General features: G+C 35.3%; 6 protein-coding genes across 6 annotated transcripts; 3 read left to right on the top strand and 3 right to left on the bottom strand.

The window, feature by feature from the left end:
* Positions 1-10602: 10602 nt before the first annotated feature.
* On the bottom strand, positions 10603-15377 carry LOC138323940 (mu-type opioid receptor-like). The gene is made up of 2 exons (XM_069268891.1): positions 13474-15377; positions 10603-13197 (listed from the first exon to the last, which is right to left on the bottom strand). The coding sequence occupies exon 1, from the start codon at positions 15365-15367 to the stop codon at positions 14381-14383; it is 987 nt and encodes a 328-aa protein (XP_069124992.1). The 5' UTR covers positions 15368-15377; the 3' UTR covers positions 10603-13197; positions 13474-14380.
* Positions 15378-22732: 7355 nt separating this feature from the next.
* Positions 22733-26066, top strand: LOC138323939 (putative leucine-rich repeat-containing protein DDB_G0290503). The gene is made up of 3 exons (XM_069268890.1): positions 22733-23335; positions 23913-24058; positions 25421-26066. Exons 1-3 carry the CDS (start codon positions 22852-22854, stop codon positions 25601-25603), a joined length of 813 nt encoding a protein of 270 aa, XP_069124991.1. The 5' UTR covers positions 22733-22851; the 3' UTR covers positions 25604-26066.
* A 769-nt stretch (positions 26067-26835) lies between these two features.
* LOC138323938 (lysophosphatidic acid receptor 4-like) lies at positions 26836-29173 on the bottom strand. Its single transcript, XM_069268888.1, has one exon. It carries the CDS (start codon positions 29120-29122, stop codon positions 27959-27961), a length of 1164 nt encoding a protein of 387 aa, XP_069124989.1. The 5' UTR covers positions 29123-29173; the 3' UTR covers positions 26836-27958.
* A 25669-nt stretch (positions 29174-54842) lies between these two features.
* Positions 54843-55956, bottom strand: LOC138324430 (lactosylceramide 1,3-N-acetyl-beta-D-glucosaminyltransferase-like). The gene has a single exon (XM_069269496.1). The coding sequence runs from the start codon at positions 55954-55956 to the stop codon at positions 55306-55308; it is 651 nt and encodes a 216-aa protein (XP_069125597.1). The 3' UTR covers positions 54843-55305.
* A 7053-nt stretch (positions 55957-63009) lies between these two features.
* LOC138324578 (alpha-(1,3)-fucosyltransferase C-like) lies at positions 63010-64275 on the top strand. The gene has a single exon (XM_069269626.1). It carries the CDS (start codon positions 63148-63150, stop codon positions 64171-64173), a length of 1026 nt encoding a protein of 341 aa, XP_069125727.1. The 5' UTR covers positions 63010-63147; the 3' UTR covers positions 64174-64275.
* A 1701-nt stretch (positions 64276-65976) lies between these two features.
* On the top strand, positions 65977-66573 carry LOC138324429 (alpha-(1,3)-fucosyltransferase C-like; the record flags this gene model as incomplete). The annotated part of the gene is given in 1 exon segment (XM_069269495.1): positions 65977-66573. A coding segment is annotated over 1 exon segment (597 nt), but the record flags the coding sequence as incomplete, so codon positions are not given.
* Positions 66574-69842: the final 3269 nt, after the last annotated feature.

Here is a 69842-nt window from a genome sequence, read left to right as displayed (position 1 = left end):
TATATACATGTATATAGGGAGACAGCAGCCTATGTGGTGTTAATAATATACATGTATATAGATAAAAATTACATGTAAACGACAATGCAAAGAAATTTCAGTTTGATAAATACATTAAAAAATAAGTTTTAACATTCTTTTAGAAGGCAAATAGTGATGGTTTTTAAACTCGCTGGTAAGTTATTCCAGAGCTTAACTCCATTGTAATAGAGGGATTTTTTTAACAATTCAGAGTGTGCTCTGGGTACATGTAGGATTAATTTATTTTGTGTCGTTGATCTTAACCCATATTGATACATTCCATTGCAAGAAAAAAAACAAGTTTTCAAATATTCAGGTGCCAGATCATTTAATGACCTATAAACTAGTACACATGTATGATACATAATTCTATATTCGAAAGGAAGAGCATCAGTATCTTTAAACAGCTCTTTGTTGGAGTCAAAGTTGATTTGTTCAAAATAACTCTAATTGCTCGTTTTTGAATTTTAGTAATTGCAGTTTTTTGTTCTTGGGTCAAGCCATTCCGCCATACACCAGCAGCATAGTCCATTATTTGGAGAATATATGCATTGTAATAAACTTTTTTGGCATCGACATTCAAATATCTAGACATTCTACGCAGTAAAGCAACTGCCGTGGCTAGTTTTGATAAAACTTGTTTTACTTGTTCTACCCAAGTGAGGTTTTTATTGATGTGTACACCCAAAAGCCTTTGACATGATGTAGAATGTATTTCCTGATTATCTGCATACAATATCATGGGCATATGATCACCCGACTTTTGTTTACTGGAAACTAACATAGATTTGGCCTCCGTTGATTTAGTTTTATGTTATTATTTGTACGCCATTTTACAATTTTGATTCAAGTTTTCTTGTAGTTGACATGTAACACTAGTATATACTCAATACCCTTTACATGCATAGTACTGTCATCTGCATACATATCTATTTGACAATTTTTCACATATAGCGTCATATCATTTACATAAACTATAAACAATAAAGGAGCAAGTATTGATCCCTGTGGAACTCACGATTTTATTAATTCAGGTGATGAGGAGCTATTTCTATACTGAACTTTTTGAACTTTGCCACATAAGTATGAAGCAAACCAACTAATACTTGACGGTGAAATATTTAAACATTTTGATACTAAGTCATGCTCCTACCAAATATTTAAACATTTTGATACTAAGTCATGCTCCTACCATTTCGTTTTTATCTATGCAATCAATCCATCTATCAATCAAATAGGCTAGGGCTGTCTGACATGATGTTTAGCCCTAAACCATGACTGTGCAGCATGTAAAAGTTTGTATTTTACAAGATATTTATAAAGATGATTTTTAACATGTTTTTCAAATATTTTTGAAAAAGTTGGTAATATAGATATAGGTCTGTAATTATCAAGATTGTCTTTTTCGCCACCCTTATGTAATGGTGTCTCTCTTGCCTCTTTAAGAGACGATGTAAAACGAAACTTTGATAAACTTAAATTTATAATGTAAGTCAAATAGGGAGAAATAATACCGTTACATAATTTTATAACCCTTGGACCTATTTCATCAATACCAGTTGATTTTGTTTCATCAAGCTTTTTAATGTATGATTCAACTTCCTCTAATTTTATGTAAGGAATGCAGAAAGGATTCTGAGATGATATCAGCCTTGATGCATTATCACACTTCAGTTGATTAGGAATATTGTTATGATTCTGACGTTTAGACATACATTTAAGATGATTCCACAATAATGCGTTCGGCTTGTTTTTAATGATAGCATTTTTAAAAAAGATCTTTTTTAGATTTTAAAATCAGCGCATTTGTACGGTTCCTCCAATACTAAAGATTATAAGTTAAGAGGATTATTTCGTTGCAACAAACTTACAACAGGATTGAGAACAAATTATAAAATCCCTCTCCCCAAAACGTCAAGATGTGAGACGGATACAAAATATTTGGCATGCAGAAAGGCGATTTTAAAAAGGTCTTGCCTTTTTTCGCAATTAAATAAAAAACGCATAGAAAATTATTCGCGAAGTCTTAGCGTCTGCGTAAAAAAAAGAATTTACAAAAAAAAAGAAAAAAAATGATATTGCTTTAGTGGAATTTGTATCTTGACTCGTTAAAGGTGCTCCACCGCTGACAAATGGTCCTTTTTCACTATCATAAAAAGGAGCAGGCGATTTAATATTTTTCTTCAGTTACGAAGTTACTTACTTTACACCATTACCAGCATTGAAAAATTTGAGCTTCTAATTTTACTTCAAGTTAGAAATATAAAAATTAATTAATTGTATCCCGAAAAAAATTCGTGGCACTATATCCTATATGGAATGAGTACTGATTGCGCGTGCACCAAAGGCAAAATAGATTATTTCATATATTTTTTTGTTAATTAGACATAAACATATATATACGATTAAACACCAATTATTGTTCAAATGATGAAGATCTTTTATGCTCTGTCGGCGATGGAACATCTTTAATTATATCGAAATCTAGAAAATAAAAAGTGGCCTATTGTGTCCCAGTGGGCTACGTGGAAACTTAATTATTTGGTTGGAAAGAATATGGAAATTAAACAATGATATGTTAATATTTCTTAGCAATTTGACCAGGCGCGTAGCTGCCATGTAAGCACATAAGTCCGCGCATGCACATCATTTTCCTAAGTATGTGTAAGTCGAGAACTAGTAATATTCGATGGACGTTTGGAATGTTCTGGACAGTGACTTGGAGCTATACAGTGTAAAAGTATTTGAAAAATTATAAAAACTCATTTAAAGTATCCACCGCCCACAGAGCATAAATGATATTACTCATTTGAACAATAATTGGTGTTTAATCGTGTATATATATGCCTAATTAACACAAAAAAAATAATATAAAATAATTTATTTTGCCTTTGGTGCATACGCAATCAGTACTTCATTCCATATAGGATATAGTGTCACGGAATTTTTTCGGGATGCAATTAATTGTTTTTCATATTTTTAACTTTAAGTAAAATGAGAAGCCCAAACTTTTCAATGGTGGTAATGGTGTAAAGTAAGTAACTTTTGTAACTGAAGTAAAATACTAAATCGTCTGCTCCTGTTTTTTATAGTGAAAAAATACCAATTGTCAGCGGTGGAGCATCTTTAAAGTATAATCATTTTATATTCTTTTACCTGATAATGTTTAATTCCCGACAAGCCATGCAAGCGTACAGGGATAATGTATGTCAAAAAGCTATAATCTTGGTGAGATTGTAGGTCCCTCATGATGGACTGCCAGTTAATTCTAGGAGGTATTGATGTGGTGATATATGCTCACTCTCTATGTGAATATATGTATTTTTGTATTCACACACGTTTCGTAAACAAGTTTCTCTACTAACGAAATCATAGCATGAACAATATGAAAGTAAGAAATAAAGATGTTACCGATACATTTGGGGGTGATCTGAACTCTGCTAATTGTAAATTAGGAACAGATTTTCTTCCTAACAGATGGTATAAATTTCATACCTACAAAGTCAATATTGAACACTTAGTATCTAAGATAATGTACCTACATGTACCTGAAATAATATTTTAAAATTAATTAATTTCCTATGACACCACGAGACTAAAAATATTTGATATATCCTACATATGTATCAGCATGACCCATTTGGTGTTTACTATTTTGCATAATGGTAGAACATGTAAAACCTGCCAAAAGTGACCAAATGGCACCATTAGAAATCTAGATTTTAATTTTTTTCTCGAGGGAGACTCCCCCGGACCACCTTCCATTACACACCCAACACCTTCAGCTACGTATACGCGCCTGATTTCAAATGTTGGAAATGAAACCACGATTCGCGGGTGATTTACCTCATAATGTACTTAGTAGTAAAACGTAGTAAAACAAGTCACATGCTTATACCTCATTCATGCGATTGGCCGAAATAAATATGGAATTGTATTATGGGTAATGCTAGTGATCACATGAGTGTGTGTTGTTTTCCGATCTGACCTGCAGCTGGTATTTAGTATGTATAATTTGGCCTTTTGATGAAGATATTATTTTCTCTGTGTTATTTGTATCTACTCTGAAACCTAAAGCAGGTAATTAGATATAAATATAAATTTAGAATTCTACGAATTTAGCCGGGAGTAGCCGGTTTTCGCTGATCCTAGATTAGACGGTTAGACCTATTGAATTGTACAATTCGCATTATATCATTTATTTATAAAACGTGGAAATGGCAGTTTTATAACTCATTTCAGATCATTATTTATAGTAAAACAGTAGACATGTGCAAGTCAAAATGATATGCATGCAATATCAATAACATTTTGGAGTCTAAATATTTTTAAATAAATCAATTTTTCCGAAGAAAGGGCAAGCAAACTATCACTATATATGGAAGTAAACATACAATCACGTGATCACTAGTTACCCATAATCCAATTCTATATTTCGGCCAATGGCATGAATGAGTTATAAGCACGTGACGTGTTTTACTATGTTTTTTACTACAAAAATAGATGCAGATATACATGTATCCCGAGTTTGGAGGCAAAACCACGCCCGGGAGGAGTTTTAGCCCAAAGGTTGAACCTGGCCATTAGAGTAACGATCGATAGTTTGAAGGTTTTGGGAGGTTAGATTAGGTAGGGTAATATACATTGTAGGCATAAGCATTTCTGTGACAGTCCAAAATAAATTTTATTATATTTTCTTATAGATATTTTTAAATAAAAAGTATATTTTAGTTTAAGGCAAAATAAAAGTGTTTCTGGCCAAACAATTTGGAATTTTTTTTAAATATGAAATTGCAAAATTGCCTCCCTTAATATTTCCATCAAATCCCCAGTCACATAGTAATGAGTGAAACATTCTCTTTATCACATATAACCTTTATAAGAGAAATAGAAGTCAAATTTGAAATTTTGTCTCTATATATAAAACAGAAAGCGACGTCAAAGAAAGACAGTCAACCGTGCAGTGCACTGTTATTCGATTCTTTTGATGAACATCAAACTACTAAATTAATTACTAGGATTAAATTAATTTCTCTTCGTTGTCACAGACAGATTATATTCTACAGCATTGCTATGAGATAGTCCAGGGGCCAGCATTCTCCAGTGATAAAGCACAATAAAAAGGGCAAGAGTTCCACTATATAAGAAGACACAACACGAAAATACCACAGTCTACGAAACACGCACGTCGCACTTCATGGGAGGCCGTCCTTACATAACCATAGCTGTTGATAGAGCGGAAGTATAAATATCATCAACCAGAACAAACCAAAGTATTACGATAGTGATAGTAACCACTGGAATATCGAGAGTTAAGGAGTAGATTCAGAGACATTAACAAATTTTCGCTCTTCCCTATATGAATACTACTTCTGAGGCCGTCACGTTATTGGTTTAGTATTATCAGGTTTAGAACTGGGAATTGATGATTATGTACGTTATCTTATGTTATACAATGCATCTTAAAGTGTTTGTTTGTTTGGACAAGGATGGCTAAAGTCGGTAAAAATGGTGTGAATGTATCCAGTATAATTTCTTATGAAATGGAAAAATAAAATCTCTCGCCAAAATCTGTCTGCGTACGAAGAAATTAATTTAAAGTATAGGAATCCTAATACGTCCTCCCGGCTGACTATGTCCGTGGTTACATTTACACGCATCCTCGCTTTCAATACTTTCAACTTTCCTTTACTTTAATGGTCAGAACTGGGAAACGTAAGCAGAACTTGGCCGTCGTATTAATATGTGAGAACTTTTGGAAGGCCAATGAACGCATTTAGACTGGTTTTCTTTGCCCGACTATTCACTTTAATGTCACTCCTTATTGCTCCTTTACATTACATTACATGTTGAATGGAAGTTTAAAAAAAGTGGATTTTCTCTAGGGAACGTAGTTATACTCGGTGTGACAAAATCGCTTTATTTTAAGGTCATCCTGACCCTATAGTCGTCATGTTTCGTCCGTCGTCGTCCGCCGTGCGTTAACTTTTCACATTTTGAACTTCTTCTCAAGTTCTACCAGTGCAATTTGGCTGAAACTTGCATGAAATGATCCTGACATGGTCCCGACAAAGTGTTGTTATTTTTCGGGTCGATCCGAAATCCAAGATGGCCGCCACAGCCGCCATCTTGAAAATACATTTTGAACTTCTTCTCAAGTTCTACTCGTGCGATTTGGCTGAAACTTGCATAAAATGATTCTGACATGGTCCTGACAAGGTGTTGTTATTTTTCGGGTCGATTCAAAATCCAAGATGGCCGCCACAGCCGACATCTTGAAAACACATTTTGAAGTTCTTCTCAAGTTCTACCGGTGCGATTTGGCTGAAACTTGCATGAAATGATTCTGACATGGTCCTGACAAGGTGTTGTTTATTTTCAGTTCAATCCGAAATCCAAGATGGCCGCCACAGCCGCCATCTTGAAAACACATTTTGAACTTCTTCTCAAGTTCTACTGGTGCGATTTAGCTGAAACTTACATGAAATGATTCTGACATGGTCCCGACAAAGTGTTGTTATTTTTCGGGTCAATCTGAAATCCAAGATGGCTGCCACAACCGCCATCTTGACAACACATTTTGAACTTCTTCTCAAGTTCTGCTGGTGTGATTTAGCTGAAACTTGCATGAAATGATCCTGACATGGTCCCGACAAAGTGTTGTTATTTTTCGGGTCGATCCGAAATCCAAGATGGCTGCCACAGCCGCATTCTTGAAAACACATTTTGAACTTCTGCTCAAGTTCTGCAAGTGCGATTTAGCTGAAACTTGCATGAAATTATCCTGATATGATCTGGTTGATCCAAAATCGAAGGTGGCTACCATGACACCATATATGATTAATTTGACTATTGCCGAGGAAGTCAGATGACCGTTAAGGCCCTTGGGCCTATTGTTTTGAAATGAGACACCCGACAGTATAGATTGTCCACGTGCACATTTCGATCGTATTTAAATGGACACTGGTAGTCATCATTCTCAATAGTGTGGAGAATGGTTGACAGCTGATCATTGAGATAATCTCTCTTATAATTTAGTAGGATGACAAGTTAATGAGTTAAATGTTAATATTGTTTATTGAGAAGCAGATTCCACGAGTTCAATGGGTAGTATTAACATTAAACTTTCAATTATTGCAACGATTATGTACATGTTTTTCTCTCTGTTCTCGCGTGGTTTTGTATTATTAGTTTGTAAATTTAGAGTTTTAGGGGAGATTAGAATAGACTCCCGAGGTGACACGACCGGCCTTATAACCACTCCGTTCTACAGAGGATCTGACAATATCCCATCAGAGGTCACGTCCAGATGACCTTTATACCACGTGTACTACAGATCAAATGCAGTTTCTCCTTGCTACATCAATTGAAAACGTCATTTCGTCCCAGTATACATATAATTTAGCTTTGTTGTGGTCTTTGGACGAGATGACTACGTACACGAACATAATTCTGACAGCTTTTTCAAACTATTTCGTTCCCTGAAATTCACTGTCAAAATTTTGCAAGCAGCAATTTGATTGGTCATTTCCAAAGGTCACGTGGACATGACTCCTAATGGGATTTTCTCAGATCATCTTATCAAATGTAGTCATAATAAGGATCTGTGTTTTTAATCAGATTGATAAAATGACGAGATACATTTATGGAAAGGATAAACATGAATAGAGGGAAAAGGAAGAAGAACGGAATAACGACACAGTAAGACAGATTAACAAAGAAAAGAAAGAAAAGAAGAAGAAGAATAACAGGCCACAACAAAAAGGATGAGAAGTCTGTTTTTGTTACTTATTCGCTATGGCTGATCAGGGTATGTTAGAAATGGTAAATGCTGTTTGCGCAGTAATGCAAAGATTATCATGGAGATTTGATGTTTTGTTAATTCCACTTTAGATTCACGAATGAGAAGGTGTCAACTTCGCTGAATTTACAGAGTATTGCGCAGCATGTATCTACCTTTGACGGTATAGATGAGAACAAATCCTGGATAAAAGAAATAGAATGATATCTCTGTGTGAATCTAGACTTTCCTCGAGAACACTTGACTATAGTAGCGGTATCTACAAGTAAGGGTGTTGTAGCATACTTTCTGTCATATATTCTGCAGACATATTTGAGAACAGAGAACATCCAAATACTGGATGGACATTGATGATTTAATTTTGGCACTGTGACCAGAACCTCAATAAAATTTAATTTAAATGCCTTTCTTAATTCTGTTCTTCTCTGGCTTTATCAATATAACCTTCTCTAATATAAATATGATATTCTCTATCGTATTAGGTTTAGTTTCATAATTTACAATCGAGATTTGTCGTAGTATAGTCCGTCCGTATAATACCCTATAAGCTGTTTGTTTTTAACGCCTTCAGTCCTGGGAATTTCCCCATGATAGTATCTTTTGCCAGCTCAAGGAGTTTCTCTCCATAAATTACAACATTTTCATGTTGTTTTTGTCTGATTTGTCGCAGCAACGATGACGCATGTTGCTCATTTTTAATTTCACCAAATCTTACAATAAGCTGGGTTAGGTACCGGAGGATGGTTTTCATGGACACTCAAGATGAACAGAGTTCCTGTGAGATAGTCGTGTCTAACGAGGTATGCTTTATTGGAATGGGTATATAAGATTCCTGTGTGGAACGAGAACTGATATAATATAATTATGACATTCTGGTGATGGACCTTGTGGATATTAATACAGAACTGTGTTTCAATGAAGTATTTAAATATGACATTACAGTGATGGACACTTGAAATTGAATGTGTCTCACTGTGTACTAAATAGAAAATTAATTGTGTATTCTATATTTATTTTTTTATGACAAAATATCTTTATTTTGATGATAATTAATTAATTGATATTGGTAATCAATGGAGTTATTTGAATTGGTGTCGGTAAATTTATTTGTATCATGTATTCATATATAACTTTAATTCTGAAAATACAACACATAAGCGCTGGTACATCATGAAGGACTGATATCTAGACAAAACATCAATTGATGTCTTGCAAACAGCGAGTGATGAAAAAGATCTACAAAAGTTGACAATGGCCTCAAATTCAACAATTATATTCCTAAATGTATGTATTTCTCCCGAACCATGCACATCCTTAGATTACCCCTGCTGAAGAGGAAAATGATTGTCTTTGGGGCAGTAAACCTACTTTTGACAGGAAAAAACAACTGTGTCGCTGTGTAAATAGTTTTTTTGTCGTTTTCATTGCGCATGGGCGAATTAAGATTAGAATACAATATACAAAGTATGTGTATTGCGTGTCTTCAGCGTTGTCAATTGTCATATTTTGGTAAGAATCTCTGATGTAGTTATAGAATTGTAGTCTGGGTACGGTGTCCTCATTGAGTCGTTCTATTTTCACCGTCACTTACAAAGAGGATCGCAATGCATTCAAGACATCAACAATGCTTCTCTGTATTCTGTGGACACTTACAGTAAAATTGCACACGAAAGACGCCACTGTTTCACGACACCTGTCGACCTAAACTGCTATCGATCTAGTGATTAAATCTCCATGGACAACGGTCTACTGTTCAGGTGGGGTGAAAAAATGACAGAAGCAAGGGAAATGTCTGTATCTCTTCACTTTTTAAGTAGAATCTTTCCTTTTACTAAATGGATTTTGAATAGTATTTTATTTAAAAAAAAGAAAACGTAATAGATTCTATGGGTTTGACAAGGCAATTTGTTCTTGATACTTTATGTAGATCACCAATTAGTGGAATCTCGTTAATCCGAACACGTGCTTCCCAAGCCCAAACCATCCGGATTGCGATTAACTCGAACTGCCGGACTCCATTTAATACGGCTATAATCAAATCCATTCCGTGATAATTCCATCTGGATTGTGAATTTTCCGGATTATCGAGGTCTGCATTTTCGCGGGTCCACTGTTTTGCTCTAGATATCTTGGCAACTTGGATAACTATTTTTTTAATGACAATTAACAGGTTAAATTAAAAGGAGATAAATAAGATAATTTATGTTTATCATAGAAATAACATAATAAACATTTTTGTATGCATAGCATTATAAGACTGTTTCATATGCGGATATGAAGGATAGGGATATTTTACCCGAGGGTCACAAAATATTTTAAAACCTACACATGAAAGAAAATTTGTCTCTCATACCTCTACGTGTTATTGCAATTTTACTTCTTTAATTATCTGCCATTTTGATATAATTTCGAATTAACGCGCCTGCAAGTCAATGTTCCATACATGAAAATTGCATGGTATTTTCAACGCCATGCCCGTTAATTGCATCTTTTAAAATAAACTCAGCCTAGTCTTAACATTTTAAAAATTGTACCGAGAAAATAGTAATTTTGTTGACGCTGTGTCGTCACGAGACTGTATTGCATGGGTAGCCATGAGTGTATTGCCCGAGACCAACTAGTATTACACCTGTTTGTATGAGAAAAATATAAATGCATATTATACAGGCAGTTTGTGCTTAGCCCATAACAGTAAAGGAGTAGGACGAATTGTTTGTCTTCATGTCAGTATCAGATAACTGGATAAACTTATGATTCCTAGCCCTAGCGCAGTCACTTAGACTAAGCATGTGTTCATTGCACGCAATCAGATGTCATCCCTAAATTGCATTAGGTTTTAAAAAGATATGAAGCAAAACAAACGCCGAACAAACAAATTATTTTGTGGGTTTTATTTTGGTATCAAAGCAATTTACATTAATTCCATAAGGATGGCCTTTCTTCCTGTGTTTTTATAAGGTTGCGGTATATTTGTGTTATGGATCTACCTATAGTAAAAGCATTGGACTTCTCTCCTCCGTGTGATTTGTTGTTCATCAGGAAAGGATATATGAATCTTGTAATATATTTAATTCCATTCATTATCATAACAGAGATATATACAATCACACAATGGAACCTTTTACCGGTAGCAGCAGTACAAAGCACAACGCTCAAAGACTTCAAGACACACATCCCATATACAGTCTTTAAAGCCTTCACAATAAACTAATTTCTACACCTTTTTATCATATTTTATCTTAAAGTGAACAGTCGGGCAAGGATGGCTAAAGTAGGTAAAAATGGCGTGAATGTATCCAGTATTATTTCTTATGAAATAGAAAAATAAAATCTCTCGTCGAAATCTGTCTGCGTACGCAGAAATTAATTTAAAGTATAGGAATCCTAAAACGTCCTCCCGGCTGACTATGTCCGTGGTTACATTTCCATGCAGCCTCGCTTTCAACTTTTCTTTATTTCAATGGTCAGAACTTGGAAACTAAGCCGAACTTGACCTTCGTATTAATATGTGAGAACTTTTGGAAGGCTAATGAAAGCATTTAGACTGGTTTTCTTTGCCCGACTATTCCCTTTAAAGCTGTGAAAAAAGCTAAAATAAAATTAACAAAAAATCCTTCACTTATATAACATTTCACACGCCACTGCGCCAACCCCCACAGACCTCAAATCGTCAACATTGACGGCCTGGTCTACCAAGAAGAAGAGAAAATACTGAAAATCATCCTCAGTACTCCAGGGGTTCCGACCACACATATGATCTCTACACCCCTGGACTATCTCAAAGTACATCTGAACCAATTACAGCCCAGCAAAGATTTCCTTTGAAGAATACAGAGAGAGCGACGCTCAACTTCAAAGCCACATAGTCAACCACAGTGTACCGTTATACGGTTCTTTTGATGAACATCAAACGACTAAATTACCTGTTCTGTTCTGTTGCCTCCAGTTTTACCTTGAGATAGTCGAGGGGTGTAGAGATCATAAGTGATCGAGACTCTTGGAGTATCGAGGCTGGCCGAAAATGTAATGAGTCATAAACAGTTGAAAATGAAATGATATATATTTTGGCATCTTAAGCTGAATATATATGTAAGATTTGAATATTAAACAAATTAATGAGTCTTTTTTTAAAATGTGTTTGAAGCATATACAATTTTATGTTATCAATGCATATAATACATTTATGTAAAAGTTTAGTTGTATACCTACTATATAGTTGTCATTCATACGACAGACTGCAATATGTAAACCCATCGTTTTGATATATTTTCCGACTCACCAAAATTCGCGAGATAATCCACGAACTGTAAAGAAATATTATTTTGTGATCATTTGTCCATGTCTAATGTCAAGTGTTCTGATGTCTCCTGATTAAAACCTTTGATGTTTCTGACTCGACACGTTTTGTTGATGTGCTTACATCGATAATGACTAACCAGTCCTTCCGGTCCTTACGCACAGCATACCAAATCTAATTCTGTCCATAAAAACGTATTCCAGGTAAATATTACAAATCCAAAAGGCAGCTCATGAGACCAGTACCAAATTCCCAAATTCTCAAACAATTGCCAAAGTTACTGTATGGTTCTTCACGAACTGTGTCCACATGAAAATATTTCTGACAAATTAATACAAATTCTCAAGACAGCTCATCAAGTCAGAGCCAAAATCTGGAAAGTTGTCGTAAAGGTCTTCAGCGTATCCAGGAGATATGAATTCGTCGGCCATCTCTAATGCTACACTAGTTTCGTTACATGCTGCGTCAGAGGATATGGTATCTCTGAAGGCACTGAAGCAGTCGATTGCATCCAAACTCACTTCTTCACATTCGGCTGTATTGTTCCTAACAAAAGTAGCAAGCGCAGTACTGAGACATCGTCTGATGGTTTCTTCAGCAAAGTTACCGGAGCACGAGTAGTTTTCACGAGCTTCGTACATAGACATGGTAATATTTAAAGCGTTAGTGAACATTTCCGCGGTTTCGCTACAGGTGTAAATGGCACTAGAGTCGTAGCATTCGGTGAAGAATGCCATCTGACCCTGAGGAGCATGGCACCAGTTCGGGACATTCCCATCACCATCACCTCCAGTGTGTGGTATACAATCGCATGGTCCGGCCGAACTATCGTACAGGGCAACAACTTCGCAGGACACCCAGCAAAAGTCGTCACACGGATTTGGACAGGTAAGGTTGCCGTTGCTCATAATTTCCAATTCAGTCTTGTTGGTACATTCCATTCGTTCATAAACAGACATAGCATTTATTGGAAAAGCTTTGAAGCAGCCAATACAGTGTTCCTTGCTTGCGTTACAGGTGTCAGTAGTGACGAACCCGTTATCAGCTGCATCGCAGTGACCGTCTGCCTGAACACCACCTAAAATAGGGAAACGTTCGGGTTATTTCAAGATGACTTTTAGCAGTTAGGAACTGTCCGACAGTCGAATGTACACATAGAAAAAACCCCACTGAACTACTAGCAGTAACCGATACAATAAAACACTTTTATAACGATGACGCGTACACGTCTCATTTATGGCATATTATGAACGACTTTATTTTCGCATACATTTTGCGTCTTCGGGAATATTAAATAAATAAATAAATAAACTAAAGTGGTTTGCAGTATTAAAACATACATACAATAACTTACCGAGCAGAAGGTATACAGGAGCAAGAAGACATAATAAACCTGCTGTAGCCAGTCGATACATCTTGTTATCTAGTAGGTTGTCCCTGTTGCATCCGTCGTTTGAGAAGACAAACTATTTATGAAGAAAAGACTGCACATATATTGGTTGGTTTATGTAATTTTGTGTGCACGTGAATGAATGCTTCCTATTGGATTACGGAGTATTTTGTTTCTCTCGAGACACTTTTGATTAGAATTACTGGCATTTATCACGCAGTGTCTGAGATTGTTATTTCTTTTTTAACCTCGTCTTAGGTTATCTTTCATGGCGTCGTCACGCAACAGGTATCTGGAATTAGTCATTGTTCATTACTATCGAGTCTGATGAAAGTTAGACCGCTCTCGATACAATGGTATTTCCTCAGTTGACATCTGTCCTGTATTGACTAACTATTTGAGAACCTAAAGTTTTTAGTTTTAGTGTCTAGCCGCTGATCGATGGTTTTTCTCCGGATAATCCAGCTTTCCTCCACCAACAAAACCTGACACGTCCTTAAACGACCTGGCTGTTTATAGAAATACCAAAATGTTTCTTTTGTACTTCAAGGTATCTAAAACAAAATCAGTCATCAGAGCGCTATCTGAAAAGCGCTGATTATGTCAAAAATGTGACAAAACTTTTTAGTTTATCGTGTGTATGGTCAAAACCGAATTCCGGTAAAAATAGCTTTCTTTGATTGATTCAAAACAGGTCAACATTACACACGCCACCATAGTATTTTAATTCCATTGTTAACTTTGGTATGAACTCATATTTCTTTAAATCTATATTAGAAAACAAGTTAGTCATGGGAGATATTTGACTTCTCTGCAGAGAAAATTCTTTAACCCTTTATACATGGGCCACTCATTGCGTATTTAAGTCTTTTTACGTTGTGGAAGCATGTGAAGTAAAACCGTCCGTTGTGGTGCTTCCTCTGATAGAACTCATACGACACACTTTCTTACACGCTCTAGTAAAATCCTTCCGCTGCCAGGCGTATATCACAGGGTTCACTAAGCTGTTGCTCATCCCGAGGAACACGAGCCAATTGGAAGCAGTGACGTCATAGTCAGTTAGATCAAACGACCCTAGCCCATATCGTAACTGATATGACGTGAAAGGGGCCCAACAAACCGTAAACGCTGCTGTCACGATCCCCATGACCTTTGCACTTCGGACGTTACGCTCTGTTGATTTCTGGCGTAGTTCAGAACCGACATTAGACACATTCGAAGGACGTATTCTATTGAAGTACCTCCATGCTACTCGTAAAATGCACATGTACATGACCAAGGATGCAATGCTAAAGAAAATTATGGTCAAAGCCGACGCTAAATAGACACCATGTTCGAAAATGAGGTGATAGAGACAGAACAAGGATTCGCCGGTCCATGGTTTTAGTCCAACATACGATATCCCTGTCACCACCAGGGCATATATCCATGGAAGTGTAACAAGGACGTTAGCAGTGATATTAGTCACAACTTTGGTATAGCTGTGAGGGTGACAGATCGCGATGTATCTGTCGAATGTTGTAAATGACACTGTGAGCTGCGACGCCGTCGTCATAAATGCCACGAGCTGATACCGAACGAAACATGCTACCCTGTCTGTGTTTAATTCTGGAAACAAGAAGTATACAATTTGGGATCCTACTGAAAGTCCAGTGCAAAAATCAGCGATGGCAAGACCCACGACAAAACGGTTGGTGAAAGATTTCAAATGAAGATAACGAGTGAAGATGAAGATGACGACACCATTACCAAAACAGGAAAGGACGAACACTAGCTGTTGTAATACGATGAATATGATGAGAAATGGCGGGAAACCGTCGTCTGCATCTTCAGTGATCGTCAGGTTACCTGTAGTCATGGTGGATACCATTATTCTGAAGAAAACAAATAAAAAAGTGTTCATTTGCCTAGAATATACATGTTCTTGTGTGTTAAGGTGGTTGGGCATTTTTCTTTTATCTGTTTAGCGAGTGCTTTGAGAGGCTACAATTTCAAATGTGGTGTGTTTTTCTTTTGAAACCAGGACACTTGCCTTAGTTTTCTTAACTAAAGCTTACTGTATCATAGTGAGGAGACACCGACCCGCACACCCGATCCGTCCACAAATTTTTGATCGATACTCCAGTGGTTACTATCACTGTAGTAATATCCACGCCTAGGATATGTCAGCAAAATTGAAGGCAGTTCAGGTGAAAAGAATGACCAATTACACGCTTGCAAAGATTTTCAGAAAGTATGGATGATATTATTTTCATACATTTCAAGGCTTTTCTTTTTCGTTCCATTGTTCACAGTTTAAGTCTTTATTTTAGCCGAAACACTGAAGTGACAAAAGTATTCAATACATATTGATAACTTAATAAATATAGACTGTAATTTGCCCTTTTCAGAAAATGTGCGTGCTACTCAGGGGCATTGCTACAAAGTACGGCGCCCCTTGTGACGGCATTACAAAGACAATGATGTTTTGTTAGAATTGTAATATAGTTTGAAAATACAACGGAGTTTTTCACAGCTCATTTTCATTTTAATTATCAAATCTGTTAAAAAATAGAATCTGAATTGATGTTATAAAAAATGTTCATTTCTTGATTGCGGGAATTATTTAAATAATTTTGAATGCCATAGTGATTTCCGGTCTGCTAATAAATTGCAAATAATAAATACCCTTGCATCAGGTAGTACCACATTGCTTAATTAAATAATGGGTAGAAAGCTCAGATCAAGACAGCAGATCGGCATTTTATTCCTGAGAACTACGGCTCTTTTCTACATCCAAATTTGACTCGATTCTGATATATTACTGTGCATTTCAAACTGACTATGCAGCAATATAATTAACACTTGCACCACTCCATAGTAAATCATTTACTATTAATATGAACATCATTGATAACCATGGTATGTTATATTAAGTACTATACCTTGAAATCCCAACGGTCCAAGATTTTATTCCGTAGCTGTGTATCCATACAGCTCCCCAAATAGCGAAGTCTTCATCCTTAGATACATATATATTCCATTACTACAACAGAAGTAAATAGACTCAAGTCCGAAGTATTTGCACAACTGTCATTGCTAGAAAATCTATATTAATTTCCACACTTATTGTATGAATGTAATTTATTTCCAAAATCAGGTAAAACCTATGTAAATATAACTGCCCACACTCCTCAGCAGCTGGACCACCGGATCGATTCTGCCGCAAACTACACCATGTTCGTCCCGCATCAGAAACTGGACAGTGGTCACTGTTGATGGCGTGAGTATGTCGCTACTGTGTACTATAAACTGACCTCTGGGCAATAAAGCAATAAAAGTCACACGGTCATTTGCTTCCTAATGTTAACTTATGTAATGGTCAAGTTGTACAAGGGGGACTATTAGGCAGTGTATCAGCAGCGTACTGTAATAATGATGCTGATCCAAGTTCTGATGATGATGGGGAATTATGAATCGTGTATTGTTCATGAACACTATTTCATAATCAAAACTACACAGTGACCTAGATTACAAATATATAAGCATAATAATTCGTGAATAAATTGACCCCAATAAAACTATGCAAATAGTTCCCATCAGCGTTTGGAATATCGAAAAATTAATATTAGATTTGTTTAAACATGTGGAATTTCATATAAATGTATCTACGTATTGCCGGTTATTTTCGCGGGGGTTATATTTTCGCGATTTTGCGGGTCATTGTTATGCTCGCAAAAATAAAATCCGCGAAACACCCTTAAAGTCAGAGAATTTAAAAACTTTAAATTGATTTTTTGTTTTATGTTAAAATCGCGATTTTTTACCGGCGTAAATAGCCGGCAATACAGTATCTCTTGTAGATGGGAAATAAACATATGTCATCATATTTATTTTCACAACGCGACATCTGTTTGAAAATCGTACTTATATCACTCCATGTCGGTGATTCCTCCTGTATCGATATCGATGGTCCTTACTGTACTGACAAGCAGGGCTAATTACTAGCCAACATACCAAGAGACAACAAAAAGCGAAAAACACCCATCTCTCTTTGTTTGTCATTGCTGAAATGGCATGTTTGGCTTATGGCTTATGGAGGTTGTTGACATGTTCAAGTTTTGTATCAGTATTTCATTGGCAAATAGAGTAAATCAATTTATTGCACGCGAACTCAAATGTTTCGCGGAAAATAAAACGTATATAGGAATGTATGATTGTTAGTTTGTTTGTTTGGCAATAACACGAACGCAAAATATTGCATACGTGAAAAAAGAGTAATTTGCAGTATTGTTAGCATTTGATAGAATAGATAGAGCTTTGTCATGTCTTTGATTAAATGCATCTTTACCTTTGTAAATGCATTATTCATTACGGAATGGAATTGTTAAATGAAGCACATTGTATTATAGTCAGCTAAACCTGCGTATATTATTAGGCTTTTAGATATTTTTTTGCCTAATATATAGTCTATATATTAGGCAGAAAATAAAAAAATAAAAAAATGAAATAAAAAGCTTAATAATATATATCAGGCAAAAATAAATAAATAAATAGCTTAACAATATATATTAGGCAAAAAGATTGATAATAAAAAGCCTAATGATATGGGCAGGTTAAGCGGACTTATTTTATTACACTGTGCCAATTTTAAATTTATAAGAGACAAGTACTTCAATATCCCCGACCAAGTCATTTGCATGCCATGAGTCTCGATGCTATATTATGTACTTATGTTTTTAAAATATTTCGGCTTGTTTCTGAAGCTATGAACTATGAATCTTATTACTAATAGTATCATGTGACATTATTGTTTTGATGCATTTTTCATTTTTCATATATATATGCTATTTATTTGTTTTAATTTCAAAGCTATTCCATCGTTTCAAACTTGTGATGAAACACTGAATTTCTTTTTAGAACACACTCAAGTTATTTAAATATTTCTTAAAATATTGTCTTTCATCAGGAGTATCTCCTGGACAGTAGTTGGAGTTATAAGCCATGCTTTTTCATTAAAACCTAAATGGGACCCCTTCTTGCTGTGCTGATATAATCCAAAGAGGAAAAAACCATCATCGATTACATAATCCACTTATGGGCCAAAGTTTAACTGTTACATTATTTTCACAAAGAGGTAAAAGAAATAAAATATATATATTTGTAATGCATCCTGTATTTTCAAGTGAAATAATTAAGAAAGTAGCAGGTTTCTGGACAAACCGTTTATGCTCGACTGGCATTATGTATACTTGCAGGTACAACATCCGCCAGGTTTCTTTATAGACGTACATGTTATACATTCATGACATATTTGCGTTTCATTTGAATGCATTGGTAATGAGCTCTACTGGATTTTAACAAAAGATGGAAAAATAAAACAGAAAAATAACGATTTATCTCTAGCAATATCTGTATGTACCTGTATTCGAACGCAACATAAGAAGGATTTCATTGTTTAATACCTGAAGTTATACTGATAGGTAAATGAAATTGTAAATCGACACCAGAATAGTAATAAATTGAACGTAGCATATAAACACGACAACCGCGTCTGCTGTACACAGACAACATTTCGTAACTCGAAATTGACCTCACGATAACAAGATATCTTGTCAGTTACAGTTAAAATGTAATGAGAAGGTGACACGAAAAGAATTCTGGAGGTCTATTTCAAGTCAGTTTTCAATCTGAAATTGACTATTCTGCTCGTTTCATGTTAATTTCAGTTAAGATATTCGATAGGAAATTCATTTGAATTTTGGGTAAGGACATTTTTCCGGACATTTTTCCTGTGTACTGAATTGTTGCTATTACTCGCGGGGAATTCAATTTCGCGGGATCCATCCAAGTTCGCGAAATTTAATACATCGCTAACCTTTTATCAAAATCATGGTTTTGCATATTAAAGTCTGTCGTATGAATGACGCTTTCAAAGGCCACTGACATAATGCGTGAAAACAACACCCGCGAATAAGGCCTACACAGTAAATCGCAAAATTTAACAACTATACAGTATGCTGTGTGTGGCTAGGTTTTTAGTTAGTGTTAGTAAAACTACGTAAGTCAATGGATTTTAAAAGGAATATTTGAAAAAAACCCAGTATCATACACATGTTTTGTTCTGCTAGTGATAAACATGCCAAGCATAATAATTGTCAAGTAGAAACTCAATAGCAGTGGGGATTTTATTAGAAAATATGCAATTGCAAAAAAGACTGAGATCTAATACCTAAATTACCTTTACAATTACTGGTGTCCCTATAAAAGAAATATAACCTGCGTGTAGGATAGACATTGATATTGAAACACGAATATGTCATACAAACAAATCAAGAAGAGCTTGTATTAATATTTTATTCACCACCAAAAATTACCATCAGGTTTAGAATTATTATTACAAGACTAATATGTTTTAATTTAACAATAAGAGCTGAAAATTATTTTTGGCAGTTCTGCCAAAACTTATCATATTTACACCTACAGTGCAATGAAACCAACATACAGTCATACCATGAAACCATGGTGTAGTCTTCAATTCATTTCACATTTTTTGAAATAAATTAGTGTTAAATTGTTTTTAGAGATTTCTTCATGTATATTTACATTTAAACATACATAAGATATTAAAAAAAAGAATTTTACAATGCATTTAGTCTGCTGTGTTAAAAAGGCATCATACATGTACATATTTTTCTGTCCATTTGAATTTTTATCACAGCACACATAACTTCAGTATAAACAACAGTGTAAGAGTTACCTACCTTGCTTTGTGTACATGTTGTGATATAACTACGTACTAGGTATTGACGAATTTTAAACACTCCTCCATTGATAATTTGCCCATTGAGTATTAGAGACCTCAGAACCAAATGTTTTCCATAGACAACAATTTTAACGTTTGCCACTGTCCAGGCTCCGAAACATTCACCTCTCTATCTATTTTTGATTGATTCTGCAGTCCCTGTAAAGATTTCGTTTGAATTGATTTTTTTTTTCAAATCCATAGTAATAGTTAATTTCATGTGGTCAAAAGATTTACATGAAAGGTTTACTTAACCTGAATATAAATCCTGTAGATTTGTGAATAACTAAATTTAGATTTGTCCTTCATTAGTGTTATTTCTGAGGCAATGATCGGAGTTGCAAGCTTTTCAACTAAAACCTTAAAGATACTCAACCGCTGACAAATGGTATTTTTTCACTATCAAAAACAGGAGCAAACAATTTAGTATTTTTCTTCACTTACAAATGTTACTTACTTAACACCATGATTTACCATCATTGAAAAGGTTGAGTTTCTAATTTTACTTCAAGATAGAACTATCAAAAATAATTAATTGCATTCCGAAAAAAAAATCCGTCTTACTATATCCTATATGAATTAACGTACTGATTGTGCATGCACCAAAAGTAAAACGCTCTATTTCATGTGGAATTTTGTGTAAATAAGACACATATAAACAAGATTATAATCAGTTATTGTTCAAATGATCGGCATCGTTTATGCTCTGTCGGCGGTGAAGCATCTTTAATTAATGATGTGCCACCGCCGACAGAGCATAAATGTTATTCATCATTTCAAAAATACCTGTTGTATAATCGTGTATAAAACATATTTTTCGGGATGCAATTGATTATTTTTAATATTTTATCTTGAAGTAAAAATAGAAGCTCAAACTTTTCAAAGGTGGTATTGGTGTAAAGTAAGCAACTTTTGTAACTGAAGAAAATATATTTAATCGCCTGCTCCTGTTTTTGATTGAGAAAACACACACTTTGTCAGTGATGGAGCATCTTTAATGAACTTTTCTAATTGTGTTTCTATATCACATAAAGGAAAATATCGTCTGTGTTGATAAAATTCTTGTTTCCTACATAAATATATAATTAATTTTATGCAAGTGTTTCACGTGCTATAAACAGTCAGGGCAGGTTTAGAAGGTGGACGGAAACCGGAGTACCCGGAAAAAAGCCACTGAGCCGCAGTCAGTACCTGACAACTACCACAAACACCCACCAAGAATTGGTGGACCTGTGGTAAAATGTCAGGATATCTAACCGGGAACATTCAATATCATTAAATGCCAATGATGAAAAAGTTCCACTCAGATACCACAAATTTCCTGTGATAAATAACGAACCAAATTATCTCCACCTATGTTTACTTTGCATGGTGACCTACAATATATTTGGTATGGTTGTGCCTTCCTATCAACAGGTGAGGTCATTAATGTCAGGTACTGCAATATATCGGATATCACTATGGGTAATGTACATTTTAGTAAATGCAATTTGGATATATACAGGAACTGTTTTTGGTAATCTGTTGCCATTCTAGAACTCTCTGTAACAATATAGCCGATTACTTTCAGCGGTTTCACGTGGGATTGGAATAGTCGCCAAGATTTGAGAAATTCTTTTATGCAATACACAAAGCCGAATTTCAACCAAATATATTACAAGTAAAATCCCGATCCAAACTTAAATTAAACAGTAATGACATTTTGCACAGTTTATTTAGGTAGTTGATATTTGTATCAATAGAAATGAATATTAATATTTCTTTAATGAAGAAATATAAACCTTGATTTGTCTTTTTTTATTTATTTTTGGAATAATTGTACAGATATTGTATTTTGAAATCAGTTCAAGTAAAGAGATGCTAAAGAGGACAGAGTTATTGTTATAATGAGGACACAGGATGACAAGGCATGGAATAGCGGTTTAAACACAGCCTAATCTATAGCCTAATGCCAGTAGCCAATCAACAATAATGGTTCCAGTGTAAATAAGATTTTAGGCGAGGGCCTGAGGTAGGCGCGTCTCTTCGCCCACATCGGTGATAATGATATTGAATTAGAGAGTTGCGTTACATGATCGCATTCCATCGTTTCCTGGGTACAAATCCAATCTATGATAGATTCGATAGAATAGCTATCCTATTGATAGACATTTCTTTGAAGATCAGACACTGAACAACTTCTTATGTAATCAAAAAAATGTTTAAAATTGAACTGAATAGTAATGTTCATATCTATAAACAGATAAATATATACAATGTACTGATACATTTCATAAATTATCACACATTATCAATTTAAATCTGATATTTATTTTTATTAAAAGTGTCTGGTTAAGTTGACTAGGCTTTCAAAGGTCGACCGATCCATTTAAATTGATGTCGTAAGTCTTTCTAGTCAAAATAAGGAAGACTTAGACTGCGTCATAACAAATCTAACAAGACTGGAGTTCTCCTAAATATCTCTCAAAGATATAGATAGACGGGGTGGAGGAGATATATTGCATTACGAAAGTTTAACTCTTCGCGTCTACAGGTTCAAGTTGTGGTTGCTTTTCAAAATGTTTTTGCCAGTAATTGCGAGTTTCATTTTCATCTCCGTATCGTTGATATCAGCAGGAATTAATGGCGAACTCAGCAGTCCGCCTAATCCAAGTGAAGGCAATGGGAACGTTGAACTGCAGCATGTTCTGTCGCAGTTGCAGGAGCTTCAATCTAAATTTGATGTACAGCAGCAAGAAAACAGTCAACTGCAAACCACCATCAATCAACTTTTATCCAATCTGAACCAACTTCAAACTACCGCGCTTCAACTCCAGACAAATGTTGGACAACTTCAGGCTGTTGTTGCCTCACAAAACGCCACCATTTCAACGCTAGAAAACCAATCGACGTCGTCAATGCAGACCAAATTGGACGCTCTGGAATCCAGTCAAAATGCAAGTTTTCGAAACTTACAGACTTCATTTGCAAACATCCAGGACCGCGTGACTGAGTTAGACGACGTCAATATGGAACTAAGAAGCACCCTATCAAAATCACAAGGTACTACTGTTCTGCTTTTGTTAAAAATGAAATGTCTTCACATGATATTGCAATAAGCGATAACAATGGGAGACGTAACATAGTTTTGTTTATCCAAATATACACGCATGTATCATTGCATTCCAAACAGTTTGGGACAAATGGTGTGATTTTGAAATAAATGTTGTTTATTTGTTAATATATGAAACTTGTGATAATAGAGTGTTACAGGGTTCATTGCTCAAAAAACCGACCTCTTATGGAATAGTCAGCTTTCACCAGTGAGAATTGTAGCGTCCCCTTATCTCATCTTATTTGACCGGAATATTTTTTTACGGAAATGAACGCATTGTTTCTGCATAATGAAATAAACTACCTTGTATAAGTTTATATCTTAGAAATGATATCAATGCTACGCACACAATGTTAACTTTGTCGCTACATATGATTTAATTATATATCAAATTGTTCAGGACCTATTGAACATATCTCTTGTTAAAGTTTTTCTCTCTTGTTTTTTAATAGGAATCATAAATAAGATTTTAGTTTGAAATATGTAAATGTATTTACTAATTGTGTGGGATGGTATTGTTGGCAGATATTCAGCACGAAGCGATGACTATACAAGGAAATGTGACTGACTTTTTGTGTGAACATTTCACCCACTCGAACATCTCCGTCACCGGTAACGTTACCGCCGGTACTGCCGTCATCAGAGGACGAGACTGGACCTATGGAGATCAGGTAAATACATTAGAATTTACTGATGTAATAGGTCATCTTTCCGAAATTACTTTTAATTTTTGAAATGGTAATGTAAAACGAGATGGATAATTTTGTCGCAAAATATATTAGCTAAACGTTATAACTACAATGATCACAAATTTGTGAACAGTTAAATTGAAATAGAATTACGCAGGTCTTCCTATATACCGTGCGTTACTCGATTATCACTGTTGTAACCTAATCGTAGGACATCGATATGAATTTCCTATGTTAAACGTTGGTCTCGATAGCGTTTATGAAACAACAATGAAAAAACAATAATGTTTTTTTCTTCTAATCTCTATGAATAAAATCCGATACATATAACGGCACAGCAAAAACGACTTTATATTTTCTTTTTTATGGCTTTCTGATTGGAATTCATACCTTTACCAAGGAAATCCGATAACGTCTCTGAAAAAAGCGACGCTGTATTTAAAATTTCTTTATGACATCACATTAGAAACATATTGCGTATTAATTTGTAGCCCTTGATCAATGGAATCAGAACCAACTATTTTATTATGTCATGTTACCTAAAATGATTACAGATATTTTATAAGAATTGTTTTTTTTTTAATTTCATAATGGTATGAACAAAATTTGTAAAATGTGAATCCGTGTATTTTCAATTTTTTTATTCATTAAAACTCTGATATAATACATGTCAATTGTATAAGATATATTTTAATCCTATCAAAACTAACTGTTACTTGCCGTATTTATTTAATGTTATGAATATGGTAAAGCACTATTAAAATGATTTCCTGTTTATATATGGTTTTGACAGAGGGAGCAATATAGACCTAGTCGTAATTTTATCGTTATTTAGTGTATCCCTAATTTAATTGTAATGATAGTTTTCTAATTTTTACAGCTTCAGGTGCCACGGTAGCTCCTCGAAATATGCATAAATAATGAAAATGCGGAAATTTTGGCCATTTTTATAGGTTTTATTTAGAAACCGTAGACAGAATCCTTGAACAAACTTTTTAATTTCTCCTCAAGATGTATTGGACGTGCATACATATTCTTAGTAAATATAAGGTTTGTTCAAGATTGCGCTCTATAGTTTCATAGACAAATTGTCAAAATTTTCACATTTTAATAATTTATGCATATTTTGGATTGTTATCATGGTAACTACATCTGCAAAATTAGAAAACAGTTTAATCAGGAATATCCTTATATTTAGAATACAACAAATTAACTTTAAATAATAGTTTTGAAAACTTGATGGATTTTGGGGCCAAAAAGGGCACAAACCATACATTGTCCTTTAGTATTCAGTTAAAATATTTATAAACCTGTAAGATTTAAGATTGAATACATTTGCTTTAGGACGGACACGACCACGTGCGAGGCGTAGTCATGGACAAACACACGCCTCCTGGACTAAAGTACGTGCACTGGGACAACGGCTTGGAGAACATCTACCGTGTAGGATACGCCGGGGGTTTTGACCTCTACTACTACTACCCGGATGTTCTCGGGAAGTTCAGACACGTCATATGTCCTAACTGATATATATTTCTAGAACGTTCAGTTGTCATAAAGGACAGTGTTACAAGAACTTAATCGTTTATAATTTCAATATTTCATATACTGAGATGGAATCCTATTTTCGTTGTGGCCTATAAGCTATAACTTTCTTTGACTCGTTCATCCAATAATGAAATAGGGTAATACAAACATTTGGTTCAGATAAATCAATCTTTATATACAACCTATGTCCTGTCATTTTACAGTAACATGACGTCATATTTGTTGCAATACCGTTAAAACGAAACGAAAAATGTATTTCATTTAGACTTATGATACTTCATGAGCATACGAGGACATCGGAAGTGCGTCGAGGAATTTTATATCGATGTGTTAAACACCAGTTTTGTTTAAATGCATAGAAGACATTTTGATATATAAAATCATCGTAAAATGACCAGTTATCACAGCATGTGAAAAAAATAAAGGAAATTATACTTTTAAATATCATGATATTGTGTATTATATCTGCATTCTTGAAATAGACAATACAGAAGTACCTTACTTTGAAGCATTGATAGGACAATATAAATTCATACAGAAAGTGGATAAAACGGATTTGCAAACATAATCGTAAATATGATTATAATAACAATACTCGTTTGAATTTACTTATGCGTATGACGTACTTTTGCGAACAGCAATTATCTATTTCGCCTATATGGAAAGATGTTTCTATTAATTCGTATTCTACGAAATTGAGTTTCTCTTTATCCGAAATAGTGGGCTTAATAATATCAAACATAAAGTTATCGCCCGGTAACCTCACATTTTTTGGGAACATATTTATGGGTAAATATTTGATGGTGTGTAAATTTATATATATCAGAAAAGAACACGTTTGTTACAACAACAAAACAATTTATTCTTAACTTGTGCTATATCAACCAATACATATTGATTTACGAATATTCAAAGTACATATTTAAATTTACTCCCTGTACATATTTTGTATATTTTATTGTGTAACTAATAGCCATAACATGAAAACATTGTTCTGCAAATTACAGATATTTTGACGGAATCTTCCAGCAATATCTACAATTATATAAGTTTTGATTAATGACTGAAACTGGACAATATGTATAAAATCTCCCAAATGTAAAAGACATAAAATACGCAGTTTGTAGATTTTATCATTAGTTTTTATTCAAAACATTACTCTTTTTTTCAAATAATGAATATACTATCATACTTTTATATTTTAATTTGCATTAATATTTGATTTTTTTTTAAATTTTAGTTTTCATATATCAAATATATGAATTACAAAATAGTGGTATTTGTACTCTTATTTTCTAATCATTCACCAAGTGCCAACTAATAGGTATTAGTACCTCGTGAAAAATAGCACTCCACATTTATCTAAATATCTCCGGAAAAAAACTCCTTTATTAGTAAGAATGCAATCACTGGAGAATTTCACACCCTGAAAAAGCGTATCAAAAATCAAATATCTTCAGTTAAATAAACATATCACCCGACACAACATATATTCTGTACAGTTTTTGTGTTTTGTGAAACAAATATGAAGGAATAGAAAGTTTTTTTATAACTGAAGAGAACAAAAATAATTAAGACAATATTGATAAATACCGCAGGTGGATTCTGCGGTGTTGGACGGATGTTCAGTAGCAAAATTATGATAATGAATTCTTTGTGGTTAAAACGTCACAGAATTAAAAAAAAACAAAAAAAAAACCAAACAAACCTTACCAATAAGTAAATCATGTAAACATATTAATGATAATGTAATATTTTTGTAATAATGAACAACATCTTACCCGATGCCGACTAGAACACATTTAATTCAGGAATGTATTGCGTTTATTAAAAAGAACAATTAAATCACTAAATCACAAAAGCAGGTTGGGAAAATCTTCTCCTTAGAGAAATGCCAAAATGTGCATTTATTAGATGCCAGTGCACTAACCCAAAGGAAACAACCTTTTTTCCCTACAACAATATTGTTTAAAGTACTGATTTTCCAACAAAGCATCAATTATAAAAGAGGTAATGTAGCCGTCTAGACGGCAGTGACTTAAAGGAAAGGACGACATCCAAAATCCGTTTATGGAAAAAATAAGAGTATTATTTGTTAGTTAATAAATCATGCCTGTTGTTCCGGCGAATGTCCCATGACAGGTGGTTCCGGCAAAAGTTCCACGAAAGGTGGTTCCGGCGAAAGTTCCATGACAGGTGGTTCCGGCAAAAGTTCCACGACAGGTGGTTCCGGCGAAAGTTCCATGACAGCTAGGTGGTTTCGGCAAACGTCCCATGACAGGTGTTTTCGGCAAAAGTTCCGTTATAGGGGGTTGGGGTTCCGGCGATCGGCTATCATTCAGCGGGAGCTACGGCTGTAGACTGCGCACTAGGCGCAACTGCATTGCTTTTTGTAGCTTGGGTGCGCATCCACGTCATATCCTCTTCCTTAACCTTCATCCCGAAAAGCTTCCGTAGAGTCGCCTGAAATCTTGTTGCCGAGGAGGAGGAGACGTACAGAAAGAAGTTGATTGCAAAATTAAACTGATAGAAGAAAAAGAAAAACGCTCTCGCCCATTTCAGCTTGATCTTGGTGGACTGAAAATCTATATAGTCTGGATGCCCGGGGTTTACTTTAGCGGTCGTATTCCAGATCAGCTCTGTTGACTGGATCAACCCAAGAGGCAAAATCAGAATGACGTAAGTGCTGGATACAACAAGCAGAAGCTTTGTGGCCTTCTCATCCTTCTTTGACAAAGATGTCGTCGTCATCGCTTTGCGTTTTATTTGGTTTTTCCGGATTTCGAAGATGATTAAAGCATTCAGACCAACTATTATAAAGGTTGGCAGCCACGTGTTGAATGCTACATAAAAGTAAATTATTTCAGGAAATATTGCTCTTCGCGTCTTACAAGCTTTGTACCCGAATACGGAATCTCCTTCAAAACCAGACACAGCGACTTTGTGCATGGAGAAGAGAAAAACGGCAGACGATACACCGATGATCGCGAAGGCTGCCCGCCGGACCGTCAATGTCTTGGCTTTCAGCGGAAATTTGATCATGATGAATCTTTCCACCGTGAAAGAGAGAATCACCCAGACCGAAAGTAGGTTGAAGAGCTCCACAATGACTCCATGGAATTTGCAAAGCGATTCGTGGTCTTGAAAATCTTTGTTGATTGACAGGTTCTGGCCTCGCAGCACACCAATCATGAAGTTCATAGTGAGCGACAACATGTCATACACCGCTAACACTGACAGGTATAGATTGGTGGTCGACCTCCGCATGTGTTTACGGGTCAGGACTATAAATGACACACAGTTCAGTAACAGGCCCAGGACGATGACCAATGAGGTACCGTAGGAAAGCAATCCGCGAACTAGGGTCACAAAGGGCAGGATTTCCACCCAGAGAGTTCTAAGCGCACATGGCCATTTTAGTCTGTCCTCCTCAGTGATGTTCTTCCCGACTAGATCCTCTACCACAGAGTAGTCGTATGCACAGTTGCTGTCGTTCATGATTATAGTAGAAATCTGCAATGATATACAACAGAATGGTTCAAAAGTTTGTTTTTTTCTCAATACTGTATCATTGTTAATTTTGCTGGTGTAATATTTCGCAATTTACTGTTTGGAACATATTCACAGGGAATTATTTTCAAGAAATATAGTTGTACAGTTTGAAAGCGTCATAAGATATTAATCGAAAAAAAACATGATTTTTTATAAATTTTACGAATTTGGATGGATCCGCGAGATTAACGAAATTGATATCGCCACGAATATTAGAAACTAGACAGTATACAATGTATTTGTAGATCAACCTAATGTTTTTTTAAGTATTTGTACACAACAGGTGTATTCAATAACATATGGTCATACAGAATTAATAAGTTAAAATGTATACAACTTTTAAAAGAGAACGATATTGTTTTATCAATAATTACAATAAAGTTTTAATAGGGCATAAGAGAATAATTTATTTGTCATATTAAACAAACAAACAATGATAATGTTAACAGATGTGTTTTCCTTTATCTGGTATTTATTCTTAAATGATCAAATATCTTCGTCACTCTTTATATATATGATGTTCATCTATATTCCCTCGAGCTAAAATAATACTTAATATTAAGTAACATTAAGAAAATGTTTATAAACAAAGATAATGCAGACGAATTTTACGGGAACACAAAAAAGTCAATATTTGTTACGACAATATTCAGAAATTACTTTATCAAATCACTTATTCCGCAACGGTCGTAATACATTTTTTCAGAAAAAATTGAAATCGATACGTTTTGAAAGGGAACTGCTGTAACTGATTGCAAAGATTTAGTCTTCACAACCTTCTGTTTTATTGCCGAAAAGCATAACCTATTTATCTCATCTATTTAGTATTTCCATGATAAATCACATGTCATGAAACAGATCACATCTATAAAAGACGTGGACATTTAATGGTCTTCGCTGAATGTAATACTGTTAATATATCCTTATTTGGATGAGAGTTTGTTGTGAAATAGACATGTGTACTACCTTCAAATTTGAAAAGCTAGTGCTTTAAGTTCAAAGTCTTTAATTATAAACTCGTCTGATATTAATAAGAATACAGTTCTAATTAATTAATTAACGTTAATTAACGGTACACTTACACGGATCCCACTGTTCTGTATTAGTGGTTATAGAGTACATCCTAGTGGTGACGTTCATTCGGTTTAAGCTCATGCTAGTACTCAACGTATAATTAATTCGTGCGTCATTAATGTCCATCTGTCGCTTGTAACAGCTGCACGGTGACCACGACTTCTATCGGATATAATAAGTGCATGCTGACCACAGCTTATAATGGTATAATCTTATATAGGTATAATTACGAAATGATTAATTACCCACGTATCTGGCCAGATTAAAATGGTTTACCTGTGCTCGAAGCATTCAAACACACTGAATGTCATCCAGATGTCTCAATACAGTTTTACTTAATAAAACAAAAACTCCCATTGCCATCCAATCATGATATATAAATCAATACGTTTCAATGGTATGATTTTCATGTTTAAAATATATTATAAATAACGGTTTGGGCATTTAATGACATAATCATATTACAATACAAATCTGTTTGGGTTTCCGACAAGAAAACGTCGTAGGCGCTGTGTTTCTATGCCGATCATACTTAATTTTAAAATATTTTATAATATATGAATTGTAATATTGACAACCGTAGAAAAACTATACTTCGCATTAATTTCTTGACAATATTATCTTATTTATTTTCGTATATAAAATATTTAGCGTCTTAGTAACTTTCAAACATATGGCGAATACATGGTAGCGATAAAAGGCTATCTTTGGCAGTAGGGCACTCATATCACGTAACATTAGATTTTACCAATTTACAAAATAATGCCATCATACACTGAGGCATTGAACAGGTCGCATTGCCTGGATAACATCTTTGTGACCTACCAACATGCTAAAAGGTATGGTTTGTTTGTTTGTTTGTTTGATTAATTAACGTCCTATTAACAGCTATGGTCATGTAAGGACGGCCTCCCATGTATGCTGGGTGTTGCGTGTATGTTGTGTGAGATGCGTGTCCTTGGGAGACTGCGGTATATTCATGTAGTGTCTTCTTGTATAGTGGAACATGCCGCAGAAGACACCAAGCAACCCACCCCACCCGGTCACATTATACTGACAACCGGCGAACCAGTCGTCCCAACATGTAGGTATGGCGCCATTATGGCATCAATGATTTTTTTAGAAGAATTCATGATTATATACGTAATGATTGCGAGCTTCATAATCAAAAAAAAAAACTTTTTTACTTACTTTCATATACCAGTATAAAGTTAGATCACTTTAAAAGGGTGACAAAATTTATTTTTATGGTATTATAGAATAAGAAACAAATTTTGAATGATTATTACATTATGCATGTAATAATTTCATTCATTGAAATTATAAATTACTTTTTTGTTAATATTTTGTACAATTTAGTTATCAATATATCTACGGCAGTGATAACGAAACACCATATTGATTCTATTTTCTTATACGGTTTTTGTAGAACGGAAGTCTATTGTTTAACATATCCGAAATTAAAAGACATACATTTAATAAGAAAATTCCTTTCATCTCTTACTGAAGATTGCGATGTTTCAAATCATTTGAATACATTACCATCAAGTTCTAATAAAAAAATCAATGGTGTTGTTTGATGCTTTCTGCAGCCAAACGCATACTGGCTAGTGCGTACTATGTAATTAAAGAATTTCCCATAAAACGCTATATAAGACCACAATCTCTTGAGTTTTAACTTTGGATCCTAATTCTTAGAGTCAGAAAAGCTTTTATCGATAGTCATTCTACAAACTATAGAAAATCTGTCAAAATCGATGCCAAGTTATTTTTATAATAATTGAGAGAAAATCAATAATTTTTCTTAAAGAAAAAGCTGCACCATTTTTTTTATATCTATTCGTTAAATGGTTAAATGGATTGTGATGCTAAAGGTTTTGAAGTAAATAGATTTAAAAAAAAAATTACTGATCAATTTATCAATTGAATGATTTTAAGAATTGGTTTGAAATATAAATCTACGAAGGTTACGAAAAGCTAACGTTTTACATTAGTACGTTTAACATGTATACAATTGTAAAGGAAAATCATATACTGAAATTAGGTATGACTATAGAATTTGCTATATTCAGCTGTGAGTAAAAATGTAACTATAAAAAGAAAATCATACTGGATAGTGCATACTATGTAATTAAATGATTTTCCATAAAACACTATATCAGATCACAATCTCTAGATAATTGATAACTATGGACCCTAGTTCCTACAGTCAGAAAAGCTTTGATCGACAGTCATTCAAATAACATAAAAAAATCTTTCTGATACCCGTTAAAAGGATTGCGATGCTATAGGTTATGAAGTAAATCGATTTTTTTTTTCATTTTTTACTGATCAATTTATCAATCGTATGATTTTAAAAATGGGTCTGAAATATAAATCTACGAAGATTAAGAGAACCTTACGTTTTATATCAGTCTGTTAAACATATAAATAAATGTTAAAGAAAATCATATACTGAAATTAGGTATGAATAGACAATTCGCTATATTCAGCTGGAAGTAAAAATGTACCTATTAACATACTGGAATGATGAAGAAAATCATGTATTGAAAGGTATGAATGTAGACGTTGCTATATAAATTAACTATAAACAAAGTGGATTGATAAAAAAAATCATGTATTGGAAGGTATTAATATAGAACTTGCTGTATTCAGTTGTAAGAAAAAATGTAACTATAAAAAAGGAAATTATATATATTGAAATAAGGTATAAGAATGTATCTATCGACCTACCTTGATATGGATAAGATAGACTGCTCCTGTCTGTCACGACGATGCGATGGCAATGCTCATCACATTCTTTGAGATGAAAGCTTATTTCTTTGCCTTTCGTCAGCTTCAGTCACATGACCAGGATTATGAGATACTTATTGCGTTCCCGCCTTGTGATGCTTTGATCACGTGGCAAAGATGATGGTGAGGATGCGTGGATTATTCGATCACAAAATATTTAATTGGATACGATGGTCACGTGATAGGGTATCAAGAACATCAGACTAATCAGGGGTACAATACAGATGTCAATAGGATGCATAAGTTTTAACCCGCTTCATACCCTCGACAGCAACTTAATTAACAGGTTGGTCATATTTGAACCACATTGGTTTCACTTTTAGTTCTTTTTTGTTCTATTTCAATTTACAGCTCATTTTTTAGTTGAAATGGACCATGCAATTAGCCATGTTGCTTTTGGTATTTATTAATAGTCTTCGTTGGTTATTCTCTTGACCTCCTGACGAGATTCGATGCAAATAAAAATTTCAAATTATTATCTAGTCGAAGTTTACAATTGTCACAAAGTCGATGGCGCATAAAAGAGTTAAATATATTTCGCAGAAGTACCATTTTACTTTGCTTTTAGGTTAAAATGAAAACAAAATAGTACTGATTCGAAATATAATTACAAATCTTAGTATCATTCTTTCGTCATTATAAAACATTTTCTAATTCACGCTGTTACCGTTCACTTAAAGATACTCCACCGCCGACAGAGCATAAATGATATTCATCATTTGAGCAATAATTGGTGTTTAATCGTGTATATAATAGTCTAATTAACACAAAAAATAATATAAAACAATTTATTTTGTCTTTGGTGCATGCGCATTCAGTAGTTCATTCAATATAGGATATAGTGGTAGGGAATTTTTTCGGGATGCAATTAATTATTTTTCATATTTTTAACTTGAAGTAAAATTAGAAGCTCAAACTTTTCAATGATGGTAATGGTGTAAAGTAAGTAACTTTTTTAAAGTTTTTTTTTAATAGTGAAAAAAATACCATTTGTCAGCGGTGGAGCATCTTTAAAGATACTCAACCGTTGACGAATATATATCATTTTTCTCTATCAAAAAAGGAGCAGACGAATTAGTATTCTTCTTCAGTTACATTGTTTGTTTGTTTGTTTGATTAATTAACGTCCTATTAACAGCTATGGTCATGTAAGGACGGCCTCCCATGTATGTGGTGTGCTGCGTGTATGTTATGCGAGGTGCGTATTTTGGGAGACTGCGGTATATTCATGTTGTGTCTTCTTGTATAGTGGAACTGTTGCCCTTTTTATAGTGCTATATCACTGAAGCATGCCGCCGAAGACACCAAGCAACACACACCACCCGGTCACATTATACTGACAACGGGCGAACCAGTCGTCCCACTCCCTGTATGCTGAGCGCTAAGCAGGAGCAGAAACTACCACTTTTATAGACTTCGGTGTGTCTCGGCCAGGGGACAGAACCCAGAGCCTTCCTCACAGGGGCGAACGCTCAACTCAAGGCCAAATGTGAGGCGGTGCCAAGGGAGGCATTAGGAAAGATAAGTCAGTTAGGAAGAAGAGAAAAGATAAGATCCTAAATTTAGTCGCCTTTTACGATCATGCAATAGGGGCAGCAGGTACAATTCTAACGCCCTACCTGCAGGGCCATCTTCAGTTACAAAAAAAACTTACTTTACACCATTACCTTAGAAAACATTGAAAAGTTTGAGCTTCTTATTTTACTTTAAGATAAAAATATTAAAATTAATTAAATGCGACACTTTTTTTGTTTGATTAATTAAAGGGACAATTCACTCAGGCTAATTATTTTACATAACCAAGAAGCAAAATATAGCATAACTGTATTGTTCTACATTTCTTATGAAACATATAATATAAAATAATGGCAAATTCCACGTCATTGTTAAGTATTTTAATTGATACCGCTGAAATTATAAATCGTTGATCAATACAATTAAGCAGGTACATGTGTACGCTGTACCCATACCCGAGCCAAAGTCATGCACGTTAAACAAATGAACTATATAACCACTGTGGAGGTGCTAAAATGATTTTAGGCAAGACAATTCACCTTATAAGTAAACACACTACTGTCAAAGCGATTTGAGCAGTTCTATACAAAAGTTGCATTACTTTACGAGCAAGGGACAAGGTTCGGCATACAAGACGTTCGACTACAATGTGTAATGGCGGACAGCGAGCGAGTTTGAACATTTCACCACCATGGGCTTTTCTGGCATATCACAGTAAAACCGACTGATCTAATTTCCATTAGAACTGGGATTTTTTCCGATATGTACAAATTTTAATGTTCTCTTAGTCCGAATTGTCCCTTTAACGTCCTATTAACAGCTATGGTCATGTAAGGACAGCTTCCCATGTATGCGGTGTGTTGTGTGTTTGTTGTGCGAGGTGCGTGTTTTGGGAGACTGTGGTATATTCATGTTGTGTCATCTTGTATAGTGGAACTGTTGCCCTTTTTATAGTGCTATATCACTGAAGCATGCCGCCAAAGACACCTAGCAACACATCCCACCCGGTCACATTATACTTACAAGGAGCGAACCAGTCGTCCCATTCCCCGTATCTGAGCGCTAAGCAGGAGCGAAAACTACCACTTCTATAGACTTTGGTCTGTCTCGGCCAGGGGACGGAACCCAGAGCCTTCCTCACAGGGGCGTACGCTCATCGCAAGGCCAAAAGTGAGGCGGTACCAAGGGAGGCATTAGGAGAGATAAAGTCAGTTAGGAAGAATAGAAAAGACAAGATCGTTAATTTAGTCGCCTTTTACGATCATGCAATAAGGGCAGCAGGTACAGTTTTAACGCCCTACCTGCAGGGCAGAAATGCGACCCCCCAAAAAATCCATGGCACTTTATCCTATGTGCTAAAAGAATAATACATTATTTTACGTGTTTTTTTTGTTAATTAAACACATATATACACGATTAAACACCAACTACTTCAAATCTCGCGAAGCAACTAAAATTTTATAACTCTTTGACGAGAATATCATTCTCTAAGGTAACTTTAACCATTTTTTTTTCATCAGGATCATCACGAGAGTTAGCACTTGTAAGACTTTTAAGTAGAATAGAAAGTCCAGCGAAATGATGTTCACCGCATTGAGACCGTTCTCCATATTTACACGCCGACATACTTTTTTCTTCATCACAGGGGTTTAATTACACTTGTGGGAATGTAAAGATTATAAATTCTTATTTAATCAAACCTGACATCCACCTGCCCACATTCCTAATTGGTAATTAGCTAGAGTATTAACCGAGAGATACGTCAACGTGTACAACGCCAACAGCGTATCTATAATACATTCAACGGAATCCGTTTATTGCCCTTCACGGCATTTGATTAAAATTGATATAAATACCAATGCTAATGCCTTTGACAGACGGATTCTAGGCATTCCCCTGCGGTTGCTGTTACTTGTAGACATGGAAACGAGACAAATATTTGTTAAGACACAGGGCAGAAGTAGATTTCGCGATTCATCTCTAGAAATAAGAACCTTGTAAGACTGTTTATAACCTAAGTATAGACATATTCACGGTCATTCCCTCTTTTTCGTTTGTAAATGCCAATAATTAACTCGCGGTTTTGCTGTAAGCAGATCTATTAATTGATTTAATCAATCTGTCTTAGTAAAATTAATTTCATACAGTAGATAGAGTTTAATAATTAGACCTACAGTTCAACTACCCTGAACGCGGTAGTTTCATTCCGTACTTTTGATCAAAAGTTGTCAGTAGTGCCTTTAACTCGTTCCTGTTTTGAATCTTGTGACTTTGAAGAAATATTTCGCTGACGTAATTTCGCATGTTACAGTACTTTCAGTTTTCAGGTGATACAACAGTTAAGTTAGACCATCCCTTCTGGTTTCCTCTCAAGGATTTCGTTCATTTTTTATATTTTATTTTAGGTATACCCTGATCACAAAAACCACCTAAATATCATATGTCACCGGGTAAATTATTCCTCCATGGTTGCATAAATATATGCACTGATGTCTTAATATTCCGGATTTTAAGGCTTTTTAAATAAATAATATTTCCTCCCTGTAACATACCTTAACATATAAATAATATGCCTGTAACATGTTCATACCTTCAGTAGGTGATATAGAATTCATAACTTTATCCAATTAGCTGGGTTTTCCACAATAAAACGAAATATCGTTATTATAAAATTAAATCCGGACCCAATTTTAGTGAAAAATTGCATCAAAATAGTCATATTTTCTTTTTTTTTTCTGAAAAAATGATCTCAAGAAAAATGTTTTTTTTTTAGAATTTCCATGAAGATTGGCTTATTTGCAATAAGAAAAGCCAATAAAAAGTATACCTCACCGCATTATTTTTCAAAATATGACCGATTTTCTTTCTAATACTCCTTAAGATGCTCCACCGCTGACAAATGTTATTTTTTCACTATCAAAAACAGGAGCAGACGATTTAGTATTTTTCTTCAGTTACAAAAGTTACTTACTTTACACTATTACCACCATTGAAAAGTTTGAGCTTCTAATTTTACTTCAAGTTAAAAATATGAAAAATAATTAATTGCATCCCGAAAAAATTCCGTGGCACTATATTCTATATGGAATGAAGTACTGATTGCACATGCACCACAGGCGAAATAAATTATTTTATATATACACGATTAAACACCAAATATTGTTCAAATGATGAATATCATTTTTACTCTGTCGGCGGTGGAGCATCTTTAAATTTTGGCCTGAAAACGCTAAAAATAAGCATATTTTTTATATCATTGGAACATACAAGACAACACAATAATTCCATACCTAAATGATTATTTTTATTCATGATAGAAGCTATGACAAACCAGTTTGCAAGCTACATTCATATGTAGGCCTGACCTTTGACTTTCAAAAGGAGTCTAATTCAGCAGGAAATATATCAGCTTTTTCCAAGACAAATATTTTACTCTCTGTAATACTGTATTAAAATGGACTACTTTCCGTTAAAGCGTTTTTCAAATTATAAGTAAAGATATTAACAAAAATTAAAATGAAAATATTTTCCAGCAATTTTATTTCCGTATTTTGTTGGTCCGTTTCCCACGGCAGCCATTACAGTACCGCCGAGAACCCGAATTTCGTCCATTTTCAGTGTCATAAAATTACATATTCTGGTTATTTTTTTTGTCATTGATTTTAGGATTTAGTTTATAACATACAAATGAGTCAGTTTGTGGTTTCTTTTTCTCAAATTTTAAAATAAAACTTTTAGTATTTAGGATTCTCGAAGCTTTGCGCAATATTTATCCTGGTCGGCATTTACAGTACTACGATCTGTAATTTATATCAATTTAAATGAAGTCTACCTAATATGTATTCAAATTATCTAAAAGTAATATCACTTCAATTTGAGACTTAACACAGCAGTATATGGCATAAAAGAGGCTGAAAATGAAATAATAAAAATAAAATCTGCAGCATGAAAACTGAACGATTTCACCATTTTATTTTTCGAGATCGGCAGCCATACGTGTATGTGTAACACAGTAGTTTAATTACTATTCGTAATTTTGTTACGATATAAGAGCACTCCATTAAAACAACATGTACATATTAAATAACGAAATACATATTTTAAGCAAGTACTTTTTGAGATAAAAGTGTTGGTAATTATTAATATGATTTATTTCCCCAACAATGCAGCGACGAAGCCATTCACGAGCGGCCGTGGTCTGGTGATATGGTTCACGTTTTGTTTATATCATATCGTGTTGTGAACAGCCTTTTCATGTATAACAGAAACATGATACATTGAAATAAATCATCTATTCATAACAACTTTTTACACAACCTGAATTATATGAACATATATGAACGGGTACGAGTGCACGTATGGCCCGGCAGCGCTTCGATAGGTGGCTTCGACACTAAATCTACACAAGTATATTTAGCAATAAACAAATGAAAATATGAAAAAAATGTTAACATCCGTAACCTGTGAAACAATAAGAAAACATTTCAAAATCAGAATTAGCAAGTATGCAAGTGTAAACTTTTGTCAAAGTATTGATTATGAAGCAGGGATGTACGTACATTGTATCTGTTATTGTTTTTATTAGTCGCCATACTGTGTTTGTACCTTTGAGGACCCGGATGTAAACTTTCTGTGACGTTACGCCATCTTTTCTGAAATCTCCTATTATAATGATAACGTCATTCATTTGGTACTACTGACGTGAAGTTTTTCATTTTGGGTCCCCGTAATTCCATGTGTATTCCATCTGATTGTTTAGCGACTTTTATGATTCTTGGGTTTTACTTCATGCAAGAATCTGCAAAATCATACTATATTTACGAATTGTCACACCTTCAGACTGATACACTTCAAGTAAACATTCGGAAAGGTTCTAGTCTAGATATTTGCTCGAATGCCGATGTCAGAAGCAAGTTATAATAGATGGGTACGGAGAAATAAAATACGTTTACCGGGATCCGGATAGCGACGTCACAGAAGGGATGGTCCACGTTAAATACAAGTATTCGGACCTGCCGGTCTCCACATTGACATTATATCCTATTTTTAGTATCAGTGACCTTTGTAGTTGACCTTTTCTTCCAACAATTACATAAGCTATAATTGTATAAAGTTTCATGAAAATAAAATAAAAAATAAAATTCCGGTTGAAACGATACTTCCAATAGCTATGTTTCATTAATTATTATGCTTTTAGAAAATATACTATTGGCTGCCTAGGAAAGGCCAATCCCTATTTACTGACTGTAAAGGCGACTAAATATGCGATAAGATCTGTCTTCTTGCTTTTGTGTCTCGTTGTGATAGTAACTCCTCTTTTTATAATACTATTTCACTGAAGTATGAGGCGGAAGATACCAATCAAGAACACTAAAAACGGTCACATTTTACTGAAAACAGGCGAACCAGTCGCTCCGCTCCCTATATGCTGAGCATGTATTTGATATTGTGTGTCTCGAAAAAACCCATAGCCTTGCTCACATGGGCAAGCGCTGAAATGAAGGTCAAACAAAAACATTATGGCGTGTCCCGTGAGCAAACCAGTCGGCCTAGTCTACCATTGTTAGCATTTTGTGTTTAGTGAAGGTGTTGACACCGATGTACAGGGATGAACGCTACTCTCTACCATTATTTAAGGATATATGAAGTAGAGAAAAAATACAAAGGAGGCCAGCAAGTTAATTCCAAAATGATTTTCGTTCATCCTCTCCACTGACACTGCTTCCTTCACATTGGCTTGAGAGTTCGAGTGTGTTAGTAGGGTCTTAGGTTTGCCATCTCGCCTAGACACATTATATAGTTAAAGTTCACTTGAACATTGCGATAATTTTTACAAAATACTACATTTTGAAGAGATTTTTCATTTATTTCTCCGAAAACGATGCCATTGATCCGGCTGATGGGGCAAGATAATTTTAGATATCTTTGCTATTAAAGAATATCATTTCCCTTAGTGGCCACTGCTTAGTGGACAGAATCATTTGGTTACTTCATGACTAATAGTGATTTAAATTATGTTATTCCAATAAAAATGAAATATTGATGTAAGATTGAAAAACGCATATATAATACAGAACGACCGCTAGCGTAATAGCACCATATAAGGAGACATCGACAAATTCCATACTCTGTATATAAGACACGCTAAAAATACAGAACGACCGACAATCATAACGACTTCTTAGACATGAGCAGGATCGGTAACTCCGAATTATATACTGATACTGCACCAAGTTCGTCAGTCGATAGCTGTTAGGTATAATTTGAACAACTCACTGAAAACATTCACAGATTACTAACTTTAATCGGTGGCTTGGCATGGTATCGGTTACTTGCAGTCCTAATACCGTCCTACAGGTAGGGCGTTAAAATTGTACCTGCTGTCCCTATTGCATGATCGTAAAAGGCGACTAAATTAAGGATATTACCTTTTCTAACGTCTCCGTTGATAACACCTAGCTTTTGGCCTTCTGTTGAGCGCTCATCCGTGTGAGTTAGGCTCTGGGTGCTGTCCCCTGGTTGAGACACACCATAGTCAATAAAGTGGCAGTTTCTGCTCCTACTTAGCGCTCAAAATAAAAGGAGTGGGACGACTGGTTGGCCCGTCGTCAGTATGATGTGACCGGTTGGGTTGTGTTGCTTGGTGTCTTCGGTGGCATGCTTCATTAATCTACATAGACTCCCCTTACCTAGTAAAAACATGTTTTATCATAAGGAAAATCAGGACATACTACCGATATATCCGTTTATGTTTCACCACATGGAGACGTTATTGTGGTTTTGGCAGATGATCACGTGACACCGGTAAAATGGCTGAAATTGCGTATGTGTAAACCAGTGCTTAAACACCCCCATAAAACGTGCATATATTTTTTAAATTATATTTTTAATGTTTCTAATGTAATATAATTGTCTTCTACTAAATAAAACCCACGAAACAAGTAACAACACACTAATTAACGACACAAGAGATAAAGATTATTTTGTCTGTACTTTCGTTTTTAAAACGAGACTCAGGATTGCGCATGTTAAATATAGAATTTCTTGTCAGTTTGTCGGATCTACTCCTCCTGTCTACAACTGTTGCACAGACACTTTTAGTCATCAACAATGTGACTTAGGTCTACCTCCGTTTGAAAGTTTGAGACAGTCATAATGATACCATGATAACACTTCTCCGGGTCAGTCATACAAATATCGCACACCATAATGACTTCACGAGGTTGCCTCCCTGGTTTAGCGGTCTTCCTCATATTTTTTGACGAGTGTTTTATATACGATCTTCCACATTTTTTCTTTGACAAAAGGTGCGCTTTCCTTACATTGTAATTTGATTATTATTTTCATTGTTTATGTCATTGGCGTGTGTGTTGTCAGATGACAGGTAGGAGTTTTCTTTGTTTTAGCGTTTTGATACATTTTTATTCTTTTCAACAGGCTCAAAGAAAATATGGGCGATCTCTTTTGGAACGATGCCAAGCTTAACAAGTTTATTTTCCTTGTCCCTCCAACATGATACACAGATGGATGATGCTGAAGGCTCAATAACAGAAGCTTGCGTGGGCCGCATTGGATCATCATTTCCTGTAACAGTAGTTGGAAGGACTTTGTTCAAGGCCTGGTGAAGGATTTGCGGAAGCAGAATTCTTGAAAGGGTTTTACAACCTATGTATCAAGCGCCACCGATAAATCTGCAACTTTCTGTTTTAGATTGTAAAAATAGAAAAGATCCGTTGCCTGCAAAAGGTGGGAAGAGTGTGATGGAAAAAAATGGAAGAATGATAACGTTTTGTTTTTCAAAAAAGGTAGTGTCCAGTGCGACACATGATTGTCTAAAATAAGAAGGACTGGTCGTGTCTTTCCAAGAAAGGGAACAAAAAATTTCTTTCGCCCACTCCAAGAAGAGCTCGTTCGTAATGAATCCACTCTCTGTACTCGTCATGATCCATGAATCTGGGATTCTCTCGAGGAACTGCCCCCCTGAAAAATCAGCATGGCTGGCAATGTTGAACCTGCCACAGAAATAGCGTTTAATAAAGTGACATGACCTCCAACTGTCACTTGAGTCTGATATACGTGCCACGTACCATTTGGTACTAGAACCTTCTTTGAAGATGAAAATTTTCCAAAAAAAAACCCAAACGGATTCGTGACAGTTATATATTCTACATGGGTCATAGGTCACTTCTTTTAGGGTTTTCTCAAATATGGCTTTGGCTAAGTTAAGAACGGCACCCTTCAAGAGGTTGTTCCTCCCTAAGAGTTATTTCAGGGTGACGTTTGATGTAATTTGATATCTATTTGTCAGATGGACCCTCAACTTTGTCAATGTTTTGCTGATTCTTTACGCGATACAATTTCAATACGACCGGACAGGGAAATGTCTACCTGGCATATTTTTCGTAAATTTCCTGATTCATCAAGCCATAACTTCGTCAATACTTGACAATACAATTTTGTTCATGAAGCACTCAATGGAAAGATAAATTATTTCTCTTTAAGGTAAGATATCCGTCAATGTTGTATAGAACCCATTCATTAAAATAATCACGGTTTTAAAAAATAGGTCCGTTTCTCTCGACCGCCGAGTTCATACCCTTGATACTATAATACATACTATTGGTAAAAAAAATCGTGCCAGGTCCCTGTGATTGTACCTGCTGTCCCTATTGCATGACCGTAAAAGGCGACTAAATTTAGCATCTTATATTTTCTCTTCCTTCTAACTGACTTTATCTTTCCTAATGCCTCCCTTGGCACCGCCTCACTTTTGGCCTTGAGTTGAGCGTGCGCCGCTGTGAGGAAGTAGCTGGGTTCTTTCCCCTGGCCGAGACACACAAAAGTGGTAGTTTCTGCTCCTGCTAAGCGCTCAGCATACAGGGAGTGGGACGACTGGTTCGACCGTTGTCAGTATAATGTGACCGGGTGGGGTGTGTTGCTAGGTGTCTACGGTGGCATGCTTCAGTAATATAAAAAGGCAACAGTTCCAATATACAAGAAGACACAACACGAACATACCGTAGTCTCCCAAAACACTCACCTCGCACTTCACACACGCTACACAATGCATACATAGGAGGCTGACCTTACAAGATCCTGGCTGTTAATAGGACGTTAAAAAAATCAAACAAACAATGAATACTGAAATGAACTAACTGATGATTGTTCAGTAAATTATGCAAATTTGCTTATTTAGACCAGATTATAGAATTTATCAATAATATGTATGTCTCCAATCAAAATCATCCAGAAGTATTCATAGGGCGAAAGTGAGCAGATGGATATAGGAAAGGCGAAAGTCCTTCTGAGTGAGGTAAAATTCCCAACTATAAGGACAGGAGATTCTGCCGAGCCCTACACTTTACCAAACATGCACTGTTTGATAAAGTTTAAGATACGATTTCTATTATTTAACAAAATGACATTAATTTACCTGTCCAGGGTGTAAATGTAATAATAGTTTACACTTGTCCGAACTTAACTAGAACTGTCGCCAGATTGGACGACTAATACCCCCGCTGCACAAATTAATAATGACTCCATTAATAGGGGGCTTTGCAGAATGGTTTACTCAACTCCCCTTTATGTCAGGGTTTTGTGTACCAAATTAATAGATCTGTCAAGTAGTTTATTTCTTTTGTTTTTCACCATTTTTAATCAGTTAATTTACAAAAGTAACAAACAAGATAGAATGACATTATTTCAGATCATAATCAAATATCCTTGTAGGGCGTTAGAATTGTCGGGCCGGGCCGTACTTAGATAATTTTATATATCTCGCTGTTAATAGATAATTTTATATATCTCGCTGTTAATAATAGCACGCTGAGCTTAGTATCAACCTGCTTTAAATCTAGATTAGATTATTGGGGGTATTTACATGTTTTTGAAAAAAGCGCACAAAAAAACCCCACGAAAACAAGAAATAATTATTATAAATGCAAAATAGTTGCAACCATACAAAAATAGCATCATACAAGAACAGCAACTACAAATGTTTACAAGCAAACAATAGTATATATATATATATATATACAAAAACACTCCACTAAAATTTTGAAACTATAGAGTCCTACAGGTGCTTATTGAAGTATTACCTAACATAATCAAATACTGTACCATTATAAAATGCGCTGCAGATAGGCCGTTAGAATTACATCATCGCCATAGGAATCTAGTTGTGACCATTCGCTTGGTCGTACGCAATTAACTAAGAATTTTATCTTTTATATTTTACCGAAATCATTTCATACCAATGTCTCCCATGACACTGGCCTTGTGTAAATGGTTATTATGTTTTCTGAAGATCAGAACGTGAATGTCTGGATTTTAGTAGTCATGTTTCGCACACATGATCCTTAAAATTTGTTTGTTTAATTAATTAACGTCCTATTAACAGCCAGGGCCGTGTATGGACGGCCTCCCATGTATGCGGTGTTGCGTGTATGTAGTGCGAGGTGGGTGTTTTTGGAGACTGTGGTATATTCATGTTGTATCTTGTTGTATAGTGGAACTGTTGCCCTTTTTATAGTGCTATATCACTGAAGCATGCCGCCGAAGACACCAAGCAACTGAACCCACCGGTCACATTATACTGACAACGGGTGAACCAGTCGTCCCACTCCCGTTATGTTGAGCGCTAAACAGGAGAAGAAACTACCACTTTTATAGAATTTTGTGTCTCGCCCAGGAGACAGAACCCATAGTCTTCCTCACAGAGGCGAGCACTCAACCAAAGGCTAAAAGTGAGGTGGTGTCAAGGAAGAAGTTAGGAAGAAGTAAATTAGGAAGAAAGAAAAGATAAGATCCTAAACTTAGTCGCCTTTTATGATCATGCAATAGGGGCAGCAGCTACAATTTCAACGCCCTACCTGCAGGGCCAGGTCCTAAAGACATCTCCACTATTCTTGTGAAAGTTTTTTCTCCCATCATTCCTTCATTTGTCAATGGTTTTAGTCGCAAGAGATATCTTTGTCAACGTAAGACAGATTGCCCGAGCTTACCTTTTGAACCTAAGGATAATTACGTGACGTCATAACTTTATGCGGTCTAACCGTTCTATGCATTGTCGATGACATCATCAATATTGACGTGCAGTCGACGGAACCATGTTAATGTCGCGGTAAAAATGCTTCATTTTAGACTATTATCTCTTTTTTGTGTGAATCATTCCCTCTGAAGAATTACTGAATGTCCAACCCGAGGCTTAGATATTTATGAATTGCCCCTCGGGTTGTGATTCCGTAGAAACACCCTCTCTGTAGCGAAAATTATATTAACCTGCGCACGTTTTCTTTAAACTCGTAACACAAAACAGAGTTAAAACTGAATAAACATAATCAGCGATACAAACGATACGACTTGTTTTTACCATCCGCCCCCCTCTTTTTTTGTAGTTAAATTTGAATTTTGAGTATGACATTTAGTGTAAATAAGCATTGGTTGTCATATTTTGACATGCATTGGTTTTTATCCCATAACTATGCATGTTTCACAATGGAAAAATCATAAGATAAACCCCATAGCAATTGGTCATTGTTTATATTTACACACCACATTATATAAACACCTACTCTGTCTCACATTGGCAAACTTCAACCGCTTTTGATTGCGATTGGCTTTCAATTTCGGACTATTTTCATTGTGCTTTTACTGTATAACAGGCAGTTGCTTATTCGAAGTATTATACAACAGAATAATGGCTCTCTATTCAGGCACTATATATCTAGCGGAAAGATATTATGACCTGTAAATGTACATGAACTAAAAATAAGAAATAGAGTTAAAGTTATGGGATAAACAATTTCCTGAACGCGTGACTCTTATTTACAATGTTTATCTTAATATTTTATCTAATTTAAGTTTCAAATTTGAAAAATACAGTGGCTAAAACTGTTTTTGTTTTCAATATTTGAAAATTAACTTACTGGAATTGATACACATGATAAACAACAGTCATTTGTGGGGAACATCTATGTATCACCCAACAATGTATGTCAAAATATGAAAACCAATGCTTACATTTAACATGTTATATTTACTCAAAAAAGAAAACAAAATATTAAATAAAATAATAACTTTAAACATGGAACTTAAAGATGGTCAAGAGGCTTTGTTTGTTTGTTTGTTTGTTTGATTAATTGACGTCCTATTAACAGCTAAGGTCATGTAAGGACGGCCTCCCATGTATGCGGTGTGTTGCCGTGTATGTTGTGCGAGGTGTGTGTTTTGGGAGACTGCGGTATATTCATATTGTGTCATCTTGTATAGTGGAACTATTGCCCTTTTTATAGTGCTATAGCACTGAAGCATGCCGCCGAAGACACCAAGCAACACACCCCACCCGGTCACATTCTGACAACGGGTGAACCAGTCGCCCCACTCCCTGTATGCTGAGCGCTACGCAGAAGCAGAAACTACCACTTTTATTGACTTTGGTGTGTCACGGCCAGGGGATAGAACCCAGAGCCTTCCTCACAGGGGCGAACGCTCAACTCATGGCCAAAAGTGAGGCGATGGCAAGGGAGACATTAGGAAAGATAGTCAGTTTTGAAGAAGGGAAAAGATAAGATCCTAAATTTAGTCGACTTTTATGATCATGCAATAGGGGCAGCAGGTACAATTCTAACGCCCTACCTGCAGGGCAGAGGTCAAGAGGCCGAAAATATGTAAATGAAGAGACATTTGTGCTGTTTGAATTACAAATGATACATCTAGTTAGAGAAAAAATATCATTTGATGGAACAGCGGATGATTGGGCGGGAGGTTCTAGTGGGTTCCAGTAACCTAACATCAAATAGTCCCATTGATAAACTGGATTTACCAAGATAAACACAACACCTGAATCAATTTCAAATATTTAAATTCCAATATCATTTATTTCTTTATCTATCTTCTATGAATTCACCGTAGTAAAACTCTTGTAAGCTGTTGAAGATATTAATACGCCTGAGCCTAACTGCAAATGCAAACTTGGAAATAACCTTACATTGGGTTTGCAAATGCAAACTTGGAAATAACCTTACATTGTTCAGTGGCAATATAAACATTAAACATTTTGTTTATTTATAGGCCCATTGACAGCCAGGGTCATTTAGGTCCAACAAAGAAATAGACAAGCATTGTCACAAGTCGTATGTGCGTATAAATTAACATATACGGTTTTTTCTTACGTTTTTTTGTTTTGTTTGTAATATAACTTAACTGAGACAAATACACATATAAGAAATGCAATTAATAAAGATATTCCTATTAATTTGAGTATTGATGTACTTCCCTCTTTCCTGCAAGAAAATTCTAGATTATAGGAACTTAGTGGTGAAGGTATCTAACTTTTCTGTCAACACTCCACCTCAAGTTGTAGACGCCGTGTGATCACGATACCTAATGCCAACGCCAGCGCTCCATCGCCGAGTCATTGTGATCCAGTAGTAACTCTCTATTTCCAGCGCTAGTGAGTCATACACAAAACAAAATGATTATTGTTGCTGAGTAACTAGATAGCATCCAACGATTCCCTCCAGAATGACAAGTCCAAGACAAAGAATCAAAGCTACTTTGTCAACCGACTGACTAACCATATCCCATGTAACCACCGGTCTTCCGTCGTCTTCAACCTTTTCGCATGGACCATCGATATGTGATATGGCGTCGGCTTTAATTTCTCCGTAAACAACTGAATTCGAACTCCTACGCTCTTTGGTATTCACTAAAGTAGCCATACACTGAAGAATGCGAGGAATCTTTTTTGAACTACTTTGGAGGCAACAGTTAACAGACAGTGTTTACGCAGCGCAAATGATTACGTTAATGGCAAGACTGATACAGAGAAAAAGACTAACGACCGGTAGATTAGTCGAGATGGGCGGTAACTGATCCATCACGATAGTCATATATATAGCCAATGACAGAACAAAAGTCACAGAAAATGAAACCTTTTCGCCGCAGTCTGACGGTAGGAGAAACACAAACAATATCATAAACTGTAGAAACCCAAACGGAACAAATATATTTACAATCAAAAAGCCTGGCTGTCGTTTCAGAGTTATGTCCATCTGAAGAAATGGTTTGCCTTTGCTACTTTCTATCACCATCAAATCCGTAAATGAAATATCCCACAGTCCATTCGGAATAAAGTCCGAAGAGGCTTCACTCGCTGTCTTAAATTTGAATTTATCGGTACTGCTCCCTAGTGGTTTGATAGTGATATTACATATATGTTGGTCAAATGGGAAGTATTTGGCATACGATCCACAAAAAGTCTTCATACGTAGATTAAATTCAAGTCTAGCTGTTCCGTCTGATTGAAATTGTACTAACAGTGCGTTCTTATAACTCTTCATCAAATCATATCCTTCCGCAGAATTATGGACGCTCAGAGGGGGTATCCACACATCTGCAAATGACAAAAATAATCCTTTAACATGATCATGGCGACGGGGATCCCATTTTATTAATTCATCCTTCCAGCTGATGGAAAACTTGATCATAGATGTTAGAATTTCCCCAACCATATCGTATGCCTGTATCTTACCAACCATGGCAGTAGCGGTAACCTCAATGGCTTTTCTTTGGTCAATAATCAGGCGGGTTGTTGTGTAATTTGTCAAAAGTTTTGCTTTTAGTTTGTTTACACCTGAATAGCTCACTCCATGCACATGTGTACACGTTACACTTAAAAGAAGCAGAAGATAAGCATTGAGCATGATGAAGAATTAGAACATTCCGCGCCTTGGATCTTTTTAACTAGCAGTGGACAGTTTCCACCGATACTAAATATTGATGTGCACCATTATCGTCTCCCGTTGTATAGTTTGAACACGGTCTTATATATTGGCTGATGATTCCGAGCAATATTACATTAAAATCAATATCAAGTGCCACCATTTTATGTCAATAATTTATTGGTATCACTGATTTAGGAAGATATGAAATGCCATATCATAATATCAAATGTAGTGTAAATTCGATTTCAATAATTCAGTCCATTGGCAATGCAGCATTTGTTAGATGAATATCAGATTCGATCAAGTCACAAGGGTTTTGCTGATCAAGTAGGCAATTTGTAATCTCTACATGAGCGTAAAACCCCAAAGCATTTAAACCCATTATATGGAGTAGAAATCTGGGCTATTGCAACATACAAAAATGATATACATGTATGAATATTAAATTCAGTCTATTAAAGTGAATAGTCGGGCAAAGAAAACCAGTCTAAATGCGTTCATTGGCCTACCAAAAGTTCTCACATATTAATACGACGGTCAAGTTTTGCTTAGTTTCCCAGTTCTGACCATTCAAGTAAAGAAAAGATGAAAGCATTAAAAGCGAGGCTGCGTGGAAATGTAACCACGGACATAGTGAGCCGGGAGGACGTTTTAGAATTTCCATACTTTAAATTAATTTCTTCGTACGCAGACAGATTTTGACGAGAGATTTTATTTTTCCATTTCATAAGAAATTATACTGGATACATTCACACCATTTTTACCGACTTTAGCCATCCTTGCCCGACTGTTCACTTTAATAAGAGCTTTATTGTTCAAGCAGACAATCTAGCAAATGAGTGCAGAACCTTAAAGCATATTTTATAAGACTCTTTCATATGTTGATACGGATATTCCACCCGAGGGTCACAGAATGTTGTAAAACGCGAGACTTGCGTTATTGTGATCCCAAGGGTATACCATCTCTTCCCTTAATATCCACATATGAAAGAGAATTTTTGTTTCATATCTCGACGTTTTAATTGCAACTTTAGCACTATAAAATCCCGCCATTTTGAATTAAGTTCAAAGAAAGCTGCACTAAAAGTCAATTCTCCATACAAAAAATTGCGTGATACCTTTATTTTAAAAACCATGTTTGTGCTATTTATAGTAAAACCAGTCTAGTTTTTATATATTGTTAAAATTTTGCAGACAAAAAAACCCGCATAGATGATTTTTCGTCAGTGTCTGATTTCGCTATTTTCGACATAACTTGGCGAAATATAAACGGGGGATATAAGGTGAGTAGACCTATTCTTATATCATTAGCTACTAGCTCATCATGGTTATACAGACATACGTAGTCGATCGACCAATGGACAGTCTGATAACAAATAAAACTTGTGTAAATGTTTTCATTACGGTATGATTTAAGCATTGCAGTTTACCCGTAACCAAATCTGAACATCGGTCATATTAAATAAAATAAAAGAAACATATAATTACCCATGTTGGTTTACGTTATACAGTAGTTATAATAATGTCGATACAATGGTCAGTGTCAATCACATCTCTATTACGATACTTCTACGCTATCAATCGAGATACATGTAACAACCACCAGAGATATAACCCTAATATTTGACACAGAGTACACAGTTTTAGTTTAAATCCTTGTTTTTCAATGGCGAAATTTACACGAAAGTCATTTTATTGACGCTTTGACGCAACGAGGATGTATTACAGGGTAAGCCAAGTGTCATATGAGGATAGGGATATTCTACCTGATTGTCATTAAACGCTGTAAAACCCGAGGTTGGCATTTTCTGATCACGAGGTAGAATATTCCTATCCTTCATATCCACATCTGAAGAGTATTGTTCATTGTTTTATATCATTCAATATTGAATAGCATAGTTTTTACGAGATATGGCATTTAATTATGAAAGATGTAAAAATGCTATCATACAACAGCATACAAATACACCATTAGAGTAAGAGTTTGGCCTTGTATTAATAGAGCTCAACTGCCGCCCGAAATAATATTTATGATTTGGACAATAATTGTGTCTTGTGTCTAATTAACACAAAAAATACATATACAATAATACATATTGCTTTTGTTGTCTACTTCATTCCATATCCATATAGGTCATAGTGTCATGGCTTTTTGTGGTTTGCAATTATTAATTTATTTATTTACTTCTATGTTCAAGAATATTAGAAATTTCATAAAAGAATACCTTTCAGTGGTGATAATAAGAGTAAAGTAACTATTGTTTCTGAAAAAAAAACTTAAACGTCTGCTCCTGTTTTTACTAGATAAAAAATCCATTCGCCAGCGGTGTTGCACCTTACAATGCTGGTAAACATAATGAGATGATGTTGCCTTATAACTTATAACAGAACAAAATTCATATCAATTTACATTAGTTTCCCATGTTGAGTGAAAAGTAATAGATTGTGTAATTAAGGATATCGTGTCTAAGATAGTCATAGTCTACAAAAGTGGTAGTTTCTGCTCTTGCTTAGCGCGCACCATAACAGGATAGAGTATATCGGTATAAGGGGGTAAGAGGGGTGTTGTTCGGTGGTTGTGGCAACATGCTTTACTGAGATAGCACTTAAAAAGCAAGATCTCCACTATAACAGAGAAACATCACGAATATGTTGTAGCCACCCAAACCATACAGACTTTCTAACACGCAACACGTTGTTTGCGGGGGAGGCCGTCCTTAAATGAAGTGAAATACTAAAAGTGGAGGCCGTCCTCAAATGATCTAAATGTAAAAAGGGTAGGCCGTCCATAAGTGAACTGAACAATTAAAAAGGGTGTGGAGTGTCCTTAAATGAACTGAAATATTAAAAGGGGATGCCGTCCTTAAATGAACTGAAATGATAAAAGAGGAGGCCTTCCATAAATGAACTGAAATGTTTAAAGGGACGGCCGTCCTTAAATGAACAATGTTTTTTTGTTTGTTTGATTATTTTTACGTCCTAGTAACTGCTATAGTCATGTAAGGACGGCCTTCCATGTATGCGATGTGTTGCGGGTATGTTGTGCGAGGTGCATGTTTTGGGAGACTGCGGTATATATTGATTTGTTTGTTTGTTTGATTATTTTTTCGTCCTATTAACAGCTATGGTCATCTAAGGACGGCCTCCCATGCTTGCTGTGTTGTGTGTATTTTGTGCGTGGTGCATGTTTTGGGAGACTGCGGTTTAGTCATGTTGTGTCTTCTTGTGTAGTGGAAATGTTGCCCTTTTTATAGTGTTATATCACTGAAAACACCAAGCAACACACCCCACCCGGTCACATTATACTGACAACGGGTGAACCAGTCTTCCAACTCCCTGTATGCTGAGCGCTAAGCAGGAGTAGAAACTACCACTTTTATTGACTTTGTCTCGGCCAGGGGACAGAACCCAGAGCCTTCCTCACAGAGGCAAATGCTCAACAAAAGGCCAAAAGTGAGGTATATATTGAACAATGAACTGAACTGTTAAAAGCGGAGGCCGTCCTTAAGTGAAATAAAATATTAAAAAAGGAGGCCGTTTTGAACTGAACTCAAATATTAAAAGGGAGAGGCCGTTCTTAAATGAACTGAAATGTTAAAAGGGGGGGTCGTTCTTAAATGAACTGAAATGTTAAAAAGGTAGGCCGTCCATAAGTGAACTGAAATATGAAAAGGGGAGGCCATCCATAAATGAACTGAAATATCAAAAAGGGAGGCCATCCTTAAATATTAAATGAACTGAAATATCAAAAAGGGAGGCCATCCTTAAATATTAAATGAACTGAAATATCAAAAAGGGAGGCCATCCTTAAATATGAAATGAACTGAAATATGAAAAGGGGAGGCCGTCCTTAAATCAACAATGAACTAAACTTTTAAAAGGGGAGGTCGTCCTTAACTGAACTGAAATATTAAAAGGGGTGGCCGTTCTGAACTGAACTGAAATAAATAAGTTTTGGCGGTAAATGTGTGTTGGTCAGTTTGTAGTGTCTTTGTGTCAGTTATGCTTGAGAACTCAGAGACAGAAGGTTCATATTGTTATGCGTTGTGCAGGGAATTAATTTAGGGTCCATTTCATTTTTGTATTTACACAAGGCATCGTTTCATGCGATGAGAGCTTTGGGCCACACCCAGAATGATCATCTTCATCGTCATTAGTGCCTGTAATGTCATTGTGTTCGTGTAGAAATAAAACGAACTAAATCAGGACCATGTATTTGTCTATATGTCAGAAAATACCAGTACAGTTACACTTAAATGAACTAATATGTCAAAGTTGTATAGTATATCACTTTTTGTCATAGTGAAAACTGTTTAAGTGTTATACATATTTTTCTCCGTTTGTCTGAGTTTTAAACTTTCTAATTTTACCACTTTTTATAAAGTTGCAGTACTGGAAGTATTTTAAATTATAAAAGTAAAAAATCTTTTTAACGTGTACACGTGAAAAATAGGCTCGAAAGAGGCCGAATCATTCCGAACTCTTCCGAACATCGTCGCGACAATCTCGAAGTAACACGAGAGTTGTGAAACCAAGAGAAATGTCAACAATTTTTCGTAAACAAAACATGTGGTCGACCTCTGTAGCAGACTGGATCTACAAAGAAAATAATGTTCGCACATAACAATATTTGATACACACAATATTTAATTACGGCAATGTGTGAATAAGATGTTTCAAATGCTCGCTCTGTGGACATATACCAGCACGATTTGTTCATATTAGCCAGAAGGAAAACGTAAACAAACACATGTGCGCTTACGCTAGTTACCTGGATCACCACGTGCAGGACGTGTGGACGTCAGTCACGTGATACGATTCGGAATTCCCGAAGGTACTGAACATGACGGTGATTGAAGGCGTTTTAATCAAAACATGACGGTGATTGAAGGCGTTTTTATCAAAACCAGGAATATATGATCCCTAGATTTCGGCTCACTTACAGGCTGACATATGGTTTTGGGGAGCTAAATCATCAAGATACATGTCCATGTTCCAATATCAAATGTTAAAACGACATATCGTTCAGTGAAAATTACAAGAAATACAACTTTAACAGGGGAAGCCGTCCTTAAATGAACTGAAATGTTAAAAGGGGAAGTCGTCCTTAAATGAACTGAAATGTTAAAAGGGTAGGCCGTCGATAAATGAACGGAAATGTTAAAAGGGGAGGCCGTCCTTAAATGAACTGAAATGTTTTTTGAAACTTCACAGTTGGTCTCTGTAACTTCTTACCTGACTTTTTATGCAGAGAGAACGTGATGTTCTTGTAAATAAATGTATAATAAAAAACACTGAAAAGTTACGTATAATGCGTCTTTAAAAGGGGAGACCGTCCTTAAAAACTTAAGTGATGCAATGTCGGAAAGCCCAACCAATTAACCGACTCTACAATATGGAAAATCCGGCATAAAAACAACATTACAAGGACATCTTCATTAACATCTATTATTTAAAACAAAAATTTAAAAAAAAATTTAAAAATTTTAAGTGAATAGTTAGCTAAAAGTGGGTAATTTAGCCATCAAAGTACCCCTAAAGAGAATAATAAATATCAATGTACATTTGCTTCTAAAAGTGGGTTATTTAGCCATTAATGTACCCCTAAAAGAGTATATTTGTCTATCAATGTACATTTGCTTCTAAAAGTGGTTTATTAAGCCATCAATGTTACTCCTAAAGAGAATAATTATCTATCATGTACATTATCTTCTAAAAGTTGGTAATTTAGCCATCAATGTACCACTAAAGAGAATAATTATCTATGAATGTACATTTGCCTCTAAAAGTGGGTTATTTAGCCATCAATGTACCCATAGGGAGAATGATTATCTATCAATGTACACTTACCGCTAAAAGTGGGTTATTTAGCCATCAATGTACCCCTAAAAGAATGAATGTACATTTGCCTCTAACAATGTGGTTAATTTAGCCATCAATGTACCACTAAAGAGGATATTTTAGAGCTATCAAATATAAAAATGCCTTTGACAATGGATGTCCCTAAAAGTGGATTTTTTTTCATTTATTCACTGCTCTTTTAAAGACTCGTTTTACAAAACGCTTGTGAAAGCTCCATCTTAAAGTCAGTCCCTCCGATGTGTATCCATGTGAAGCTATACAGTTTTTGTTTAATGTAGGGTACTCGTACATATCAGCATTGTGGATAGGCGTTACTCCAAGTTTATATGCTACAATAGCTAGATAGACATCGTCCAGACGGAAAGGTTTAGTGTATTGCATAGCCGTCCGCACGTCCGACACGAAATCCATCGTCATAATGACAGTCCCAGCGGCTATAAATGGCGGATATTTTGGCCAGGGATACTCCGACACGGGTACATACCATTTACTAGAAGCGTTTCGATGGGGTTCGTAGCCTTCGTATAGTCGCCCCATATATAAATATTTACGGTTATCAACTAGTAATGTATATAGATAGGAAATTAGAGTATTCAGTGAAACGAAGAAGTCATCATCTATCAATACAATAAAGCGAGCGTATGGACAGAATTCAGATATCCAGTTAAATGCTGTAGAAGTTTTCAATGTATTATTAAAATACGTATCGTGAAAATCCATTAAAATGATATCGTTATATCGTTTGATTTCGTTCCTAATAAAATGAAGAGAGCCATTTACAGGCCGATTATCACGAAACTTCACAAACATACTCATTAGGGTGTGGGATTGTGCATTTTTTTCCCAATCTTAAGTCCAAGATGGCCGCCAGGGCCCATTTCCTGTTTTCAGGTTTCGGTCTCTGATCTCAATGAAAATTGGTCTATGGGGGTTTTAAGGGATGGCGAACATCATGTGAACATTTTCATAAAAATTTTAGTATTCCAAGATGGCCGCTGGTCTACTTCCTGTTTTCAGGTTTCGGTCTTCTATCTCAATGAAAATTGGTATATAGGGGTTTTAAGGGATGGCAAACAACATGCAAACATTTTCGTAAAGATTTTACTATTCCAAGATGGCCGCTGGTCTACTTCCTCTTTTCAGGTTTCGGTCCAAAAAGGAACATTTGTGAAATATGCGATACAGAATTTTCAGTTTACAATCTAAACAAGTACTCATTGTAATGGAACCATTACAGAGTCCCCCAAACGCATCCCCAATTGCAACAAATCAAGAATGCAGTTGCACAGTGTATATGAACATCTTTGGAGAATTTTGATGTACTTTTATATAGGAATTCAGGTTCTCCTAAAATGTACACAACTATATAACTCGGTGATCATGACCCAGGACCTGGCCATGCCTTGTACCTGCGTATAGTGCGCACCCCAACTTTTCACTTGATAATTTATTAAAAAAGTGCGCACTATACGCGCTAAAATATGGTAATACAAGACTTTTTTTCAGAGGAATTGATTTGGCAGTTATCATGACTGTATGGCATCCCTTAAAATTTTAAGTTAAAACCCCCATTTACCAATTTTCAATGAATTGCTGTCAAAAAATTGAAAACAGGAAGTTGGCCCAGCGACATTCTTTTAAATTTTTATCATATTGATCAGTATCCCTTAATACCCCTATATTCTAATTTTTATTGAAATCAGACCAAAATATAAAAACAGGAAGTTAGCCCAGCGGCCATCTTTGAATATCAAAAATATTTCCGAAAATGTTTTTATGTTGATCGCCATCCCTTAAAACCCCTGTAGACAAATTTTCATTGAGATCAGAGATCGAAAACTGATGAACAGGAAGTGAGGCAGCGGTCATCTTGGAATAGCAAAATCTTTATGAAAACATTTGCATGTTGTTCGCCATCCCTAAATAATCCTATAGACCAATTTTCATTGAGATAGGGGACCGAAACCTGAAAACAGGAAGTGGGCTAGCGGCCATCTTGGAATTCTAAAATCTTTACAAAAATGTTCGCATGTTGTTCGCCATCCCTTAAAACCCCCATAGACCAATTTTCATTGAGATCGGAGACCGAAACCTGAAAACAGGAAGTGGGCCAGCGGCCATCTTGGAATACCAAAATCTTTACAAAAATGTTTGCATGTTGTTCGCCATACGTAAACAAGAATTTTTTTTTTAAATCTCGACATTGTTAAGTATTTTAATTGATACTGAAATTCCAAATCGTTGATCAATACGATTTAGCAAGTACAACATGTACGCTATACCGACACCGGAGCAAACGTCACGCACGTTAAACAAATCCAATACGTAACCACTGAGGAGTTGATGAAATTATTTTTAGACAAGAGAACATGCATCTATTAAGGTAACCACACTACTGTAAGAGCGATTTGAGAAGTTTTAGACAAATTTTTGTTTGTTTGATTGATTAATTAACGTCCTATTAACGGCTATGGTAATGTAAGGACGGGCTTCTATGTAATCGATGTGTTGCGTGTATGTTCTACAAGGTGAGTGTTTTGGGAGACTGCGGTATATTCATGTTGTGTCTTCTTGTATAGTGGAGCATGCAACCGAAGACACCAAGCAACACACCCCATCCGGTCACATTATACTGACAACGGACGAACCAGTCGTCCCACTCCCCGTATGCTGCGCGATAAGCAGGAGCAGAAACTACCACTTTATAGACTTTGATCTGTCTCGGCCAGGGGAAAGAACCCAGAACCTTCCTCACAGGGGCGAACGATCATCTCAAGGCCAAAAGTGAGGCGGTGCCAAGGGAGGCATTAGGAAGGATAAAGTTAGTTAGGAAGAATAGAAAAGAAAAAGATCCTAAGTTTATTCGCCTTTTACGATCATGAAATAGGGGCAGCAGGTACAATTCTAACGCCTTACCAGCAGGGCAGTTTTAGACTAAAAATTCTTTACTACACTAACAATGGACAGGGTTCGGCATGCAAGACATCTGACCACTGTGTGTAATGGCGGACAGTAAGCGAGTATGAACGGAATTTCACTATTTTGACAACACATGTGGCAAACGTAAGCAATATTTAAAAAATCATTGTCTTATAAGTATGGATATTCGTATAATTGACAAAGATAATGTTATCTTTAAGGAAATAACATCACACAGCAAACCAATGTCGGTTTTTTTTGACAAATTTAACGTCTCATAGAAAACGTTCTAATGACTTTTTTTTCTTAAATATTGCAGTTCAAAAGTAAAAAAAAAATGCTGTTTCTAAACCCGGCATATAAATATATCAAATAAGCTAAATGTTTGTCCCGTTTCAAAATACATTATCATTCGGTAGTTCTTATTAAAATTTAAATAAGTTTAACTGCACTAACATGTAAAAATAAAAACACATGTTTATAATTTCAAACTTTAATGCTTATTTTCACAGCGAACCCTGAAAAGATTAACAGCAAAAATGACATTATACATGGCAACTGACTTCAATTGGAATTCACAAAAACGAGACTGAAACATCACACCAGAGTAGATCCTTAAGCTGTAAAAACCATTAATTTATAATGGGAAAACTTTAATGTTAAGCTCTCTTTTTGAAATAAACTTCTATACATTGTAAACATTGTGATTATCAAAATGCTATTTGGCGATGAATAACATACTGAGTTCTTAAGTATGAAAATTAACGTACATGCAACTTTAAGCGTTAGATTTTTCCCTGTACTTTACATAACAAACATTTTATCTTATATGATAGACAGCTTGATTATTTAGCCCGAGGCTATAGTCATCACGTTTGTATGCTATGTAAAACGCCTCAAGATTATGGTAATGTTGAAGCGATTATCACAAACTGGAAAGAGGAGGACAATTCAGAAACTGAAGATTGTGACTTTATAATGATCATCACGACCTTGTTTGTAGCATAGGCATTTCAGAGTGGACTTTCCTATGTTTTTCAGTGCACAAATATGGATAATATTCTCGGAAAACACATTACAGATTAACTGGTGTATAATTGCAATCCCAGTATGTGTTCCAAATCTAACGCTTCAGGACTGACAACATCACCGTGCTTTAGGTAATCACTTTTTTTAAAACATCATTATCATATTCAATCAAGCTTTAAAATGAATTTATCTAAATAGATAACACAGGTGTTTTGACTCTTCGTGTGATGTTTATTCGTCAAGCAGAGTCATTTATTATAGAAATATGTATGAGTATTATTTCAACTATTCATGCCTGAGGCAATTTGTACGTCCGACAGTATGACGTTTTCTTGTAAAATATATATCGTCTGCTATTCTCCACGTACGACTCCTTGTATTTAAAGTTTTACGTGTCCTGTTTTTCTCTCAGAAATATAAAAAAAGAATATCATTTTAATGTTATTTACCACTTCATTTTATAGTATGATAAGTTACTGTAAAGTGACTTCTTTGATATGTTTTCGTCTGAACATACATCGGAAGTAATTCTTTTAACATTGTCTTTATTGCAACTAATGTTTTAAAACGTTATAAAGTGTAACCTGTCAAAACCGATTATTGTCTAATACAGACGCCTGTCTATTCCGGTTTAATTGTATGGTATTTTCTTAATCATAAGGTCAGCTCGGACGAAGTAAATCATATGTAACGTATTGTAATCGCCTTTTGCTCGATGTGTTCTCCGTCATCGTATAATTTCAACACAAAATTAAGCGTGGTTTCAGAATCAGATTCTTTATTTTGTTTAAGTTTTACAACTTATCGCAACATATACATACATAGTAATACATAATAAGACATAAGGGCATGGTACGCAATACAGAACCATTTTCATACACCCATATAAATAACATTTATGTTCTGTCGGTGGAGCATCTTGAATAATTGAACTAACTTAGACATGCTAGGATTTCTGACATAATATGGTTTTACAAATTTTAATCTTAAATCTTCATACACCTTACATTTTAAAAATGGAATTAATTTTCAATATCATCATTACATAATTAATATATTCTCTCATTTCTAGGTATATCCCCTCTCTATATTCAAGTTATTGGCAGATTTTAGAATTTAGATATTTTTTTCTGAACTTATTATTTAACCATTATATCATTTCAAATTGAAAGAGACGGTCATTGAGCTTGACCCATTCCGTCCAAGGGCCCTGGGTCTGACGGTTACAAAGGTGTGAAAAGACATATCCAATTACCCCAGCGTGGCATTACTTATACAGGGTTTCAGTTTCTGGCTAATTGTTTCACACCTATTTTGTTGACATTTACAAGCTACAGGCTCAATTGTTCTGCCAAAGCCATGTTAAAACAGGTGACCGGATGAGTGGCGTTTTGAAAAGATCGAAATGACATTTGTTTTTCTGGTCGCTCTAAAAATTATTTTGCGACCACGGGAAGGAAATGTTGTGGTCGCTGGTCTTGTTAGAGAGATGGTCGTTTAATAGAGGGAGATAATAAATATATAGTGAAAACGCTTGGGAGGAATTGAACTGGTCGTTTAGAGCTGAGGGTCGCTTAATCCAGATAGTCGTTAGTAAAGATTTGACTGTCATTTAACATTCTAGTTTTTTCTGATGAAAGATAAAGAAAGTCTTCCATGTTCAATTTGTACCTCAGCATTAGTAGTGTTTTTCTTCACACCAAGTACGCTTTTTAAGAAGTCGATGTGTACCTTTTCAATGTCAGGAGCTTTGTGAAATTACCATATTTCACATCCATAATTCAAAACACTTCTAAAGTGGTGACAAATAATATTCAGTCATTGAAAGGTTTTAAAGTCCTTGACAAAAATTGTGAATTTTATGGCACGAGGGTCTCACATAATTATTCCCCTGAATAGTTTATTGGGAAAAACACATATTGAACAATTTTTGTTTATTTTCAATAGGAAAAGAGTCAAACTTTACAAGAATTTCAGCATGAATTGGCATTTCAAGAATATAGCCAAATAAGATCCCCGGGGCCCTCAGGAGTGTCCAACATTAAGGGATCAGATTGTTCAAGATTTAAAAATGAATATTTATATGTATATCATCCCATTTTGGAATTAAAAACTCTTCATAGATCGAAAAGTTCAATCGAAAAAGAAATCCTCATTCTATATAAAAAGGGTTTTTGACATTGTTTTCTTTATGAAACACTGTATTTATTTAGAACTCACGTGACCGTTAGGCAAATGAACCTCTTGTAGTAGTTACAGTTATACTTTACATGTTTGTCTCTAATCACATCGTAGTGTTTAATACATGTTGTCGGACGAAAAAACAACAGGTCAACAATCGTCATGTTTTTGTTTATAATATAAATGACCCTTGTTGGAAAATTCGCCTGAAAGCTATATTCTCTATAAAAGAAACTATTTTAGAAAATAGTAATTCCAAGTTTATAATCAGCTGGTAATCATAATTTTCATACTCGTCACCAGTAATTGAATAAATAATGTGTTATTTATCAATAAATAAATATATTTCATTTTTCAATAAATAGATATGTTTCATTTATCAATAAATAGATGTTTTATTTATCAATAAATAAATATGTGTTATTTTTCAATAAATAAATAAAAAAAAATTATTTCGCAATGAATAAATATGTGTTATTTATTATTTCTAATATTGTTTAAAAAAAGGTATGAAATGAGCACTTAAAACATATTTTAATTTGCAAAATAAAAATATCAATGGTTTATGTTTTTCGGACAACTAACTAGATGACATGTATTACGCACAAATAACTTCGTTACTATACAGATATAGAGCATACCACATGGTGATTAGGCCTGACCAAAGAGAACTCGTCTAAATGCCTTCAGGCTCGAATTAATTATCAACACACCTAGAGAGAAGGAGCCGGCGGGTTAATGTCCTGTTCTCTTATGATCAATAGGATACCTAGCTCAACCAACATAAGTGGTATCTTAAAGATGCTCCACCGCCGACACACGATAAGCGACACTCATTATTTAAATTATAATTGGAGTTTACTCGTGTGAATTTGTGTCTAAATAAAACAAAAATAATATTGAGTAATTTGTTTTGCATTTGGTGGGTGCTTTATTCCAGATAGGGCACATTTACAGTGCCGGGGTTTTGTTCGGGCCGCAATTAATTATTTTTAATATTTTCATCTTGAGGTTAAATAAGAAATACAGATATTTCAATGGTGGTAATTGTGTAAATAAGTTACTTTAGTAACTGAACAAATAATAATTCGTCTGCTCCTGTTTTTGAAAGAGAAAAAAATATCATTCGTCTGCGGTGTAGCATAGTTACATGTGCGGTAATTTGGATAATCACAAATGAAGAAGAGCCTTTAGTATTTTATTTACCATATGTAACATAACTTAGTAAAAAAAATCATGATTTTTATGAAAGCAAGAAACTTAATATATGACTAATTTAGGATATTAGATTTTAGGAAAAATTGACCCCAAAAAAATATGTGCCCCTGGCGGCGGCCATGTTGATTTTCAAAATGACCGTCCAAAAATCACATTTTTAGCCATATCTCACGTTCTATAGAAGCTAGATAAAAAAATTAAAGGTCAACACCCATATTTTTGATACAAAGGAATATAACAGAATTGCCTTAATGTATGTAGAAGGATCGCCATTTTGCATTCCAAGGTGGCAGCCAAATATACGATCTATTTATGTTTATAACATATGTACATGACTACTAAGAGTTACACTATTACAAGGAGACATATCACAATATACCGCAGCCACCTAAAACATTGACATTCTCACACAGCAACACATGCGAGATCGTTCCTAAATTACCCTGGTTTTTAATAGAAGGTCAAACCTCATAAACTAAACCAAACAAAATAATTTTCTGTTTTAGGTCAAGATCCTCATCTTTCGTCCTATTTTCAACACTTCTTGGCATTTCAGTTATCAGTAGTTCTCTTCTTTGGATATGTTCCCGTGGCGGCCCTGGTTATTTTCCATTTACAACGGAAGAAGAAAAACAGGCGAACCTAGATACATCCATGACAAGAACGTTTGCAAAATTAGCAGGAAAACCACAAAAAATTAAATCGGCAAAATTAGCAAGGACATCAATACGAGTACATTATTACAATCGCCCACCATGGATCCCAGAGGATGTATTTTCGGGTTGTAATAACAAATGTCACTTGACGATGGGAGACGGGGATTCGTATACCGGAAGTGCCGTCGTTGTGTTCCACATACCTTACGTCATTCAAAAATATATTCAGAAGAGAATGGGACAGATATGGGTGTTTCATTCTCTGGAGCCACCAGTGATGCGCTGGTCTAAATCTTTAAATTGGAAAAATGTTTTTAATTGGACAATAAGTTACAGACGGGACGCGGATATTCATTATCCATATGGTACTTTTAACGCAAAGAAATACCAAGGCGATCTGGAAAAACAATCCAACAAGTTATATAAAAAATGGCAAAATAAGCCTAAAAATATTGTATGGATGGTATCACATTGCAATACCAGTGGACAACGCAGTTTGTATGTCAAGGAGTTAAAAAAAGTCATCAATGTTGACGTGTATGGAAAGTGTGGTATACAAAACCAGTGCCCGCGGATAAAAACCACAGAATGTTTGAAGCCATACAAATTTTATCTGTCATTTGAAAGTAAATTATGCGAAGATTACCTCACGGAGAAGACTTTCAAAGTCTACGAATCTAACATCATGACACTACCTATAGTCCGAAGTGGATCGAACCTCTCCATGTTTCTTCCTCCGGGTTCTTATATAGATACGTCAACGTTTAACAATAAAAGGAACTTGGTAGGATATATCAAATCACTATCGAAAGCCAAAGAAAGATTTAAAAAGTATATACAATGGAGAAAACATTATAAATTAAACGCACATAATAAGCATAAGATTGCTTTTTGTGAACTTTGTCGGCGGCTTCATTCAAAAGATGTACATAAATATCAAAGATTGTATTCAGATATTGGAGGATGGCTTCGAGGAGACAATGTAAAGCAAAACTATTGCAGAGAAGCAAACGACATACACTAAAGAAAATTATGTTGTTACGTTGTAAATTATTTTTTACCACTATTCATACTTAGATGTACTGTTAATCAACTATTTTTTCGGAAATATATTTTCGCATTTTCTTGTCTATTGTTTTCAAAGCGATTCAATTTTGCTATTTCTGTTAAAGGTTCTATTATAATGTGATAAAAAAAATCGTGGTGATTTATTTTCTCGAACTCCAATCGTCGGCGAAACTACATAATGTTCTTATTTATTACTGTATATCAAAAGTTTTTGTTTTTGATATATTATTGATTTTCTGAGCTTTAATTTTGTCTTTTGTTTTTATTAAGTTTAAAAACACAGAAATGTTTGAGGGTAGTTTTATTTTTTGTAATAATGTAAAAATCATTATGTACATTATGTACAACACATATTTAAGAAGTGATTGGTGTTCATAACGGAGTTTCATTATTTAGCCCGAAGCTGTCCTTATCACATGTTCTTTTCATTTTTCTGGTTTCACGACTGTTGACACAATCAACACAAACAGGATGTAGGATTGGACGATATAAACTGAGTTCCAGATAGTGGTCTTATGGCGATTATTCAATGCAGATTGAGATCAGTAACAATACATTCATTAGTTCAAGACTCGTCTATATGAGTAGCTTTTTCGAGACCGAGGGTTTGTGTTGACTAGATAAATTACCGCAATCTCACCATGGGCACCGACTCCAGCATCAGGAGATTGAATACTTCGTCGTTCTTTAGGTAAATGTTTCAATTGAGATTTTAATTTTTTGATCATATATTTAATCTTGTTAAAAAAGATGACCCTTTTTATTTGAGGTGATACAAGTGTATTTGGCAAGTTGAAGTCAAGTCTAATATTATCGATGTTTAATCATACATTTTTAGTTTCAGTTGAAAGGCGGTGTTTGGGGTTTCTATTTTCAAATTAGTTTTCACGCGCAGAATGAATGAGGGGAAAATGAAAATAAACATAAACACATTGTATCTGAATGTACTTTGTACATTTCAACATGTATATGATATACCTAGTATAGACTATTTAATTGTATAGTGTATACAGTTAAAAAAAAACAAAAAAAACATGTGTATGATGTACTGTGTAACAAATATTTTATTACTAATATATAGTGTCCTCTAGCGATTTTTTTTTTTTAATATTTAGTATCATATATAAAAACAAGAATTCCATGGAAGTGGATGTGTCGCCTGCACAGTATCACAAAAAATGGTTATTTACAGTTGAAAATATTGTTAATAATTTAGGTTGAGTAATCAAGTTCCATAACTCTTGCAAATATTGATGGATTTTGAAAAGTAATCAACCAATCTAAGATCTCATTGATATAAAGCAATACACCAAATTTGGTTGAAATCGGACAATAAATACTAACGTTTTCAAGCGGAAGTCATCTTTCGACTATTTTAAGGTCCCGTAACTCTTGCAAATATTGACAGATTTTGACCAGTATCGAACCCATCTAAGATCTCATTAATATATAAAGCAACAAACCAAATTTGGTTGAAATCGGACAATAAATATGTAAGTTATCGAGCGGAAACCTTGGATCTTTCTGTTTTGACGAATTTACAGTTCCTTAACTCTTGCAAATATTGACGGATTTTAACCATTATCGAACTCATCCGAGATCTCATTGATATAAAGCTATATACCAAATTTGGTTGAAATCGGACAATAAATACTTCACTTATCGTTGCAGGCGACACAAAAACTACAAACTACAATCAAAGTACATACATAATAACGATTATTAATTCCACGACTGTCTATTTTATCAACGATTATATAAAAGGTGGCAAAATAATTCTAAAAGCACTGTATGGATGGTATCCAATTGTGATACCAGCGGAAAAAGGCATTTATATGTCAAGGAATTACAAAAACTTTTGAAAATTGACGTTTATGGAAAATGTAGCACAAAAAAAAGTCCAAGAAAAAACACTACATAATGTCTGAAGCCATACAAATTTTATCTCTCATTCGAAAGTCAGCTATGTGAAGATTACATAACAGAGAAGAGTTTTAAACTCTACGCGTCTGATGTAACGACTTTGCCTATAGTCCGGAGTGGATCTAATGTATCTATGTTTCTTCCTCCGGGTTCTTATATAGATACAACTAAATTCAAACAGAAAAGAAAAATTATCAATTATATGAAATCACTGTCAAAAAGTAAACTAAAATTCCAAAAGTATGTACAATGGACAGAAAGTTACCAAGTAAACGAGGGAACTACATATTCAATAGCATTTTGTGGACTTTGCCGTCGGCTTCATCAAAAAGATGTACATCAAAACCAAAGACTATATACTGATATAGGAGAATGGCTTAACGGGGACAATTCTAAACGCAAGTCATGTAAACAACCGAAGGACTTAAACTAAAAAAAATTATTTGTGTGATATTTCAAGCATGTGATCAAAGGTTTCCAATTTTTCACACTTCAGAAATGGAGTTACTTTATTTATTTTATCAAAAATACTTTGCACCTTTATGAAAAATGAAGCTAACATTTACAACTCAATAATTTACATATTCTTAAAATATTAATTTTCGTGCAAATGGAATGAATAAGTTATTTAACATAAACTTTACCCCTTAATTTGGCCTCTGACCAGACTAGTTAATATCATGATCGGATGATGTTGTGATTAAGTCACTCGCCGTTCACCTAGCCGACCGGGGTTCGATCCCCGGCACGGACGTGAAAAGGTGTTCACATGCCCGATCACTTGGGTTTTCTCCTGACACTCCGGTTTCCTTCCATACCCTCGCGCACTTCCGGGCCATCGAAAGTGACTTGCATAAGTGGTATGTCTTGTTTCGCAATCGATGTAAAATAAATGAAGTTTATTTTTTCAGTTGCATTTATTGTTAATTGTCACCAACAGACCAAAGTCAGCACCCCTCGTTTCTGTCTTCTTAATATGCTTCATTTATTTATCGTGTGGTCCGCTTTTTTGTAAAGAAATATCCATTATCCCTCTGATTTTAAAACGCCATGCATGTCTAATTATCAATGTGACGCAGCACTAAATTATCGTTACAAATAATCGAGTCCAAAACGGAGCAATCGTTACAATCTGTTATGTTTTTTTCGTTATTATGTGATGCGGGTAAACGGGTAACTAGTAAGTATAAAGGTAGGGCGTACGAATGTTGTTGCAGTCTTTGTTGGCAGATTAATAGAATCTTTTACCCAACCATGCAACAACATTCCGAGTGTTTGACAGCTTAAGAATCTTTTCTCGCACCTCGGACAGGGAAATCTCCCACGATACCCAGTGCTAGATTTTTCTATCTCGTCCGATCTGTCTGGTACCTTTACGCGAATTTTTGCGGAATTTTACGCTATTTATGTAACAGTCCGCGCATGTGACGTCAAACTCTCGAACCGGTGACGTCACAAGCGTCAGATAATCAATATTATTAGAAATATGTGCATTCAGTCATTTACTTTACATTTTCTGGTTGTTGTTATTAATTATGAAAACAGTATGTACCGATTGATCATCGTTTTTTTTATATAACCGAACTATAATTTTATGCAGAATGACTGAAATCGAAGCGCAGATGAAATGGTTAATCGGCTTTGAACCAGGAGGCCCAAGACGGGATAGTTTTACACTCTGAACGCGTATATAGATGGGTTTTGTTATATCTTAGAGGCGCGAGAAAAAAATCTATTACCTTTAAGTGATCGAGATGGGGTTATCTCAGTCTCGGGCTATGATTTTGTAACATCCCAACCTCGGCTAACGCCTCGGTTGGGATTATGTTACAAAATCTTAGCCCTCGACTGAGATAACCCGATCTGGTTCACTTACAGGTAACAGATTTTTTTAATCCCGAGGGTTGAGATCTCCTGTCTCATCCCAAAGAGAGTGAACGATTCTTTTTCTCTTACCCCGTGCACCACTTTGTGTCTCTAATAAACGTGTCACTTATGCAAGCAAGGATGACGTGACCTCAATGAGTCGCCGTCTTTGTGAAGTCATTTCATTGTTGTCGGGACGTTATAATACTATTACCGCGACGTCATGATACTGTTGTCGTGACGTCATACCATAGTTGGGCACGTGCAAAGATCTCGTGTAGCTTGTCTTACAGTTAAGGACGGGACCCACTGAAAAAGAAATGCGTTCAGTTAAGGACGGGAGTGTGTTGTTTGTATGTATATAACGAAAAACTTATTTTCGTTTCGAATTAATTTCGCGTTCAAGCCCATATTGATTTTTGTAGGTTAAGTGGACGTTAATGATAACCAACCAACTATGGGAATTTGTCATAAGCAGGTCAAAATTTGCGCAAATATTTTCCGGTTTTTAGTATTGCTGACATTTTTTACGATTTCATTTCTCGATCGAGACCTTCTACTTTTAAAATATTTTCGCGGCAATTTCTTTTCTCGATTTCTTGTCATCCGCAAAATACGCAAAAAATAATCGCACAGGAAGAAAAATTCATCAATTCGTTTTTCAAGAGCTCTTTTTAAGATAATCTTTTTACTCCTTGATCTTTATTCATTTTTACTTAAATTCCGGTTTGCTACTATTATTCATTATAGTAGTATTATAAAAACAAAATAGTGTCTAAAATAGCACCCTGCTGTACAGTTTTCAATGATTTAAACTTTAATTTGGTATTCTACAGGGTGGTCTTTTAGATTCTTTATTTGTCCCTTGCCGTTGATATTAATTGACGTCCTATAAACAGCCATGGCCATGCAAGGACAACCTCCCATGTGAGGCAGGAGTGAATATATATGGATGTAGTACAAACATGTCATTGCGTATGCTAGCCGCATACTTTAGCCAGTAACAGCGCAATAATCGCACTACCTACACAGAGAGCCAGGGTCATGTAAGGACGGCCTCTCGTGTATGTGACAAGAATGAATATATATGGATATATTGCTGTCAACACTTACATACTTGTGTACATTGGTGGAGAATGCACCATCCCACATCCCGAAGACACCTGTATTACAAGAAAGTGTGTTCAGCGTCGTTTGTACGGTTTGGGAAGCTCAGACAGCACCTCTTAAGGGTAGATTGGACACCAGACACCGTTGAGGATCTCGTGTTGTGCCATCTTGTATAGTAGATATCTTGTCCTTTTTGTAGTGCTATATCACCGAAGCATGCTGCCGGAGATTCCAAGCAATACATCCCGCCCGGTCACATTATACTGACAATGGGCAAACCAGTTACAAAAAAATTCGGCTTTGATTTGATATCCCACAGGGTGCTGTTTTAGATCCTTTATTTCCGTTATGTTTGTTTATTTGTTTGTTTGATTGATTAACGTCCTATAAACAGCTATGGTCATGTAAGGACGGCCTCCCATGTATGCGGTGTGTTGCGTGTATGTTGTGCGAGGTGAGTGTACTGGGAGACTGCGGTATGTTCGTGTTGTGTCTTCTTGTATAGAGTGGAACTGTTGCCCCCTTTATAGTGCTATATCACTGAAGCATGCCGCCGAAGACACCAAGCAACACACCCCACCCGGTCACATTATACTGACAACGGGCGAACCAGTCGTCCCACTCCCTGTATGCTGAACGCTAAGAAGGAGCAGAAACTACCACTTTTATAGACTTTGGTGTGTCTCGGCCAGGGGACAGAACCCAGAGCCTTCCTCAGAGGGGCGA

The sequence above is a fragment of the Argopecten irradians genome, chromosome 5 (assembly GCF_041381155.1).
Source record: "Argopecten irradians isolate NY chromosome 5, Ai_NY, whole genome shotgun sequence".
In the NCBI taxonomy this organism is placed as follows: Eukaryota; Metazoa; Mollusca; class Bivalvia; order Pectinida; family Pectinidae; genus Argopecten; species Argopecten irradians.
The sequence above is the reverse complement of the archived record's forward strand: the minus strand, read 5'-3'. Positions and strand labels throughout refer to the sequence as shown.

Coding starts and splice junctions, on each gene's coding strand:
- LOC138323940 (XM_069268891.1), bottom strand. CDS start 15,367: ATGACTACAGGTAACCTGACGATCACTGAAGATGCAGACGACGGTTTC.
- LOC138323939 (XM_069268890.1), top strand. CDS start 22,852: ATGTTTTTGCCAGTAATTGCGAGTTTCATTTTCATCTCCGTATCGTTG. Junction 23,336..23,912: donor CACCCTATCAAAATCACAAG/GTACTACTGTTC, acceptor TATTGTTGGCAG/ATATTCAGCACGAAGCGATG. Junction 24,059..25,420: donor ACTGGACCTATGGAGATCAG/GTAAATACATTA, acceptor CATTTGCTTTAG/GACGGACACGACCACGTGCG.
- LOC138323938 (XM_069268888.1), bottom strand. CDS start 29,122: ATGAACGACAGCAACTGTGCATACGACTACTCTGTGGTAGAGGATCTA.
- LOC138324430 (XM_069269496.1), bottom strand. CDS start 55,956: ATGTTTGTGAAGTTTCGTGATAATCGGCCTGTAAATGGCTCTCTTCAT.
- LOC138324578 (XM_069269626.1), top strand. CDS start 63,148: ATGACAAGAACGTTTGCAAAATTAGCAGGAAAACCACAAAAAATTAAA.